The sequence below is a fragment of the Trichoplax adhaerens genome, genomic scaffold (genome assembly GCF_000150275.1).
Source record: "Trichoplax adhaerens TRIADscaffold_1 genomic scaffold, whole genome shotgun sequence".
Classification (NCBI taxonomy): Eukaryota; Metazoa; Placozoa; class Uniplacotomia; order Trichoplacea; family Trichoplacidae; genus Trichoplax; species Trichoplax adhaerens.
The window spans coordinates 8,298,050-8,368,379 of record NW_002060943.1 but is presented as its reverse complement, the minus strand read 5'-3'; the positions used below and the strand labels follow the sequence as shown (position 1 = coordinate 8,368,379).

At 32.0% G+C, this 70,330-nt stretch overlaps 9 protein-coding genes across 9 annotated transcripts; 5 read left to right on the top strand and 4 right to left on the bottom strand.

Annotated features, from left to right (window-relative positions):
- Positions 1 to 4,484: 4,484 nt before the first annotated feature.
- TRIADDRAFT_52251 (uncharacterized protein) lies at positions 4,485 to 7,121 on the top strand (the record flags this gene model as incomplete). The annotated part of the gene is made up of 3 exons (XM_002108809.1): positions 4,485 to 5,296; positions 6,233 to 6,278; positions 7,047 to 7,121. The coding sequence occupies 3 exons, from the start codon at positions 4,485 to 4,487 to the stop codon at positions 7,119 to 7,121; spliced, it is 933 nt and encodes a 310-aa protein (XP_002108845.1).
- A 7,387-nt stretch (positions 7,122 to 14,508) lies between these two features.
- On the top strand, positions 14,509 to 16,042 carry TRIADDRAFT_52250 (uncharacterized protein; the record flags this gene model as incomplete). The annotated part of the gene is made up of 2 exons (XM_002108808.1): positions 14,509 to 14,711; positions 15,169 to 16,042. 2 exons carry the CDS (start codon positions 14,509 to 14,511, stop codon positions 16,040 to 16,042), a joined length of 1,077 nt encoding a protein of 358 aa, XP_002108844.1.
- Positions 16,043 to 26,596: 10,554 nt separating this feature from the next.
- On the top strand, positions 26,597 to 29,182 carry TRIADDRAFT_19777 (uncharacterized protein; the record flags this gene model as incomplete). The annotated part of the gene is made up of 4 exons (XM_002108807.1): positions 26,597 to 26,777; positions 27,648 to 28,098; positions 28,534 to 28,680; positions 28,828 to 29,182. 4 exons carry the CDS (start codon positions 26,597 to 26,599, stop codon positions 29,180 to 29,182), a joined length of 1,134 nt encoding a protein of 377 aa, XP_002108843.1.
- Positions 29,183 to 31,214: 2,032 nt separating this feature from the next.
- On the bottom strand, positions 31,215 to 31,589 carry TRIADDRAFT_52248 (uncharacterized protein; the record flags this gene model as incomplete). Its single annotated transcript, XM_002108075.1, has 1 exon — positions 31,215 to 31,589. The coding sequence occupies one exon, from the start codon at positions 31,587 to 31,589 to the stop codon at positions 31,215 to 31,217; it is 375 nt and encodes a 124-aa protein (XP_002108111.1).
- A 1,848-nt stretch (positions 31,590 to 33,437) lies between these two features.
- Positions 33,438 to 34,934, bottom strand: TRIADDRAFT_19282 (uncharacterized protein; the record flags this gene model as incomplete). Its single annotated transcript, XM_002108074.1, has 3 exons — positions 33,438 to 33,551; positions 33,962 to 34,085; positions 34,822 to 34,934. The coding sequence occupies 3 exons, from the start codon at positions 34,932 to 34,934 to the stop codon at positions 33,438 to 33,440; spliced, it is 351 nt and encodes a 116-aa protein (XP_002108110.1).
- Positions 34,935 to 36,756: 1,822 nt separating this feature from the next.
- TRIADDRAFT_63527 (expressed hypothetical protein) lies at positions 36,757 to 38,198 on the top strand (the record flags this gene model as incomplete). The annotated part of the gene is made up of 5 exons (XM_002108806.1): positions 36,757 to 36,775; positions 37,168 to 37,313; positions 37,398 to 37,567; positions 37,748 to 37,830; positions 38,047 to 38,198. 5 exons carry the CDS (start codon positions 36,757 to 36,759, stop codon positions 38,175 to 38,177), a joined length of 549 nt encoding a protein of 182 aa, XP_002108842.1. The 3' UTR covers positions 38,178 to 38,198.
- A 1,874-nt stretch (positions 38,199 to 40,072) lies between these two features.
- On the top strand, positions 40,073 to 45,005 carry TRIADDRAFT_52245 (uncharacterized protein; the record flags this gene model as incomplete). Its single annotated transcript, XM_002108805.1, has 5 exons — positions 40,073 to 40,133; positions 41,292 to 41,324; positions 41,441 to 43,162; positions 43,316 to 43,731; positions 43,905 to 45,005. 5 exons carry the CDS (start codon positions 40,073 to 40,075, stop codon positions 45,003 to 45,005), a joined length of 3,333 nt encoding a protein of 1,110 aa, XP_002108841.1.
- A 2,597-nt stretch (positions 45,006 to 47,602) lies between these two features.
- TRIADDRAFT_19167 (uncharacterized protein) lies at positions 47,603 to 50,749 on the bottom strand (the record flags this gene model as incomplete). The annotated part of the gene is made up of 4 exons (XM_002108073.1): positions 47,603 to 47,700; positions 47,812 to 48,011; positions 48,156 to 48,189; positions 50,533 to 50,749. 4 exons carry the CDS (start codon positions 50,747 to 50,749, stop codon positions 47,603 to 47,605), a joined length of 549 nt encoding a protein of 182 aa, XP_002108109.1.
- A 7,374-nt stretch (positions 50,750 to 58,123) lies between these two features.
- TRIADDRAFT_52243 (uncharacterized protein) lies at positions 58,124 to 63,445 on the bottom strand (the record flags this gene model as incomplete). Its single annotated transcript, XM_002108072.1, has 12 exons — positions 58,124 to 58,156; positions 58,313 to 58,379; positions 58,660 to 58,700; positions 58,842 to 58,914; positions 59,109 to 59,279; positions 59,485 to 59,554; positions 59,847 to 60,042; positions 60,360 to 60,422; positions 60,897 to 60,920; positions 61,156 to 61,194; positions 61,288 to 61,365; positions 63,404 to 63,445. The coding sequence occupies 12 exons, from the start codon at positions 63,443 to 63,445 to the stop codon at positions 58,124 to 58,126; spliced, it is 897 nt and encodes a 298-aa protein (XP_002108108.1).
- Between the last annotated feature and the right edge of the window lie 6,885 nt (positions 63,446 to 70,330).

Here is a 70,330-nt window from a genome sequence, read left to right as displayed (position 1 = left end):
ATAGCCTACACCCCTGAGAAGCTAAAATTAGTATAATTTCTAAGAGGTGGCCCTTGTATTCTCGCCAATATGCGTACATAGATTTAAACTACAGTCTAATCAGGATTGGAATAAACTGAGTAATCTAAACAATCCAGACTATAATAGTTAGGTCAGAGATTTTATCTCTATCCACAATTAAAATCGATCATTGTTTTTAATAATACTAGGACAAACTCACGTCGCTTTGCTGATATAATATTAGACAAAAACAAAAATTGCAAATTATGCTCAATCTATTGCTTTGAATAGACTGAACAAATTGATCATGATTAATAATGTAAAAGCAAACATCCTCTTACCAGTTTTTAGTCAGATTGTCCCTTAACCACAATATTGACGATATGAAATGGATTGTAGTTCACACTTTGGTGGTCTAGAGCTATAGAGTCCAGACTGAACTATTGCCATTGCCAATATACTATTAGTCATCCGAATATTTTCAGCCTAATTAGTGTCTCTTTGACGACCCACTTGTTAATTAGAAGTGATCAATCTTGTAATCTAAAATGTGTCTTATCGAATGGTAATGCTATCTGTTAATTATTAACAAATGGGTACATTATCGTGAACCGTCAGCAAAGCGACGGGAGTTTGTACTAGTATTATTGAAAAGATGAGAATAATTAGTCATCTGAAGACGAGTTTACAATTCAGTGATATAATTATTGCTTAAACTATGGTATTGACGGTGTAGAATAGCCATAAGTTCATATCTGTATAATCCACAATCGTTTTACAGTCCTAAATAGTTTTATTTGAAACACAAGAATCCTATATCTTCTCATGATATACAGTAGTTCTAATCAAACGTTAAACCATAATATTGATAATGCTGCTGACAAAATCTGGCCATATTTGTTAGTCATATAGTCTACAGTCTCATTTGATTACTATTTGAAATACAAGAATTATTTGTACGAGAATTCTATGTCTTCTTAAAATATAGCATCGAATTAAACGATCAATAAAATTGTAAAATAAACGATTAAAAATGGCCATACTTGACACTGATGCCGTCTACGGAGTCTTATTTGATTATTATACGAAATACTCGAATCCTTCGTCATTTTAAGATATAGTATAGAATCGAATGATCAGTTAAGCCATACCATAGACGACAAAAAGGGCCATACTTGATACTCATATAATCTACAGAGTTTTATTTAATTATTATTTGAAATATGAGAATCCTATGTCATCTTAAGGTATAATATCGAATCAAATGATCACTCAAGTCGTAATATTGATAGCAAATAGTACCTATACTTGGTGCTCATGCAGTATAGGCTTATTTGAAATAAGGGAATCCTATATCATATTGAGATATAAAATTTCTAATCAAACGATTAGTAAAATCGTAACGTGGATGACAAAAAAATGGCCATGCTTGATCGTCATGTAGTCTAGAGAGTCTAAATTGATTGTTATCTGAAATATGAGAATCCTACGTCATCTTAAGATACATTTTATCTACTTTGGGCTTGATTTAGCCTACACAGCTTATTTTCCATAGTGCCACCGAAGTTAATCACGTTGTATACTTTCTAATCGAATGATCAGCTAAACCGTAATATTGATGATAGCAAATGGTCGTACTTGATACTCATACAGTTTCCTAAACGAATAGATTGATGTATTCTTATTGGTGATCTAAAATAGTCGTACTTCAAACTCCTGTAGTCTGTAATTATTAAATAGAATATTAATCTAATTATCCAAATTAAAAATATACGATTAGTCATCAATTAAAGCCTTGTATAAAAGTCAACAAATAAACCAATCTCCGATTTTGATATAAATGAATCTCCAATGATGCTATAAATGAATTGAGTTGACCAATACAGCATTCCTAGTACAAATTTATTAGCTCTCTCTTTCTTACCTCCTATCTAAAACTCCCTTTCTGATGGATTGAAAGTTCAGCTTATCATCCATTATAATGCGTATTTATTTTTGTTCATTAAAATGTTAATAATCTCCCTTCAGTTAATCATGCCATATAAATAGATTGTAAGATATTATTCATGACCTATTGTTATGCAATGGAATCATTGAATTGGTAATGTTGCCGTTGATGATTCTGCTGCTGTGTTACTTTGTAACAAGAGCCACATATGTATTTTTTTTCCTCTCGATCCTGGCGATGAATATCGTCGATTATTGACGAAGGGATGGTAGAAAAATAACACTTAAAAACGGATAACAAGTTGATCAGTTCCGGTTTTTCCGATGTATACAATATCCATTTTCCAATTCAAGGATAAAAGCATTTGAAGGAATGATTGAGTAATATTATTGATGACGGTGGATTAATTCTGACTACATTGTTTGACTGAAGAAGAAAACTAATCATCGTGATGGATTATTAGTGCAATTCTTCAGTGATTAACCGCAATTACAAGGCATTTGCACCACAGTTAAAAACAAAATCGCGATGGCCTTCACCACTAATGAATCCGCTATTAGTAATTTTACAATCCCATTTACTCAAGGCTTAATTGCATCTCATATTCTCTTTTTTGCTATCGGAGTAACTGGTAATTCTGTTGTCTGTTGGAATGTTTTACGAACCTTGAAAAACTTTAAAATTCATGATTTTTTGATCTTGAATCTAGCCTTGTCTGATCTTTTATACGCCATCGTTAGGTAAGTTATCAAGAAATAGATCATGGATACTTGCTTTCCTTTGAAGCGTAGTTCTATCCTGTTTAATATTTGACGTTATACCTTAGCCATAGATATTAATTTTAAGGTTGTTTGCTAGATTAAATATTCTTACTAAGCTACCTATTTCCACATACGTTTGAATACGGCTATAACAATTTTCTTCAGTACGGAATTATTCTATTTGCGCTAGTTCTTCTTTCACTCTAAAAGTGACCCATTCCGGTTTTTTTAGCATGATTTTATGGAAAATGGTTTTCCTACAAGTTGATTATAAGGACTGTAAAGAAAATGATTGATTTTCAATTCTAATTCATCATTGAATGATATTTCTTTCGCCATCTTTTCTCTAGCTATAATATCGATAGCAGCTATACATTTCTTGTGCTTTCGCGAATCTAACACAAAGTTTATTCAGTACTACTACAATTTAAGGATGGATCACGGAAGTTCTATATACATGAGAAGAATAAATTATCGCTTCCAGATTGCTAATTAATCCTCCACTTATCTCTTAACTACGCTACTGTTGATGTATTGTGAGTTTAGACATGATCTCAAAGAAATATCAATCACTAAGCCTTGTAAATTAATTACTGTTAAATTAATGATCATGATTTTTTTTGGTCAAATCATTGATCTAAATGACTGATATGATAGTTGTTCAGATACAAAGACGAAAAGAGATTTAATCTTGATCAATTAATACTAATAAGCTATAGGCCAGAATAAAATTATTTGGTCATGATATGAGCAATAATATAATTAAAGTGCTACCGGATTAATAGTTATAACATAAGTCAGGCGTCTGTAATCCAAATTTCCAATCTTAGTATATGCTGCTGAAACAGTGATAAAATAGATGTTTAATTTGTTAATTCGCTAGAGTACACAACATGAATTTAATTAATCTTATCCGCCTTTTCGTAGTGTATTTATGCTCAATCAGTATAGAGTAAATCAATCTTTGCCATTCAGTATCGATGGACGCGTAAATGCTGCCCTAAAATATCCGGAAAGAATTCAAGAAATTAAAGTTCTAGAAGCTTTAATTTCTTATAAAACTTTTACTCTTTATGATATTTTCGTAAATTGGTTTGTCAGCTAAAAGTTGCCTAGAACTGCTACCTTCAGTCTGACCGTCTACGGTAAAATGGGACAATTTCTTTAAATTTTGAACTGTTCTTAAGCAGTCTTATAGCTCAAGATTCAGCTATTTGGGACCGCATTATAAATACGTTTTGGTTTCCTCTAGATTAGTTTCCTACTTTGTCATCTCTCAGTTTGTTAATAACATGCAAAGTAAGTTTAATCATGCAAATAAATTCCATCAGTTGGTTGAGTTACTAACAAATTTTGACTCTACGAGCACTATCCTACCCCCTAAGCCTTGTGATTTTACTGCGCCAAACCGCAGAAAGAAAATTAATTCGCTAGATAGCAAACATATATTGAAAATTCTGCTACTCTGCCTTTGACTGTTCTATTCCATGTTAACAAACAGGAAACCGATGACCTTAGTCCGTCTACTAAAGTAATTGGTACAGAATTATTCTAGTCTCCCATCATTGAGTATTTTTACTCTCTTTCCATTTTCGCCCGACACAATAGTTATTGAAAAGAAAATGCACCTTCACTTACCTAACTAATGGATATTTCTCGAATTTAACGATCATTATAATGTACTTACAGTTGGAAATATGCCACACTATATTCTCGTCTGCTTAACTAACATGATGTTTTTTTTCTTTTACCTTTGCAATATCTTTCTTTATTTCATGGCCGCCAATATTACTCGTTGTTATTGTAGCTTTTCAATCTTTATACCCGTCTTACAACAATTTCTGGAAGGTAATGGTCTTCGATTCGATGCTAATAACATAATATGCCGCATATACAGTGCGCTACCACTTTACTTTGGCTATGCCAACCTGAATTCTATGACTTTGCTTGCTGGTGTGCGCTATATCATCATTGTCAAACCCCAGCAATCTTCAAGATTAAACGATAAATCCTCCATCGCCATTATTTGCATCATTAATTGGATTCTACCTATTGCTTTTATTATTCCTCAAATTTTTGGCGTTTGGGGTCGATTTCTTTTCTTAGCTGATATTGGCTTATGTGTAACTTATGCTAGTTATACGCAAGGAACAAGTCAAATCTCCCATTTTATTATCGTTTCTATTTTTCAATTTTTCTTACCCATCTCTATTTGTTGTTGGTGTTACATGGAAATCTTTCTAGAAGTTCGTGGTAGTAGGAAAAGAGTATTTGGTATGACTGCTTCCCCATCAAGAAATGAAAATACTTCTGAAGGACTCAAGAAGTCAACAAGTTTAACTCTCAGTAATAATAAAAAGACAGAATTAGCTGTAGCCAAAACGCTATCTGTCATCTTATTAATTTATCTCATATCCTATGTGCCATATAGTATCATCACCGTAATCGTATTTTGCAATCCAAAACCAACACCAGCGCTACTCAAAGTTCAAGCTGTGATGATCCAAGTTACTTATATAGCTAATGTTTCCAATCCAATCGTATTTCTATTTCGTAGTCCCAAAACTCGAGCTAAAATCCAAGAATGGTTTGCATTAATAAGGGGACACTGTCATCAATCCAAAACCAAAATTACAAATATATCTTCTCCTAACTCTTCCATTATCGAATAAAACATTTTTAACGTTTACTTCTTTTAGGATAATCTGGATCGATTGAATCATAACGATAGACTTTAATAACACGCCAAGGTTATCTTCATAACGTAATACTTCAAATCTATTAATCAAAAATATCAAATTTTCAACATATCATGAATTGTGCGATAGAATCTAGATGCTATTTCATGGAGAAACTTATTTATACAGCTGCTGATAACCGATGCAATGGATGTGAGGAGGGTTGGCGGAATCTATATTTATCATTTATGCCTAGCTCATATAGGAATATCCAGTAACATCTTCTATTTAATCTTCTATGAACATTATCCTTTTCCAACTTTCATTCATATTTAATGTTACTACAATGTAAAATCCAGGTGTATCATGCTTATGTTTGGTATATACGTGTAGAAATTGGAAGTAACGGTTTTTACTTTATCATCAATGTGCACTATCTTCTTCCAGAGCTATATCAGAATGTTCAAGATACTGCATTAACCAGCTATAGTTGAAGATTATTCTGAGCAGAAGCTACCCAATATAAGACGTTCGGCTATTTTCATCAATACTTACCTGGGATTATGTTCTCACTGAAGCTATGGAGAGTTGAAACTGCTCCAAGGAAATATCATGTTCAAGTTTCCGTTTCTAAAGTCCAAGATGACTATTTTTAGACTTATAAAATAGACTTGCAAAAACTGGAAACTTACGTAGCGTTATTATCCATATATTTTGCACTAGTCCATTTGGCCCATAAATTGTGAAAGTTGGTTTAAAAATGATAGTTATACCCGGCTTTCAAGCAGTATGATCTTCTCAAAAGCGCCTTAAGTAATGATACAGTACCTGTATATGCTATATAGGTATCATGGAACGGAAAAGTGGATTATCTTTCTGATTCTAATCAAAGTAACAATCTTCTCTCTACAGTGGATAAATATTTTGGCCGGTAAATGGTTATTTAATCATCGAAAATACAGATCTGAAATTGAATGGAAAGATTTTGCCTTTGACGCTGAATACGATCTGCAATCGGTATTTGGCAAGAATGTATAACATTGCTGATGGACTTTTCGTTCTTGAGATATAGAAAGATGACCTTTCATTTCCAAAAGAGCCTTGATTAGTGAACGATAAATTATCGTAGCTTGTAAAGATAGATCTCATAAAAGAGGTAACTTCTACAGATTTATTACTTATATTGTTGTATAGGTAGGACACTAAGGAAAAGATATACTAGTATTAACGTACTGTATATAAATTAAAAGCGCATATGCAAACTGCAAAAGATATTTGTACATAGCATTCTTAAACTAATAGCCTTATTTATAGTTATTATTCAAGGTATTAGTGATCAACTATTATAATTGAATCAAAATCATCCGAGACTTTAGATGTAATCATCTGCGATAAGCCGTATTTTTAATAATTTATAACGATAAATTTTCAGCAACGAAAGTTCAATTATAAATTATTGAGCAGATGAAATCTACTTTTGTATATTATTTGTCGCAAAGTGTTGCAAAGCTAGACCATCAATTTTATCGATTTTTCATACAGAGTACCTGGATAGCCTATTTCCACGAATTAATCTATTTCAAATATAATAAAGTTTTGATACATCAATATTTGCTTGCAGTGTGCTTATTAATTCTTGATAATTTCATGTATTTCTAGGGTTGTGCTTACATCGATTCTTTAACTTTGTCATACGTTATTTCCGATGGATTAATCAGTTTTCAAATACAATAAAGTTACTATATCAAAATTTGGATAGAGTACCTTCGATATTCTTAATCTTAATTTTGAAACACGATATGATTAATTGAATCGATAACCGGTGAATGAAATCGAATATAGTAACAACATTTCTATTTGATAATTTCCTGCTTTCCAGGGTTACACTTAGATCAACTCTTAAACTTTGACATACGTTATATTTCCCATGAATTGATCAATTTTCAAAGTATAGTAAAAATTATTGAGCCAGTACCTGCTTGTAGAGCGTTCATTAATTTGATTTTGAAACGATTTGATTCAAAATTAATTTAATCGACATTCGATGAATAAAATCGGATATAGTAACATTTATATTTGACAATTTCCTCTTTACCAGGATTACATTTAAATACGTTATATTTCCCATAAATTGATCAATTCTCAAATATAACAAAAATTTATTACATCAGTATTTAGTAATGGTGCGTTCATTAATTTTGGCTTTGAAACACGATTTGATTAAGAACAAATTTAATTGATAACCGATGAATAAAATCGGACATATAAACAACATTTATATTTGACAGTTTCCTGTTTTCCAAGTTACGCTTAGATCAGCTCTTAAGCTTTGACGTGCGTTATATTTCTCATGAATTGATCAATTTGCAAACGTAATTAAAGTTTATTATATCAGTATTTGCTTACAATGCGTTCATAATTTTGATTTTGAAACATGATTTGATTAAAATAAATTTAATCAATAACTGATGAATGAAATCGGATGTAGCAGCAACATTTATGTTTGATAATTTCCTGTTTTCCGGGGTTACGTTCAGATCAACTCCCAAAGTTTATGACGTACGTTATATTGTTACTATAAATAAACCTTTTATGCTGTCTTAAAACAGTAGTATACATTTATCAACAAAATAATTAGTCAGAAGTACAGTTTAACTCGGACTTTCGCTATAGGATTATACTCCTGATTTCTAAGCCTACAGCTTTTAGCTCCATCATTCCTACATAGAAGAATCACCACCCAGCTCTGCGACTTGATAACGAAAAAGCTAAATCTACAAACCTTCTCCTTGTATCATAACACTAAAATTCCTCTAAAAGAAACACTTGGGAGCCCTTATCCCCAATTTTGCAGATCTTCAGTAATTTCTACGCCTTTAACTTTATGTTAAGCACTAATCTTAAGAACTAACTTTATTACGTAAAATTTCGAGCATATTTATCTTTCTTCTTATAGTAGCTACAAGCTTTTAATTAGTATCATTAGCGCCTATAAATTCAGGTGCGGTTGTAGTCAATTTATATCGAAATACTTAAATAGATTGAGAAGACTTTCGGTAGTCATCCATGGATATAGTATTTTTCTACAATATTAATTACAAACCCGCTTTCATTTTCAGTAAATACTAGCTAATTAATAAAAATGGATGCACGCGGCGTCTAATTACTGGCATAGAATGGGACATAAGCGCACACTAAACAAAGTATTTCTAACGTATGATAAATGCTACCACTTTCTCTTTCAGTTAAGTACCGTAGTTTAAATAAACTGCTATAGTGTTTAATAACGATAAAAGTGAACTGCACTGCTGTAGTGCCTTGCTAATATTTTATACGATGCATGAATCATAATAGTATTGATAAATGTGTGAAAGAATCGAATGATGATATCAAAATGAAAGGATAAATTTTAGTTCACAAAATAAAATTGATATTAGGAAATGTTACATAATTTTCTACTAAATTTATCCAACATAGATTGCAAATTCAGTCGCTATACGATCGTTTTATCTACTTATAAGGATTCTATAGAATATTTTTTGTGATTAATTGTGTTATGTTGTTACTAAGCGACATCTCATCATCTTAATAAAGTCAGTGCGGCTAGGCGATAGTGAATGTTCCAACATAAAAAACAAATCGAATTATTCCAAATTGGTGCGATTCTGTTAACCCTTGTACTAAATGCGGTATTTAAAGAATTGAATTAACGATAGAAAAGATATGCCTTTAATCAAATTTTCGCAATATTGATCATTTCTACAGATTTTCTAGTTCAAGTATATATTGATAGCTTTATCCTTTTAATCTGTATAAAGTTGTATGCTTTAATTAATTTAGAGACATCCTAAGTCAATTTGTTACCGAAATAATTCCAGGCAAAAGCGATTAGGCTATCACTTGCGACATCGAAACATGTATTAATTGTTGTTTACTTCGATATGATGACATCCAATAGTATCAGTTATTAATTTAATTTTAAGAGTAATCTAAAGATTGTTTACTACTTTATACATTAGAACAAGATAGTACAAGATAAACTTCTTTTGTATTGTGATTTTAGCAATGTTCATGATTAACAATAAACTGCCACGTTTAGTCTTAATAAAGATGATCAATTAAGAGTATTACTGCTGTTGTTAACATTGATTCATTCAATACCAGTAAAAATATGATTATCTTAAATTGCATAAATACTACATCTTAAAAGTCTAAATACGGTATATAACAGAGGAGAATTTGAATTGCAATCAGCTTTCTATTTAAGGCAGTTAAAGGAAATAGATTTATTTGTTTGAATGTACTTTTTCTCATCAAAACTATCAACATTGCTTCTTAATTATTAATTAGAGTGCCGTTAGGGATCAAGACCTATTTATATTCTTGATCTATCCTGAAATGGAATTGATACTACAATCTTTCTATCTGATATTATATGGACTAGACGAGACTTCTACTCCGGTAAAACAACAACACAAACGAGTGCCGCCAGGGATCAAGACCTATTTATACTCTTGATCTATCTTGAATGGAATTGGTACTATAATCTTTCTATCTAATATCATATGGACACGATGAGATTTCTACTCCGGGAGTAACGACAAAAATCTAAGCATTTAATAGCGAATCAATATCATAACTTATTTATCCCATATACACGGACTAGTTATCATCATAATTTGATTATAATAACTGAAACGCAAACTTTCAGTATTAAATTAATACTATCACCTTTTTATCCCATAGTAGCAAAGCTAGATAAAATTATAATCTAATTATGATACTTAAAATCCTAGCATTATGTAGCAGAAAATTAAATTAAATTAATTTGACAACAAAGAAAATCAGCTTTAGTCCTGCTTTTTTATGCTCTTCTCCCTAACTGTATTGTAATAGAAGCATGTTTGATATTTCAATATAGGTGATTAATTATTGTACTAACATTCTTATTTTGACTAAGAGGGTATCTAGGAACAATAAGAGATTTACGGTCAGTAATTATACGTTCAATGCTTCCTTATCGAGTTAACTATACTCATTCACGAGAAGTTATTTGAATCTATAAGGTCAATCTGATCTTGAACGGATCAGTTGAATTAGTGATATCTTTTACTAAATCTGTAATTAGTTTATTGATATTGCTATCAAAAAGCATAGATGGGCAATTTTTCAGTATTATTCGTCGCACATACTACTTGCTTAGAAGTACTTAATTTATTGGAAGCAATATAAAACGCAATCATTTTACTTTTGCATAGAGTAAAAGTTTTGTTATATGATACAATAAAGTTGTTTACTATATTTACAATTGAATGCATTTCAATATCGATTCTAGACTCATTTACTTGACGTTATAACAATCGTAGCATATTGTTCTAATATTATCAAAACATATTTCTTATGTTTTCTGTTTCACCTTGGAGGCAGGAAGTTGTAATTTCAATAGATTTAATTTTATTATATTGGACTATGATATCATCATCGCATGCTTGCTCTCTCCATGTGATTTTATATTTTTATGAATGATAAATAAATATAGAATAGCCATGATGAATGCATCAAGATTCAAAAATTTCCTTTGTAGTCCATTGCGTGTTTATAATCCAGTATAAAAAATAATACGTATAACCAATATTCGAATTCCTTTTAACGTAACAGGATCTTGATAAATTTAGCCATCTATTAATATCCGTGACGTGTCCATTTTGACAACACTAACACGAAAGTATCAGAATAAATTTAAGAGAAACGACTATATTATCTAAACCAAATGCTGCCATATCTTAATAATCACAAATCTTTATTGACTCCTTCACCTATTCCTTTTATTAAAAAATAGCTCTTCATTATAGTCGACTTATGTGCGCTCAATGGTTGCACTATTTCTGTTGTTGAACATACGTAAGATTATGACATATAAACGGCACTATACTATCGCTCGCGCTACTTTAATACTGTTATGTACCCAGCCACCTTGAACATTATTGAATAGCTACCAATGTTAATACCGAGCGATATAATCTTTAAGCTAAAGGATAACTGACAGGGCGTAAGCTATCGGTAAGAACAGAAATCCTCGAAAGAAATCAATCACATAAACAGTAAATTCCTATCTGAACATCACAAATAATTAGATAGATACGTTTAAATTTAAGGTGAAAAATCAACTTTTTTACTATACTCCTTATGAGATTGAATGCAGGACTACAATTTAATGATTCTTAGTGTTAGTTTTAAATCTACGATAATAGCACCTACAGCTTTTAATTGATGCCATTAATTTATAACTAAAATAAAAGAATAAATATGTCCACAGTAAATTATTGTACTTTCGGTAAGCTAAAGTAGCAATAGCAATTTTTTGAGTTATTTTAAAAATAATATTATTCATTCTGAAGTATGCAATATAGTGTATGTCTGTAGGATTATATCATCATTAAAAGTAAAACATTGATAACTGAAATTATTCCTAACTATACAAATACTATCATTAAGAATATTTGAAAAAATACTAAATAGAACAAACAATATATTTGATGTCAACTGGAAAACGATAATTGTGATCCGTTCTATGCAAATTAAGTGATAAAAATAGGACAATCGTATTAATGAATTAATCTATGAAATAGAAAAAAGTTCATTGCTGAAATAGTAGTTACTTCAGCAACAACGATGTTGAATAAATTAAAATCGTGATCTCAAGATAGTACTCGATGATAAATAAGACAGTATCAAGATCTAAAATAGTAAATGTACATCATTATTATCATCATAAGCAACGAATGGAGATAATTTGATTTAATTCAGCTACTTTTAAGAGCTATAATCTATTTTAAATATCGCAACAAAATGGATTTACATCTTTATTATCTATATCATAATCCAGTCTAACTGTTTACTGTGTGTAAGTAATTACAGATTCATAAATTTTCTAACAATGCCATCAAGTAGAAATATCCCACTTACAACACATTTTCTGGCTTATCGAAGCACTCTAGGTAATAAAACATCTTCATTCCACCTATTGATTTTGGATTAACATCGCATGAGTTAATATACGTTTCTATTTATATCAATTTAGATACTACGAACAAATGCGCAAGGATGATATTGATTAAAGAAAATGTAGATTGCAGCTTAATTCTATCATCATGTATGGAAGCATGATCTAATTAGTTTATCCCTTAGTAGTGATCGTAGCTCACAAAGAATGATTTATTAAGCAAACCTTAAGCTAAAGCCCATCAGAGTATTTAATTAATTGAATTTCTATGTAGTAATTGTATTTAAAATGCAAAGGATCAAAATCACATTGTGACCCTTAATAATAATGTAAAATCGAGTTTGGGCATAATTTTGATGCGATTAGCATTTTTTACTTATCTAAATCTGTCACAAATGACTATGCCCTTCTTTAGTGTTTACTTCTATACATATCAGTGATTGTTCTGGCTAATTATAGGTACAGATACTAGTTATTAATGATGTTACATTGGGTTAGTAGTTAAAGACATTATTGTTATCTGTGTCGTTATTATTATCATGAAGGAATATTATATACCATTTTAAAAATTTAGATTCTTCACAGGTAATGATAGAATTCTACATAGCATTATATAATCAAATAGATAAACACTAATTTTTCTAGCCTATCATCTATATGCCATCTATGTCTATCTCATTATTAAAATATTATACTACATAATAGCAAATAATCACCATGTTTCTAATACTGACAGGTGCACAGGTGAATAATTCTATTCATTTAAAGAAGAAAGATTAAATTAATAAATGAAAATGGAAATCTTAAATTATTATTATAAATCGATATATATGTTACGGCCAATGTTATATATAACACCTATACTAATACATAGGTAATGATCGGGTACGTAGATCTATGCAGATATATTAATAGATTGTAGGCGAAAAAAGTGATGAAGAGAATGCTAGCATATGCTTGTTAAGTTCTATAGAGCTTTATTGGAACTTTGATTTATTATAAAAAAAGCTAGGCATTGAATAAATTATAAAAGAAATACACATGGCTTATTATTGATAATTACCACTTGGTTTACAATAGATAGCCATTAAAAGTGTTATTCTTTTCTTAGAAATAAACGACACTATCAGTATAACGAATCAATTTCTGCTTTCAATTATGCATTATCCTTTCTATTCTATGTATCGACATCTATTCATAGTTTTGCATTGTTGACTGTTGATGATTTTGTATGGCGTTAAATAGATTTGATCATACCGTCCATCAAGTTCAGATCATGAATAATTCTCTTTGATTTAACGGTTGATTTAAGTTTTATATAATGACAATATTTTGAAATAGGTTATAAGATAAAGTTGTGAGAACAGATAAATGGAAATAAAGTACGATTGAATTATTTTAGCAGTCTCTGCCCATTATGTGCTAGGACTATTACTATGATAATGTTAAAATTGAAAAATAGAGATTAAGATTACTCGCATTTAATTATCTCTAATTGAAAGGAATTTTTTAGAAGAATCACGCAATATTATTGGCTATGATTATAGTGATAACTGAAAGACGCATACTCTGAGCTATATAAATATTTAGCATAGACTGATATTGGTATATTTACTTTTAACTACGTATTATAACTAGGCTCTGATGGTCGCACTATCATATATAATAGAAGAAACAGAGAGAAAATGAGTCAGGGAAAATGGTTATAATTTATGAAATACTATTATCTACATGTTAGGCGTTATGTTATTTGAAGTTACTATTCCAGAAAAAAGAAAAAGAAAAATTCGATAAAGAAGTTAATGATATTCATACGATGATACTCACAAATTGATTAAGAAATATACATATCAGGATAAGTCGGCGTTATATTATTAAAAGTAAAATCTTAATTTATGATCAATTAAGCTTTACGTTGCGAAAATAAAATTTTATGCATTAATACATTTCGATGGCGATCCAATTGATTATAAAATTTTTGCTATGCTATTACCATTAAGGCCGTAGAAATCAAGCATAATCGTCAATTCAACTACAAACTTCTGTACATATTCACAATCTTTTACTCTAACACTGTTATTTAACAATCATCAGCTTAACATTAAGCAGAAGCAAAAAATGGTCAATGTTACATTTCAAATACAAATGTCTGAAGAATTTGCGGTAGGATCAATGATTATCCTTGTCTTCATTTTTGCAGTTGGATTGTGCGGCAACGCCATAATCTGCTGTTATAAAATTAAAGATGGTCGAAAAATGAAAGTGCAAGATATTCTCGTATTTAACTTAGCGTTTTCTGATGCATCCTATGTAACATCAAGGTATGTAATGTAAAATTTCTCTTTTTCATTATGCTATTACAGCTACAAGATTAGTAATTGCGTGGATATACAATACACTACCATAGATGATCGAACCTTAACAAGATTTTAGTGATTCGTATTATTTCTATAATGTGATGTGGTTGCCGATGATTTATAGTTTCAATTTTATATTCTTTTTCGCCTATTTTAATTTTGGGTCAGTTTCGAATTTCGATTTATTTTCCTTTATCGCCATAATTCTCATGTAATTAATTTGACGAAAACTGGCATTATAGGTATAGGATCAACATGGACTAAAATGATAAAAAGTACTTAATGATAAATTGATTAATTAAAAAATTGCAACCGTGAAATGGTGCTTTATTTATGTCTATCTATATTTTTTGGAAATCTTACAAAGTATGAGTTATTAATATCATAACCTATTAGCTGATATGGTATTTAATCTTTCTAGTTTTATAGGGCTATTCCAAATATTTTTTCGCGTTTATCTTAATCAACTTCCAATCTATAAATCAAATACATTACTTTGCCGACTCAATATCTGTATTCCATTTTATTTTGGTGTGGTCAATGTATTCTCTATGGCACTATTAGCTATCGTTCGCTATCTGGCTATTAATAAACCAAGAACGTTTTTATCCCTATCCAGAAAGTCCTACTCTTTGGTGATATTCTGCTTAATCAACTGGTTAGTACCTGCTCTTCTAGCATTTCCTCAAGCTTTTCGTTTATGGGGTGGTGTTACTTATATTTCGGATGTTGGATTTTGTTATACCATTTATCATTATAGCCAAGGATTAAATATCATCATCTTTTTCACAACTGTGATTGTCGGCGTTATAGTTGTTCCTTTGACCATTATATTTCTATGCTATTGGAAAATCTATCAAGAAGTACGCCGAAATCGTTCAAGAATTGCCTATCATGACAACAGACCTAATGTAATCTTGCCAGCAACTCATGATAAGAATAGAAGCCTGAGAGTCCGTGCCCGATCCAACTCAATTAAAAGTTTTTCTAGAAAGCGAGAAATCTATGTCGCAACCACTTTATTTATTATTTTATTAACCTTTACCTTATCCTACATCCCTTATAGCATTATTGCTATCATAGCATTTTTTCGAATCTCGCCATATCAGATTAGGGTTCATCTCATATTACTATTTGTAACATATCTTGGTAACATTGCTAATCCCATTATATTTATTATTCGTAATAACGATATTCGAAAATGGTTAAAGCGGCTATTTCCATCTTGTAGTCTATTTCAGCTTTACTCTACAACAAGTATTGCTGATATCGCAACTCAAGATAGACGAGTCTAAAGTAGATAAATTCATTAATACATATAGCAGTGTATATTTTATTTCTAATGACATGTACAATATTTTACACATGATAATCGAAAAATTACTGTTTTACAATATTTACTCGTATGTATCATCATCGATTTAAGAAAGTCTTTACGCCCTAATACTCATTTTATTTATTTGTATTACTCAATAATATCACTTTACAATCTTAGAGCTAACTCCAATTTAAGATAGCATTGCTCTATGTCAAGTATCGAAACTAAATCGTTTGTGTTTCTTAGACACATTCGTTGAAAGGGATTACGATGTATTTGTAGTCTTTTTCAACCGGTAGATCTATAGATAAATATATTGTGAAATGATAATTGATAAAACTGATGATATACCGCTACATTACTCCTACTTAATTGCAAGATGTTGATACATCATAAGCTTTCCAATTAAAATGAGTCTAATTTTATTGTCTTCAATATTCTAAGTAAAGTATAATTTTTCAAAACAGATAAAAGGTATCCGCAGGCAAATTTCTCGTTAGCCGATTTAGCATTATATACTAATAATAAATGGTCTTCATATTAATAATTTTCATACTTTTGACCACGGCCAAGATTATGACTCAATATAATTTCCCATTCAATTTCTTCCCATTTACTTACAAAGAGATTGATGATGGTCGGAAAATAACTTAATTTTTAAACATCTATTTTTGCTTATTAGTATATGCTAAATTCAACCTTTTCAGTTTTGATTGAAAAATTATGTTATGTTTTTTAATTTACTAGTCAATGAGTCGGCTACTCTTGTATACGAAGTGTACATCAATTTAACCTGGCGTTATAGTAGTTAGCATTACCATTACTGCGTTGGCATGTATAAGCCAATAAAATTAAATAGCTTTTTCTTATCTTTTAATTGTAGCAAAAAATCCAACTTCATTCTAATGACACTACACCAATAAAGATGATAATAAGGAAAAGCTCATAATGGATTTTAATATTTTCTACCATAAGGCATATTGCATAGATATTTCTATTAAGAATGATAAAGGTAGAAAACAAGTTTAAAATTTTTATTTTAATTAACTTTCATTCTATTGCCTTGTCTAATGGTTCTGTATAGCAAAAAAGTTTTCATATAGTACAGTACTGAACATATTGTTGCTAGATATTTTTAAGTTTGTAATTTTCATTATCATAACACTAAATTTTATTCTCACCTGTCGTAGTCAAATAATAAGACTAATAATATTTAGAAGGTAAGTTGCAGTAGTGATGGATTAATTAGAACGTTTAAATTCATCACGGAAGTAAACCGAAAATAATTTGAATTTACCCTAATATAAACAATGCCCCTAGAACTGGCAATAATAACGATATGATAATATCTATATAAAAATTATACCCAAAAGCGTAAGCAGTCGCTTGCAGTATTGGCAAATTGATGATCCTTTAAATCTCTAATAGCTCGTCATTATCGCCATTTAATCTATAACCAGGGCACATAGTGATATGAAAGATTACGTGATAAATCTCTAACTAAATTGATTTGGTAATTCTATTTTGTACCGGGTAAGAGTTATGACTTAACGATTACGCTGTTATGATAGCGACAAGTATTGAAAGATAAAATGAAAATTTTTGTCTTAAACACAAGTTAGGAAAAAGTCATCATCGATTTGCTATAATTTAATATGTTACTATAAGATAGCATAATAGTAAAAATGGCGGTATCTAATTAAGATCCTAGTATAGCATATCTTCTAATATGATAAATATCGACTATATTTTAGAAAGATTGATAATAAACATAACGAGATGTCTATATAGCACAATAAAAATCAGATCTTGCCTACCTTTACGATTATTATAACCGGAAAGAAAAATGTCGATCTTAAGAAAGTCTCATTAATAAATATTGTAGCGTGTATTTGTTCACAAATGTTTCATCTATCTTTTCTGCGTGCGGATATCGGCAATTGTCACGGGGGAAGATGAATTGAAAATAGGTGTATACAACAGACGAAGGTAATAACAATCCTTTAGGATCAAAATTATATAGGATTATGTTGTGTATTAAATGAAAAATAGGAAACTAGAATAATTTTGAGTTATTCTATGCTTTGTTAAATGCTTTTGTCCTGATACTTTATTGATGAGTAGGTAGAAGTTGCAAAGGAAAGAATAAAATTGTGCGTAAAACCTCAGGAGAGTAGCCTGTGCCTCGTCGTAGGTTAATGTCATAATAAATGAATGTAAATATAGGCTCTTCTATATTTATGGAGATATGCTTAATGTCAGGATAAAAATAAGAAGTAGGAGGTACCTTGTATTCTATTTTAACTACAATTGATAGATGAGATTGAACGCTGACTATGGCAGCACGCGCCCTACGGTACATTAAAGGGAGGGTGGCAGGGATTCATTGCATTACGGTACCATTATAACCATATTTTAAATTACTGTTAAAGTATAAGTAAGTTTTATACTAGAAATCGACTAAAGATAGAAATAACTGATATTTTAACAAGAAACCTTCTAGAACTGTTTGTACGTGTTTTGACAACATAATAGTAAACTATTCGTATAGCTTTAAAAGGAATCAACCCCATGCCGGCTATCAAGGTAGGAATATAACACGAGCTTGACACGTGCTTATGTGATTAGGTACCATATTTACAAATTTGCAATTCGCTTTATCAATATTTGCCTATTTAGTCCAACATACCATGCCATTGGTCATAGTATGTACTTGTAAATAATCACATCAATTTATTGTTGCAAAAATGCAGAATACGTAGGCAGTATAGGAGAGAAGTAAGGATGCATGTTACTCCACTACCAAGATCTGCTACATCTCATTGCAGGATATAATTTGACTGACAAATGGATTATATTACCGTTTCAGTCTCACTACGTAAGGTAGTATTAGTGCAATGGACAAGTAATTATATATTTGGTACATTTCTGATATTAGTTGTCCACTAAAATTATATTTCAAAAACAAATGATCCTATACGAGTTAAGATGTTGGAGTTAGTAATAATTCAAAATAATTTCATAAATGAATTTGATTATATCAGCACGAAATCGGACAAGTCTATATTCAGATGATATAACAACAGTGTGGTAAATCGTTATTACGGTTATAAATTCCTATAATTCGTAGCATTACATGAACATCTTACCTGAGATGACGTTTTAATAGGAATTAGGCAATGCAGAAAGTGTTAATAAGTGTTGCTTGTTATCACAAATATCAACATTATTTGCTTTCTTTAATTTTATCATTCCATTAATCATTACGATGGACTGCCATCAGAAGGTTGGCAGTTTAATTTACAGATCAAGACTAACTATAATGTAGACCTACCAATGCAGCATACCAAGTTGTTTTTATGACTTAATACTGTCTAGGAAACCGGGATCTGAACAGAACTGTGCTGTAAAATCAGATGACATTAAAAAATTGGCTACTAGTGATGCAATTTCTGCAAATAAGCATGTATTAGCAGTAATAAACATTCAAATCGACGTAGATTCCGATTTATTTACAATACGTATTTAAGATACAAGGCAAATTATTGGTGGTTCTGTATATTAAAACTACTTTAATAGTTATTATATCATTCATGTACAGTATATGAATGTGTATATGAATTTGAGGGCTACCAAGATAAAGAGATTACAGTGAGCAAATATTAATTGTTGTCACAAAGCAGGTAAAAGTGGAAAAGATCTTTTCAACCACCTCTACTTATCCGTAACGTACCTTGCAGGAAGATTTTAAACATAATTTTATTAAACATTTTTTTAAACACAAGTACATCAAATTATGAGTTAACAGTTTATACTCCGTATATCGTATTATAGACGAGCTCCAAAGTATTTTATTAATAAAAGCATTGTAGTATCTATACTCGTTTTGAGCGCTCTCGTATTCGCTAACCCATCCATGCAAGAACATCAGACATAAAAGTTTCAGCTATGTTTGTATCTTGTAATTGTAGTAAGCAAACGACAATTGCTGTACGTTCACACAAGAAGCGCCGGAAAGATTGACGATCTCAGATTAGACAAATATAAAATAAAAAGTATAGACTTCCTGTCTAGTACCATGTAATTCAAGTAAAGATTCTGTAAATAAATTAGCAAAATCTTAGAACTGTAAATATGGCTAATAGAATGAGATACGGCATTAGTAATTATTGAAACATATGTTCTGGTATTAGGCTTTGCAAATGTCATTATCTTTCTTGCATAATATGAATTAATTCAGTAAAAGTACCAAATGTAGTAGTTGCGTCTATCGAATAAGTTTCGTCAAGTGCCATTGAAATCCATTAGAATACCTAGAATTTCTTTAAAATGAGCACGATTCGACAATTAAATATAATGCTGTTTCACTTTAGTTGTATGCAAGATGTCTACTTTCGTATATATTCTTGAAAATCGTCTTTCAAGCAAAACAGTTTGTAGTTAAATACTGAGCCTTTAGTAATACAATATTGCCGGGAATATACTCCTATCTCTCTAGTCGATCTTCAATATTGTGCAAACATTGGTCATGAAATGAACTATGCAGTTTCACGAAATAAAAACGTGACCTTTTACTCAAGTTGATGCTATCTAATGAATTCAAACCATTCGTCTAAACAACCAAGTATAACAAAATACTGTTAAATGGGCATAAAACATCTTCAATATACCTCCGAATGTGTTATCAAGTACTTCATCTAGACACTGTAGCTTTCATCATCAAGAAATAGATACAATTTTTATGGTCATTATTTCCCAACCAATATTACTCATGTAGTCAAGTTAGTTTTTGATATATGATCTTACGCAGGAGGTTATAAAAATAAATTAATTTAATTTACATTTAGCAATATTGGAAAATGGTGACCTACTCCTACCTTTGCCACTATCATTCAATATTGTAAACTATGAATTTATTTTCATCTATATCTTTTTATTGAAGAATTGATGTCTTTAAATTTAAAAGATGACACAAATTTCTATTTGTCCCTCATAGAAACGTTAACAATTAGCCGGAGCCTATTTATTCATATCAGATTTAAATCTTTGACGTAGTTCTTCGTAGCGGGCATATGTTTAAAGAGTTGGCAATATTTAAACGAATCGACCTTACTTACCATTAATTATTGAATAACAATTTACTTAATAATGAAAGTATATGTGAATTTTAATTATAATGCTCTGGACGACTCAGGAAAAATATTGATGATTCTATTAGGAAAAGATGATAATTTTAACGCTAACAGCTAAATTTAATGCAAAAAACTTTAAATATCGTATCCTATGTTGTGAACAGATATTGATCAGCAACTATAGTTAGATATAAAAAGATAAATAATTAGATAGTATTGTCTGCTTCTATCGAACTTATTGTCTATCTTATTTCGAGCCTATCTAGATTGCTTGTTGATAGTAGAGCTTTGTTTTTAATTATGATTATTGTCACTTTTTGAACTAATTGAAAAGGAATATTGGGTAAACGAAACAATTGAATACTAATTGTTCTTCATTTGAAAGAATGAAAGAGCTTTGATAATGTTCATGATGGCAATAGATACATACAACTACTGCAGACGATAGATTGTAAAGGATCCTAGATGAAGGTTAAACTTGGAGTAATAAGAACTACAATTTGCCTTTGGCCTCTTGTTAAGACCTTAGTTAGATACGATCCACACCAACTGGTATTCATTTACGTAGTTAATCTTTTGTGAAAGATTGCTTATACATTAAATAAGATTAGATTGGAAGGTAATGACTACCATTTGATTTTACCCTCCTGCTCTGACTTTGTTGGAACCTTGGTGTTTTGTGGTTGATCATCACACTGTACTTCTATTAAAATTTTTGCACTATCGCTTCAAGAAGTAAGTGAGAAAGGGACTTCATAATCTTAATTACAATCTTTATTTTTGACTTTTGCTGTTTACGGCCCAAAATCTTCGACTTTGTGGTTATTTTATTTACAATATCCCTTAACAACTTTGTATTCTATGAGGGGCAGTTACAATTACTGATTAGTCCCAAAAAAGATATTCTGATATCAATCCATAAAATTAATGATCATTATTACAATTCAGAGTTCAATACTCGCAATCGTTACGATTGATCAACAACTAATTTTAAACAAATATATGTAGAGTAATGATAGGATTGGGCTTAAAAAAATCAAATTACTAAATTCTGTCTTGACATTGTAGTGTTTATTCCGTTTGATATACTGAAATGGTAGATTGCATCGATGGACTTTTACAATTTAGACAAAGTTTTCTCTAAAACAGTATGCTTTACCATGTTATCTTTTCTAACTACGGCTTTTTATTATCTCCTGGTGATATCTGCTAATTTCGTTATTTTTCTATTTTATGTGATTAATTGTAATGGAAATAATGCAACTAATGTTATTCCCGTAGTGTAAAAGCTGTCGTATTCTACACTCAGGCATTCGTCTGTATTTCGAGATTGACTAATGTACAGTATAAAAGATATTTTTCTTAAATTGCCACTGACACGAAAACTATACCAAAGCTAGATGGAGAATTCTCCCACTAGTTCACGATTCATGTTATAAACTATCATCTTCAGTATATTGCGCTCTCATATTCACTGCTGTTGTGCACTGTATAAATTTATGTTTATCATCATCTGTGATCGATAAAGATTATTTTATATATCAAGCGTTATAAAGGTTAAGCTTAGTTCATTGCATAGGTTCAATTAATATCCACATTTTTATCGTATCGGTAGAAAAGTCTTGCTCGATCTTTCCGTATCGTGATAAGTAATCCATTTGGTCAATAATAAAATTTTAAAATAGTAGCTTATATCTGAGATGATATACTCTACTGACTACGAACTGCAGTATAAATGGATAAATAGATGATTCAAACCAAAAGGTACTATAGTTCTTGTTATGACAGTCGTTATCTAGACCACTGCCTTTTCTCTCATTATGCAATTCAATATTTGCTTAATGTTTGAAAGGAAAAACATCCATTGCAAATAAACAAACTAATACACATCTTTATGCCATTATTGAGATTAAAAGGGAGTATAAAATAATGATCGTATTTTCCTGTTTGAAATCAACTTTGGTACAATATATCATCAACTTGCTTTTTCGTATACTGCGGTAGCGTAGCTAGTCTAATTAACGAGCTTGTTTGTAATGGCTTAATCAACGCATCGTATATGAAGTCTGGCCAAAAGCATTATTTACGGTATCTCTTTGTTCATTTTTTTATTGCTTCTTTTTAAAATGCAATATGTATACATATGGAACTGATTAACCCTATAGAAACACTTTTAGTGATATATGACTAAATAAGGTTGAGTTTCAACCATTTCTCTCCATTTTAGTTTTATGGAACTAAGAATGGTCTCACATACTGTGCTATGTTTATGTGATGATATACAATAGTAAATGTCATTTTTCAGACAAGAATATTATCGTACTTTATACTATATACAGTATATTCGTATATATTAATACTGTATTTGGCACGTCTGATAAAATTATAGTTTAGTACTTACGATATTACACGCAATCACCTTTTTTTAGTTGATGAGTAGGAATGAAATTGAAGCGAATTGTTAACTTAATTACATTTATTATTGTTCTTTCTAATACCAGCAAAAGAATAATACTTAAACATGTAGCCGTTTTACTTATCTTTACTCCTTAATTGCGATCTTATTAGATGAATAATGCAGTATTTCGAAAATTGTTGTTTCGTATACTATATGGGTAATTACAATTAAGGCAGTATATGAATGAATTTTTGATTTGGCTATGCACAATCTTGGAAGGTAGAGCTTTTAGTGAATATTGAATCCTTAGAACGTACACCATTTCACCGATAAAAATTGACACTAAATAGTCTTCCTTAAAGCTTAGCAAAACCCAGCTACATAAAAAAAAATTGAATCCTGATACTGTAGGCTAACATTCAACTTTTTTTAAAGCGATCTACTGTGTACATTAGCGAGCATATGACCTGACAAAATCTGGGCTGTCTTTTAGATTTATTAAATTGATATAAATATATATAGATTTGAACTTAGTTACAGTATATCGAATCCATGTTAAACTCTTCATTCAAGTAACACATAGAATCCATACCATTCTAAGGTAACCGTTTGCTTAGAGGTTTTCATTGTACGCTAACTAATACACAATCTAACAAGGTCTGGGCTCCATCTTTGAATCTATTTTATTAAACTTCTTATAAAAGCACCCTAATAAATACTGTAGTGTACATACTGTATTTGGGCTGTCTTTTTATTTTATATTGAATTCATATTAAACTCCTTATTAAAGTAACATGAGCACAGTATAGGAATTAAGGGAGCCTATTACTTGGAAGGTCTGCGGTACGATGGCATCGCTAAGAAAGAGAGCGGGGGCTATTTAGTAGTCTATGGAACTGGGCTGTCTTTAGGTGTCTTGAATCAATATTAAACTTCTGATTACAGTAAGGGAACCCTTTTACTTAGAAGGCCTTTCCAATGTCATTGGCGAATATACCATACGATCCTATAACATTTAGGCTGTTACACAGATATATACTAAATCCATATTAAGCTTCTCATTCAACCGAAGTTTTATACTCATACAGTATTAGCCGTTAGATTTACAATAAAGGGCATTTTACTTTAACCGTCTCTAATATGGCACACCGGCTCTAGTAGACAATTATTAAGGAGCATATGATCTGGCAAGATCTAGATTATATTGGGTTCAAAAATGACTGTAATACTGTACTTGTAGGATTTCTAATGTAAATCAACTATGCATACAATCTGACTAGATTTAACGCTGTCTTTTTTAAATCTGGATGCATATTCAACTTCGTATCCAGCGAGGCATTGGTACATTGTATTAATCATTATTAGCTTTGTAAGACGCTTTGCTTTGACCGTCTCTAGTACTAGTAGACATTTACGCTAACGAGGCTATGATCTGACTAGATCTAGATTATTTTAATCCATTTTATTAAGGATGACTGTTTACAATACTTATAATGTCAATTAGCCGACATACAATCGGACAAGATCTGGACATGTCTTACCAGATCCAGATTTAGAATCGTTTCTTTCATCGACATTTTGACGCTATACTGTAAGCCTACAAAGGTCATGATATTTGAACCCTTGTCAATCTACCAGGTGCCCACGAACTAGAACAAACATGTAATTATTACGTCATCAGTCTATTATGTCGTCACAGACACGATACAGACATGATTGGTGCAGGCCAAATAGAACTAGCATTGAACAATGCCTCAAGTGAATACACAAACAATAGCATGTAGATTACAATAACCCTTTAGCTTATTACAACATCGTTATTAAAAAATTTTTCTTGTCTGAAAAGATCTCCCCCAAAATTTTTTTCGACGTTACTCAGACGTTGACCGGCCGCGTTTTTCCGCTTGGCACCAGTTCCGTTGAATAATTGAGAAAAGAAGTTTTCAACACCGTTGTAGGGATTACTTGAGCGATCTAGTGAGTAGAGGGTAAATTTCAATTTTTTACAAGTAGCTAAACGATAGGTTATCGTTGCGGTATTTTCACCATGCTTTCACCGAGTCGAGTACATAATAGAATTGTTTAAATAAAAAGCAAAGAGATGTTAGTAACTAGGTATGAATCATAGATTGCAACTATACCGGTACCTATATAGAAAGGTTGCATTTATACTGTACTCTCGGAAATAGAAGAGCTCGATGATCTATTTATTCACAGTTTACGATATCGATCAGGATTTTAAAAGAATTTATTACTTTATCGCTATATACACTAATTGCCTTATTACTAAAATTACTAAAAGAACTTAAAAGGCTTACAAGTAAGCGTAGTTAATCGTTTCCAGAATACGGTGGCGTAGGTACTTATAGGCAAACCACGAGTGATGACAACAAGTAGATTAATACAGATGACATGATTGATTCATTTGTACACTACATGCAGTTCTATGCTATGTTTAAAGATAGTTAGTATAATGACATATATTGAAGTGTTACAGGATTAATCAAATGCTTCCGAACAATTCTTTAAGCCCAGTAACAGTATAGCGAAATAAAATTTTAAAAATTGGAACGAATTTGTGACAGCAATTTATTATTTCTCACTGCGATCTGTTCATTGATCAATTATTAAGCAATATCTTACAACGTGCAATTCAAGAGCCTTCTGTTCTCTTACAGATTCATGAGCTCTATGATCACAACGTGCTATCAATCAGTTCTATACCGACATAAGTCTACTGGAATAATGTGCAGGCTTTCGTTATTTTCTCGTCATGAATGCTTTTTATACAGTAGAAAGAATAGCATTGCATTACTCTCTCGATATATTCTAATTTTTTTTCGTTTCTTCTCTCCTTCACAGTATTTTAATAACAGCTTGTCACGAGTGATCCAATTTCGGAATTTTATATTGGACTGATATACGACGAGCGTACAGTAGATACGTACAATTAATTATTTGGATCGCTGATTGGAATTAAGCCTGCCGTTGTGGACGTACCATGGCTGACTCAACTGCTCGTCGCGCTCCACCTGACGGTGGCTGGGGTTGGGTTATAGCCGGTGTAGCTTTTATCATTAACGGCATTATATTAGGAATTCACAATTCTTTTGGACTATTTTTGGATTATTTTATTGAAAATCATGTCTTTGGAGTTACAGATAAAGATACCGCAGCAGTAGGTAAGTCTGATGCAGCCCATGCGATCAATCAATCTATCTTTGTTGAGAATATAGAACAGTATGAAAAAAAATTTTTCATACAATACCAAGGAGAAATACATAAAACGAACCGTTTCCCACCGTTTGGTAGAAGTCCTTACTGTACACTGTACAGCATACACTACAGTACAGTATGTACCGAATCGTACCGTTACGGTATGAAAGAAGGCACAGCACAAGATAGTTACTGTACTTATACTAGATACTGTACAAGTGTATAGTACAGTATACAGTACCATCGCGGATAAATCCGTATTGTGAATATTTTGGCAAAATACGGATTTATCCGCGAGTATCCGCGAGTGCGGACATTATGCCGTGTAGAAGACAAATGCACAGTCAGTACAGTACAGTACGTTAATATAAACACGTGACAAGAATTTACATGTACCCTAGAGTAAATATGTGATTGATATTTTGTCATCTCTGCCTCTAAAATGATTTATTTAATTAATTAATTATAATATATGAATATATTGTAGTTTAGTTATCATAAACAGAACCCGAAGCCAATGCATTCATAAAAGTACAGCGAATATTTTAAATGATATTTCTATACTAACGATAGATACAGCACTATCACATCAGGAGAAGCGAGTTTAATTGACTATAACCTAATAAATGCCATACAGTATACTTTACGCGTAAATGCTACACATTTTATCGGAATGTAAATATGTAATCCTCGTATAGCCAGCCGTATTACAGTCAACAGCGTAAGATGCTGCGCACGATCTCGTTTGCGCAAACTTCGTCGAAATAGAAATTGGATGTACTGTATTCCACTATTTAAATGATTCAATAACGTATGATTATCTTATACATTTTTAGCTGCCGTTGGCTCTCTTTCTTTTGGTATGACCTTTATGTTTGGTCCATTATCCGGAATATTATGTGATCAAGTTGGATTAAGATTAACTGTCATAATCGGCTCTGTCATCGCCGTAGCTGGAGTTTTAACAACCTCTTTTTGCAATGAGTTATATCAATTATATATCACATATGGCGTTCTTTGGGGCTGCGGCTCTAGTCTTTGTTACACTGCTTCTTTCGTAGCCCTTGGTCGCTACTTTCATAAACGCATATCTTTCGTCAATGGTTTAGCTACGGCTGGTAGTGGAATCGGAGGTTTAGCATTGACACCATTGATTAACTGGCTATTAACTACGTCCGATTGGCGAGTTACTTATCAAGTTCTGGCTGGTGTTTGCTCCTTACTTGCGATATGCGGAATATTTGTTCGTCCTGCTGACCCTTCTAAATCGAAGAAAACTAGCTGTCTGTGCTGTGTACAAAAGAAAACAGTGCGAAAGTCACGTCATCATAATGCTTTGGCCTTGCAGCAAGTCAAGAAGGATGAAAATAATGAGATAGGCAATAAATCTCCCCCCAAAAGTAAAAATTTAAAAAGCATCCATAAACAAACGGAAAAAAAATCTGGCAACAATCTAAAAAAGAAACAATTCTCTATCCGATTTGAAGACGAAGTCGTAGCTGAAGAATTACAATCACGTAATGATAGATTATCTCAAATGGAAGCAATAGAAGCAAGAACAAGAAGCAATTCAAGTTCTAGCAGAGATGATAACGACGGTATTGTACTCAACCTTGATTACGGTAAGGCTGATGAGATCGAAATAGGGCAAAGGGCAACAGACACTTCTGCACCCTCGCCTGATCAGAGGAAACGTCGTTTTAAATGCCGCCCAAGTTGCAGCTTAAGTAAAAAAATCACTTCTTGCTTGGATTTCTCTAACTGGCGAAAAAAATCATATATCGCCTGGGTGTTATCTGCTGCTGTTGTTGAGACTTGCTACTTCACCCCGTATATTTATTTGGTAAGTAGAACTTTATTCGGATATATGTTACAGCAGTATTTATTGAGACCTGAATGATGCAATAAACAAAATAGTGATAATCACCTTGAAATAGATAGTTACAATAATAACTACTCTTTTTTTGTTAATCAATAGGTTAGATACGCTCGAGGAATTGGTATTGATAAAGACAGAAGTAATATGCTTGTTGCATACCTTGGCATAGTAGCTACTGCTAGTAAACTTCTTGTTGGTAAAATTTGTGATCATCCGAAAATGAATCGCGTCTACTTTACACAAATATGTATTCTTTTCATGGCTGTATGCATTACGTGTTTGCCGTTAACGACAAACTATGGTGGTGTCCTAGCATTTGTTATCGTTTTTGGTTGGTTCGATGGTTGCTATACTGCATTACTAGCAGTGATCACCCTAGATGTGACCGGCCCCGCAAAATATGCTCAAGGCTTAGGTCAATTATATATTGTAATGTCGATTAATAACATCTTTGGACCTATAATTATAGGTAAGTATAGATTAATCCGCTGATGGATAGATCATAATAATGATTCCAATGCTGATACATGCTAGTTTAAAGTAATTAATAATTACTTCCTCTTTTTTATAGGAGAAATTTACGCACTTACTTCCTCTTTTGAGATTCCTTTCTTCATCGCTGGAGGAGTCTTTTTCTTAGGATGTTGCAATATGTATTTTATTCATTACTTTTCACCTGTTCAATCGAACTATATGGATAGAAACAGCTCTTCTGACTCTGTTAGTAGCATGGGAAGTGGCAGGCGACTACGCAGATCTAGCAGCTTTGCCGGTTTTGATGTAAGTAACTACGCGGTACCAATCATGGGCGTAGCTTATAGTGCTCGAATTAGGAAACGCCATAAGCTGAATTTTAAAATGAAAGCAAAAAAACATCAAAATGTCAAAGAAGCTGTGCCAGAAAAAGATTATCGTAACGCCGATCCATCACAGTATATTGTAGTAGATCATGTTTCTGTTGTTTAATTGAGCCGCAGGATTGTGGGATTTTTCTATGTGTAACGATTTGTCAAATATATATGATATATTACGCTATCAATAACCAATACAACATCATTTTAAGCTCATTATATGATCATTTTAACTTACAATGTATCAGTTATAATTAAAATTCATTACTTCTCGATAAAATAACATGTTGATGAATTATACAAAAAAATTAAGTTTATTTACAGTATATTTCATAAGAGATTAATGATTGCTGTCTTGCCTACTTTATGCTGCTAGGCAGATAAATGTGTATAAAGTATTAAACTAAAAGGTAATCCTACTTTAGCAATGAATTATTGCCATTCCTGCAGGAATTACAGACTCTAGTAAATACTAATTATTGACGATACCCTTGCTACATTTCCTCTGAATATTGTACATTATGTTAATTTGAGACTATGTGATGCAGAAGATCTTAACAGAATCATGATATATTGATTATCGTATTTTTAAAAGCTGCTTTTATTAATTCAATTGGTTTATATTGCGCCAACGCGATATAATAAGTTCAATACAATGGCCATAGTATTTACAATGTTTTATTTTATTGCCTTTGCTCAAATCCAAATCCAAAATTAATTTTAAACTTTTATGCATATTACTAAGGAACACAATAGCGCACATAACTGTAATATATCGCACTAGAATACACTTATCTACAGGATATATGCCAAAATTATTATATTGTGTTAAATCGCTGTTATAAATAAAAAGTTTTTATACTAAGTTATAGTTAGCTATCGTTATTCGTCTTGGGTGAATACACAGCCTATGATAACTTACTTCTAGAATCAGGCATGAAGTTACTTTAGGTCTGGAATTTATACAATAAAAGTGTCGATCTAACCAGACACACAGCTTGTATCTTACGCCTGTACACTTGCATGGTACAACACGAAATTACAAATTACTATTACAGGTTCTTATGTATAATAGGATATATTATTTATAAGCCTTACAAATAGTCACATTTCGTGCTATATTGTATGCTAAGCTCCTAACATTTTTAAACTATACTATTAACGAGAGGGTTTCACAACATCCATTAATATGACAATAAGCAATTTAATTGGACTATAAAATTCATCTTAGCAATAATACAGTACTCATTGATGATCCGTTATGAAACGATTAGCCATTGTAAAGACAACCATGATGTTAAAGAGATTATTAATTTCTAATCGCGTTACAATCGGGATTTCAGCAATGGTGACACGTTTCAATTGCAAGTAGTCGCTACTAACTAATTATTAATATAATGTAATGAAACTTATTAATATTATCATGCTTTGAGAAGAAGTGTTTTTTATACCACCATTGGAATCTACGTTACTAGCGATTAATAGCGGCAGCATAATACGCAATTTTTTGATATACAAAAGCTCAAATTATCGATCACAGTATGGCGCCAACATGACTAAAATCGTTATCTGATGGCATGCTGAGTCAATTTACCCTTTCTACTATTAGTTTAGAAGAAATTGCTTTCCCTCTGAAAATCTAATATCGTTCTAATACGCTATCTCGCCAAGTTCTATTTTTTAGTTGATTTTTGCGTTTCTTTTTGATTCGGTTTTTTAATAGATATAGTAGGAGGAATTTCGTACTTTGAAACGGATTTAGTTTGATTAGCTTCATAATCATCCCACAATTTTCTCTGCCTTTGCCGAATTGCGTCTGATTCTGCCCATTTAAACAAGTAATCTCGTTCTTTTCCAGTTCTTTCTTTAATAACTTTGTCTACGTCATGCTTACAAAAGTCGTCTTTAGAACTACTCGCCCATCTTGTTTTTTCGAATCCACCGAAAACATTAGAATTTAATGAACGAGATAATGATTCATATGAATCGTCGTCATCTGAATCGATTAAGAAATCACCATTTGCTGCATTTGCTAGAGATAAAGCCATATTTGCAACCACTTTAACCTTTTACTAGTTACTTGTATGGTCTTCAATTTACACGACCGGGCTAACAATAATGGTTGAGTAACGTGCAAAAAAAGAGCTTACTCTACAACTCTATCGCTAACAGCATATAATACATAATCGTGGTAGGTTACCATACTTCAGCTAATAATCTGACTAATATTAGTATGTTATTCCTAATAACTGCTTTCTATCCAGTAAACAATGAAAGTTAGATCGGTTGCCTTGGTGATGATTAATAGCTATTATAAATTTAATTAGCGTTTTGTCAACATACAATATTAACGTAATCTTACTGTTAATACAAACCTTGTAGTTTTTATAAGGCTACTACGACACGTATCCTATATGAGTATTGTATAGTATAAACCCTAAATATATCAACAGTGAAACTAAACGTGCAGCAACATCATCTACTCATCGACTTCGCTCGATGAGTTTAAATTCATACTCGAGTGTAATTTTAACTTAATATGCCGAATACTCCTGATACTCTAGGGTAGATAATCTAATTATATTATCTGGGTATAAAAGTATTTACCTGTGCATTAATGGATAACAAGAAAATGTGATAAATGGAGGTTATAATAAACCTCGCACAACGGGACAAGATCGATAAAAATACTTGCTGACATTCAATTAGTATGAATCAACTATTATTAAAAATCATTTTACAATCCTACCAAACTTGCAATAAATTATCGTTTTATTGATAACTGTCAGAAATTGCGCTAAGATCTGAAAAACTTTTTATGCATTCTATACAATATTGCAATCTAATAAAATAAATTTCGTTTTGCTTTAAGCTATTTTACTACGTCTAATACAAATGTTAACGACAAAATATGTGGCAGTTTGATGTATTTCACTAGTAGTTTTTTGATGTCTGCTGTATACTGATAGGATTGCACGCTGGTAACACAAAGCATGTAATAATTTTAATTTCACAGATCGAGTGTATTACTACGAAGTAGGCTTAAATAGTTATAGATAGGCATGCCTCACTACTCGAACACATAATACTGGTAAATTAATAATGAAATACATTTTATGCAGCATATGCACATTAGGCATGAAATATGTACTGCATTTCCAAGTACAATCGTTGAAAAATGAACCATTGGGAGCAAGTAGTTAAACAGACATCATGCAGCATGTACATAATGCATGTGTAATGCATACTACGATTCTAAGTACAGTCGCTATAGAGTTAACCGCTGGAAACAATCAGTCAGCCTAATACTGAGCTTATTTCAATACCTTTCAAGAATAGTATAATTTATTTTAAAAGTCGTTTACGGCATAGTCCAACGTTGAATGACGATTACTTATAGGACTATCCTGTTCATTATATTTAACAGATCGTAATCAATTTTTAATCTGCAGCTAACAGTTGATTTTAATGAGGAATTATAAAATCAGATTCTGCGTGATAAAGTTATTCTATGCAAAGTATCCCAAGCGAAAGTTCGTAACTTCCGTAAGACTGTCATTTTTTGTAAATAAGGAAGCAAGCTCAAGTTAAATGTTAGATTTCTTGGATAGATAGTGCAAATAGTATATCAAATTGTTAAAATCATATTCAAATATTCTTTCATTTACCAAGTTTATAGACTCCAAACATCAAGTGAGACCTTGTAATAAGTCATTATATGAAATTCCTCAAAACTTAGTCTTTTTCTGACTTACAATATCTACCGTATACAAGTAGCCTATATACCCGATTATAACCAAGTAAATAAAATGTTACTTTTCAGCATTTAAATGATTTAGAACAATCCAGAGTTTAGCAATTTGATACGATCCGGTGATGGTCATGAAAACACTTTATTAGGCAGATAGTTCCGTAATTTTCGTCTTTAGGTCATTCTCAGGAACTAGCCCTACTGATCTGTCTACAATTTTTCCATTTTGAATAAACAAGAGGGTCGGCACAGCTGACACCTAAAAATTTAATGCAACGACATTGTAATCAATGTACTTCCTTTATAGGATATCTATACCCCACTAGAAGAAAATTTTCTCAAAGTTTACAGTTACTTAACAACTTTGAATGCACATCATTATTACATGCTATACAGGCTTAATTTTTAATCGATATTGCTGCCTCGCAGATGTGTACTGTGTGCGGTATTATGGTCAAAGTTTGTGCCATATTCAGTAAGTGGAAATAAATCATATTCATCATGTTTTATATGCACGAACAAGATTCCAATCAACTAGTAAATGTACATTATTCCTCTATTATTGGATTTTATTTCATTCGTCAGATATTTCCGTGCAAAATGGTATTTCTTGTTAGAATACTCGTAATAATGCTTTTTTATCTTACATAACAAGATACTGTACATTACCTCATGTTCTAAGGCAATATCCGGGGCTTCATCAATATCAACCTTGATCAAGTCTACTTTTTCCTTTGATTCATCAATAAATTTCTTCAGTAGAGGACCAAGTACCTTGCAAGGTCCGCACCAACTGGAATAGATGATGTTTAAACATAAGTTAATTTACATGTAAGTACATTATACAACATAAGAATAGATTGGTCTGCATAACCATAATCGTGAGTTTGTAAAATCATAAAGATTCAATTTCAAGTATCTGAAGTTAGAGTATTATATATAGTATAACTATTCTTAGTATGATACTGATAGATTAGTTCATTTATGATTATAAATATGATAATGAACGAATAAGTACGCGTATCCTGCACTACTGAAGATTTAACCTGAAAATTGCATCGATGATCGCTGCAGAGTACATTTTGATTTTATCAATATTTATTGAACATGCAAATACTTAAGTCAGTTTACTAATTATAATTAAATACACTGGACAACCAAAGATTCAATCTGAAAATAGCATCTAGGATTGTAGTCGCGTCCATTTTGACTATACAACCGGTTCTATTATAATTCTTGAACATGCATATCCTTAAACCGCCAGTAGTTAGCGACATACCATTAACAAACTTTAATTAATGGCAAACGCTTGCACGTCACTAAAGCGACTAACTATAGACAATTTTACAGTGAACGCTTTACTGATTCCAACACAATTATCCATTTATTCACATCTCTGAAATTGAATCCGCTTGTTGATGTAATACTGTATTTGACAATTTGCCTGAAGTGCTATAACTACTGTATTCGTTTGAAATGCGGTCTATGCACCTCGCAAATGAATGATAGTAAAAAGGTAGCAAAGTTACCTGGCATGGAAGTCCACAACAACGGGCTTATTACATTGGAATACCTTGTCATTAAAATCTTCTTCAGCATTTACATCATAAATTGCGTAGTGAGGAACTGTCGTACTAACCATACGTAGGCCATTTCTAGCTATTTGTTGGCTTATACGTGGAATTACCCTACCAATATGTCGAGATAAATTCAGCGCCGACATGCCGTAGACTAGCTTGAGTACGTATTGAAATGGTCAGTCACTGTTCACTCGTCATGGGCTACAGGTCAAGCTCGACTCGTAATCAACACAGTCAATGTGTATAGTAAAGGGGAGGGCGGAAAATTTGGACATACAGTACGTATTTTATATGACTTTGTATGGAAAATGTGTCTCGATTGGGGGGGGGGGGTTTTATCGTCATACTGGAGCTAGTCATCTAGTGTACTACACAAACACGCACCGACTGAATCTGGTCCAGGACAACCACGAGTCCTGTCCTTCGGTCCAGTCCGTTCCAGTAGTCCATAATCTACAGATAGAGATAACCTTCAATCAATTTCATCAAAATCGCTTGGTACTTTACAGTACATTGTACTGTAAAGTACTTGCGGAGTACTGTACAGTACAGTGTTTCAGCAGTACTAGTACAGTACTGAGTACAGTACACTACTGAGGGTGAGTCAAAAACCGTGGAAGTAAATTTGAACTCGATGGTCAAAAATAAAGTGCTGACAACACTGGTTCCAACCCGCTCAACAATAAGAAAAACCAGTGTTGCATCATGCAATATCAGCGGTGATACAACACTGGTTTTGCATAGCTATTTTCCCGTAAAAGTTTTCCTCTTCACTCGCGCTTTTTCTTTGCTTTATCTTTGATAACGTACACTGTACTGTGCAATGCACACAGGCAACTTCCTAGTACTGCAGGTTTGCTGGGTCATCTTGGCTTTTTTCCCTTTTTTTCATCATGACGCAGATATAAATTAATTAATAATACAGACTTATACAGTAGTCCAGTACCGCCGTACGTCGTATTGTACCGTACCGTACAGTACGGAGCGCTGCAGTTGTACTGTAGAATGGGCAATACTGTACTGTACTGTACTGTAACGTAGGGTGCACAACGGCACAAATAAATTGTCATTGCATGGTAGCTCATATTTGCCACTTTTCTATGGATTATTACAGAAGAAAGGACTGAGAAGATGACAGCTTATTTTGCACATTTCGTCACTGAGTGCAGTGGCCTACAGTGCATGTATCGTTATTGCACTGTGTACTGTACAGTATAGAACTGTATAAATAGTAAAGATTCTGACGACTCTTCATTGTTTCCTCAGATATCACGTCCGCTGGCTCGAAACGCTTTTCGTCCAAGGATCAATTTCTCTGTATTTCTCTTTTTTTCTCTTGTTTGAGAATTTTTTTCCGCCATTTCGCGAGAAAACATCAAAGGAGGTCGTACGAAGCGACCACATTACTGTAAGCATTGACAACAATGTAGCCAACCATAGCCTAACTACTGTAGTACGGTAAAGAAGAAAGTAAAATAAAAAACAAGGATAAAAACCCCAATTTTATGCTTCTTAGTGGTGTTGTTGATAAACTGGAATGCCTTTGTCGCTTCGGTACGGTGTACTGTACAATGTACTGTACTGTATTCATTGTGATATCGTAGGCCGTCAGTCAAGAATTTTTTGGCTGGTACCGTACCGGTACGTCTTTGTTCATTACAAGTTTCCAGTATAGTACAGTACTGTACTGGAGAACAATTTTCTGCAGGAAAGTCGCAGCTTTCAACCATCAAAATGATGTGAAATTGGATTGTCGTTTAGTAATTGTTGCATACGGAGTCTTTATTATTATTAAACATGTTAATTATTTGGTAGCTAATTGATCGAATCCATTTCTTCATGGATGGGAGCATACCTTGATATTGATCAATTAAATTGGAGATGATGGTTTGCATGCAAATACGTAAGCAAACTTTTCGCTTTATCTTCATATGAATTGACTTCGCATTTCCGAATGAAGAAGCAAGTTGCAAAACACGAGTGTGCAGTGCTAGTGTAGCAATACGTAAGAGTTGGTTCTATCCATTCCTAGTCATTGCTACAAAATGTTTATAGTCATAGATCGCCTTTATTTTAGCCTCCATTATTTTCTATTCCACCTTCAACCTTTACCCCAAAGATTTTGGATATACAAGATTGAATTGTTGACATCATTTAGTACTGTTATTGTCTGATTTGTGAATACTTAATCCGCCTTCGATGAAAGTACAGTACAGCAAATTGAAGCGATTTATTGACGCCAAAGGCGCGGCAGAATATTGCTTTTGGCCTTAATTTGACTTCCTTTTTTTTTAGGGGGAACTCCTGCAGTGATCTCAATTTACGTCAATGGCGCAAGCTGGAATTCATGCAATAATCCTGAAAATGGTAGTCAAGCCAATGAGCTGATAGTGGATGATGAAGATGAAGACGATAATATATTACCGTTGCGCCTGTTTAACGTAAGTAATCAAAGGAGTACCGTGTGAAACTGCTAATACAACTACACACACGATATTATAATCATAATTTTTTTATCCTTATAGAATGATGATCTCGATAACATAAATTTCCATCCTGAACTATATCGATTTGATACCATTGATGGCGTAACGGGCAAGGCGATCGCCAAATTCCCAAGTTTTAGGGTTGGCGATGATCTCTATCTACTAGTGGTGGATGAAAACAACAAAACGCAGCATATTTCTCGAGATGGGTAAATTACTATAATTGCTTTGCAATGATTAATCATGTGGCACATTTAATTAAGCTAAAAACTCAGCCGATTCGACACTACAATCCACAGTATATAATGACTACACAATGATTTTGGTTTACTATGACGACAGTTTTAAGTTCGCATAATGATATTTACATCATGATTTACTTCTGCTAGGTTAGTAACAGTGCTCGATAAAGCCGAAGAAATGGATTGCTCACATGTTTTTGTTGTATTTCCGTCACAATCTGAAGATAGAGGTAATTGAAGATGGTGTTTGTAACTTGTATACTGTCTCATAAAGCGATGATACCTGTATTGTTGCTCGCAGCGAAATAGACATACTCTGAAATTGTTATTGATAGCTTATCTTTGGTTGGATTTAACTTAATCTTTGTTAATTTATAAATGACTTTCGTAGATTCCAATTATGTTATATGCGTATTCTATTCCTTAACATTTTTTGTTTTTAACAGATACGCTCATTAAGATATTCATGTATGTTGGATTCCACGTGGTACTCCCTGGACGAATGGGCACACCCAGTAACCCGTCATTTATATATATGTGCCTTGAAATCGAGAAATTTGATGATGATGATGATTGACAATAAGAATACTGGACAGCACCATGCTGTTCGATTTCGGTACCCTTTGCATGGGTTGGGATTGTTACACTATTTTAGTCGTTACTGTAGTTAGTTAAAGTAGATTTAATTGGGCATGGATCTCTGCGATCCAATTACATTTTGATTTACGTTACACTGGTATGTAATTAATTAATGAACTATATTGGGGCTATTTAGATGCCTTCATACTCGTCGATATTAGTATTCATTTATCTACGTCCATGTTATTCACGTTATGTTGGTAACACTGTTCATTAAAATATGTTTGCTGCCACTCTTTCTACTCTGTGCGTATTCAACTACACGTAGCATGTAATTTGCGTAAATAAAGTTTCTCTTTTTACTGCGAATATGAATAGTAAACTTTCGTATATGTACATAGCGATATGCAATGATATCGCTATAATAGTCAAGTTGAAATTTTGCGAAAGCGAAATATACTTGCTTGTGTCTGGCGGTGCGATACGAGGAACATTTATAAATGGTGTACCTGGTGACACTTCGCACTCAGCAGGTTACTCTGATAAAGAGTATGATACTAAGGCTTTATTGATAGATGTCTAATGTCTAACAAGTAAGCTACTGAAATACTCGCATCAATTCAATCTTGAATATTATCAAAGTTATTGAGAGCGATGTCTTTTTAGTGAAATCGTTTAATTTGGCACGCGATAGTGCTTCTAAAGGATTAAAAGATGCTTAAAATTTCAAATAATGACTTGAAGCAGATCCACGAATGTGCTTCAATTTGCTAATGTTTAATATCAAATTCCATAAGTATAGCATGCGTTAGTTCGATGCTGGTGCAGGCAAAATTCTTGGACTTAGTTTCTCCCTGTAGTGAGAGGTCAAAGTGCAGGTTCATATTATTAATAATGCCCCCTTTAAGCTAAGTAGCTATAGTATACTATACGGTGTTACTACATCTACTCTATATGAATTTAATGACCATGGCAGTTTAGAGTGAATACCGGTTTCTATTCAAATGTTGATATAAAATTCTGATAGACGACATTATAACTTTTGCTTATCTACTAGGATGATATCATCGGTCTAAATTAAAAAAAATATTATGTAATATCATAACAAAAGGGAGTTTAGAAGCTTACATTATATGTTCGCACTTTATAAAGAATTTGCACACAAGACGATTGAAGAAACGTAATTCTCGACCCAATGGATTATGACTACAATAACGCCATATATTATATGCGTACGAGTACTTCGCTAGAACTGCATGTAATCATACTAAATATGTATATTGCGGTTATACGTATATGTATAGGAAATATTCAATTTTAGAAATCTATCTATCTGAAACAATATTGTTGATACGACGCAATCGTTTGCCGTGAATTATTAATATTCATTGGATATACGAAGTCCAATAATAGTCTAAATCGAAGTTTGTTTATTTTACTTACACAAACGCATTTCGCACCGTTCTCCATATAAAGAGAAGCGTCATAACCCTGTCTCTCCCCTCGATACTATAGTATTATTTAAAGTAACCATTTGATCATCTTCATGACAGAATTTTTACATATTTAATTCCAGCCTTTAATCTACAATATTTTACTGAAACTGTACCACACTTTAGGTAGTATTACTATAGTACTAAAATTATTGCAGCGGACGTGTTATTAAATTACCCGCATTTTTTCATCTTGCTTGAACTATTTTGATAATTTTAAAAACGCTGCATTAGAAATAACTAGCATATCAAACAGGATGAGTCAGTCTTCCTCTATTTATGATGACGTTGCTGCTATTAGGTATCCGAAACTTTCAGTTATTTTCATATTCCTTTCTGCTATGAAGTTCACTAACTAAAGCAAATATTAAAACTACCTTTGATTAGAAGTACAAATAGAATGTCTGAAAAAAACGATCAAACAACAAATCTTACCGAATCGTTGAAAACAGGTTTACAAGGTAAATTAGAGCAATATTCGTATAGAATATATGGTGTAGGAGTATTCATAATATAATAATACATAAATAGTTTGATGGTTATTTAGTAGGTTAATTGGTATCACGATCAAATTAGCGCCATATAGTAATGCGCATATTATTTATAGAATGTGTCACTACTGATGTCAGGCAAGCTAAGCTTTTCCAATCTAGTTAATCGGCTATATCACTTCATTTTAACATTTTGTACGTTAATCTAGCATGCTAGGACGGATAAATATTCTGCTACTGTTTATCATAAGTTTACTAATTGACATTTGTCAATTTGAAGGTTTTTTTATTTAGACCAAACTATATGACAGTCGTCAAAATTGTTATGTGCTTACCGTACTTTAACTTGTATAGTTATACAACACTAGAACAAAAGTAATAAACAACTTCACTAAATAATATGGTATCAATCTACAAATTTGTATACCTAATCGGACTCAGAAAATTTTAAAGGTTCAATTTAATTAGTATAAGCGACTATACTCCATCAAAAAGTTTATCTTAGTATCGTGAAACACTCATTTTAATTTAAATCTTTCAATGTCGCAAAATGTTCTAATAAAAGATCCGCTAGCAATTACTGTATGTCATTCCGGTTAGAATAAAAAGATCTTAAACTTTTCATCCTATCATGTGGCCCAAAATTACCAAGTGTTGCAATCTCATCGAAAATGTCATAATTTTATGGTACTCTTGTTTTATCATTTTTAACACAACCCTGTTGGTACTTGCCGTCAATAAAAGTTCCTTGACCGGATAATTTTGATCTTAAGCAAACTGATACGTATATGCTTGTAAACTATGGTGAAATAGATATTATACAGCACTTATTAATATTTATTTCAAATGATACTTTATGTAGGATCTCAATGTAGATCTAATTATAATTATAAATGTTCGTTTATAGCAACAACCTCCAGTATAACTTTTACACTGACCAATATTTCTCACATTTGCGCATGTAAAGTTTGTTAAATATTTGCTGCTTCGCTCACCTTGAAGTATGCAAACAGATGCTAGAACTTGAAGTTAATATTAAAATAAAATTTATTAGGCAACGGAACGAATCTAAAGCGATATTAATGGTACTGGTTCTAACCTATATTGATTTTTTTCCCCCATTTTTAGATACAAATAAGGACAACCCTGTTTATGATAAAGGTTGGCCACGATAATTTTATGTATAGTTGCATACACATATAAATATAATTATTAATCGGGAAACTTATATTTTCTCTTAAATTTACATAATCATTTATTTCAATTCTCGTTTATAGCTGCAGTTTTAACAGCAGTAGCCAATCTAGCTAACGCAACAGCTGATGCGGTATCTGCAGCTAAGGTAGATAGCGTCAATTCTAGACCTCGTGTAACTAGTTCTAGTTCCTTGGATAGCATACGGAGTTGTGATAGCTTACTTCCAAAGGAAGAAGATTTTTTCAAGGAAAGATCTAAAACGATTGAAAGTACTTATCATACACCGCGCCCAAGACCAGAAAAGATATCACATACTATGGTCCACCGGAAGCTTCCTCAAATTCCAAAAGAGAGCCGAAGTGCAAGTGTCGCTACTTCATCTCCACATAGGAATACGATTCATAATCTATTAGATACTGGCATTCCTACTCGAAATCGAAATCGCACTGAAGACTCCAATGATCACAGTGCGAAAGGTGTTGCATTACATAATCGAAAATTGCCGGAAATTCCAAAGGGAGACAGTATTTACCGCCTGAGTAATAGTAGCACTACATCACGATCAACTTCGGATTTAAGATCCTTTCAAGATGGTAAACCGAAATCATTTTCAAATCGAGAATTGCCTGAAATTCCTAAGAATGCCGAAGGTAATGCAGCGAAAATCTTGAAATCAGTCCAAGGTCAACACTTACATGTTGGATCGTCTACAGTATCGGAATCAGCTACAGAAAATTTCCAAACAATTGCCCCTTCCCGTCAAGGACCTTTGCCACCTGTGCCACCTCGGGATAGCGATCCAACAGAATCCAAAGAATTTGCAAATCGTCCCTATGTTCGACTAGATTCCTTTTCTAATAGCGACTCCGAAGATCAGATATCACAAGATCAAAATAATAGCCAAGCTAATAATAATAACTTACAAATCCAGGTAGATAGCGCGGAAGAAAATAAAGATAAGAAATTGTCTGTTGGTATGTTAGCGCCGTGGAAGTGGGCTAAAAAACGTCGGGCTAAGCACAATAACAGTAGTGATAACAAAACTGACGAAGGCGAAGATGAAGATTCTGATAGTAGATCAGATAGTACGTTAAATGCAGCTAAAGGACTTTCTCATTCAACTGGCAACTTATCGAATGATGAATCTCAAGATTATTACCCACTTCGAAAATCTAGCAGTATGCCATTACAAGATGAAAAAAGTAATGATATACAATTTCTTACCTTGACTAAAGAATCGTCGTCGTCGTCTAATAGGAAGGCAAGTGGCACACAATCCAAACAGTTCAAACTCCCAGATAATTCTACTATTAAAAGCAATAGTAATATATTGTCCTCGAGTAAAGTAGCAGATATATCGCAAAAAAAAAGTACAGTGAGTTCTAGCAGCATCATACCCGATGATGATTATGTAGAACCGTTAGAAATTCAAAAGATAATTACGGAGGATAACGACAAGTACGACTTCGAGAGGCCGATAAAATCACGACTGAAAAGAAGAACCGCTCGCCGATCTAAAGTTATGGGCCCACAGCTAGCTATTTCCGCTAAACGTCGACCCAGTCAAGCAGGAGATAGCGACGAAACCAAAGAAGAAGTGAAAGAAGAGGCAAAAAAACCGTTTATACAAAAGCAAAAACAGCCATCACGTGAACCTACTGAAGGTCGGCGTAATAGTGCTAACAGAAATTTTGTAGTCTTGAGTTTCATCGATGGAGGAGCTTCCACCAAGAAAGAAACTTCATTCTTTGCCAACCTTAACAAGCCAGTTCGCCTTTTAACACCAATGCTTAACGATCAAGGTTAGCAAGATTATTATATGTACCTAACTTGTTCTAGTTATACTCAATGTAATACTATACATACCAACAAATTATCCATAATCTTCTCTAGATGTAGTTTATTGACTTATACAGTACTATCATTTACGGATAAAAATGTTTACTCTGCCGCAGGTGAAGAAGCGATAGAGTCAAATGATTCAGATGCTGTGCTATCAGTTTTATCACCCACAGTACCTACCGAATTGGTCTATAATGTCAATGCCCGGGAAAGTATTTCAGAAACATTACCGCTCACAATTTTCCAAAAATCGAATTTAGATTCTACCTCCTATCTAGCGCAATTGCAGTTAGCGACCATGACGGAGTTGAATAAAAAATGGAAAAAAGCAGCTATGCCATCCATAGTTAAAGCTAGCGAGCGTAATACCAACTTCTATCAAAAGATTCAATGGAGTGATTTATTATTGATTGCTGACATTAATAATCGTATACCTTGCTTAATTACACCGCATGGTTGCTATATTAGCGTTAAAATTAGTGGACAAGAAAATCTCGGTGTTAATCGTGAATGTATGGGTTCAGTCAAGGTAAGCCACTAGAGATTGAATATTAGCTGAAAATCCACTTGTTTAACTTAAACAGCTTAAATTCGTTGTAATAATGACTTGTATCTTGAAGTATCCAGTAAAGCAACCTGTTAATAATATATTGAACTGTGATATATTTTCTCATACTAATGAATTTGAATCAACTCTTATAGATCGAACCGAATCAACATCATGTCTCCAATTTTGCAGAAAAACTCCTGATTAAACATGATATACGCGTTAGTACAACATTACAGTATCATCGCAATGTCTGTACCACGGTGGCACATTTTAAAGAGAAATTACCTCTAGCTATGCATAGCTTAGTTCGTAATTCAACCACTAATATCAATCTAAATAATCCAGTATCATGTCTTCTATTAGATTGTTCGCCTATTTGCACAGTAAAGCAATATGTTGATAATTGCGTAAGATATCATGATGTTCATCCATTAGAATACGAATTTACGGTTGTTATGTTAGCATTGCAATTATGTTACGGCTTGCAATATCTGCATAGTGTAAAAGTTGTTCATCGTGATTTATCCTTGGATAATTTGCTATTGGTTAAAAGTCAAGATGATCTCTATGCGCCAGTGGAGTTATCCATAACCAATTTTAGCTATTCACTACATCAAGTTGGTGTTGAAAATCCGTTCAAAATTTCCATCAATGCGGCGTTAGCTAATATTGGTGGCAATACAGAACATCTACCGCCCGAAATTGTTAATGTTCATGAAACTTCAACTGAACTGGATTATCAATATTGTGATCAATTTGCCGCTGGATGTATCATTTATGAAATGTTACATTTAGATAATCCCTTTGCAGATCCTACTGTTCAATTAGCTATGCAAGATTATCGCATTAGCGATTTACCACTAATACCTATTCGTTCTGCTCTGTCTCAATCCATTGAACGAATTGCTTTCGCTTTTTTAAACCGTAAACCAGAAGAACGTTTAACTATCGAAAGAGCGATACGATTATTAGGATTTATTTTATGGGGACCGGAAGTGTTGAAAAGCAATAATAAGCCACCTAAAACCCAGAATGCTGTCACTAATTGGTTAATTTGTAAGCGTCAAGAATTCCTTTGTTATCTCGTGGAAAAATCCACTAGTACTTTCTTAGATGATTCCATTGAAGTTTCTAGCTTTGGATCTGTTTTTACACTAGAAGAGAGTTTAAAACTTCACTTTTTAACCCATGCTACATCGACGTCATTATTAGAAGATTGGACTTTCTTAACGGCTCCACTTCAAGACTCGTAACGATCTTACACAAATTAATTTGGTAACCATCAAGATTAATTAACATCATTCAATGTGACATGCAAGCTAAATCAGCGTCATTTCATAATGATAATGATATAGCTTTTAAAGCATCACTAAATTAATCGATTAAAAGATATCGAATATCTGAAATATGAAATTTATTATGATTTCATTTTGCTATATCAGAAAATCGGTTTACTACATCATGTATTGATACTTTCAATAAAATAACTACAGTTTATTGACTATCATATGTAAACTGGTTTAACCATTTCGATTTCCTGAACTTTTGACATTATTTTTTTGTGAATTTGTAATCCATTAACGAGTTATAGAAATACTAAGGAAGCGTTCTATCCATTTACTACTTTATTACGAATATAACTATTGCCCTATCATTTTTCTAAAAATAATTTATCATCTACTTTACAGATTGTAATAATACCATGAAATAGCAATAATAGAACGATAATTTTGTCATCATACAGTAAACTCTGCAATCTGTGCCAATTGATCAATTGATTTGCTCTTATAACATCTCAAACTTTTTTTTTATTACTTCTGTTATCATCTATAACTGCAAAGTACCATTTATTTTGGAATTGATTTCCTTAAAATTATATATTATCTCGTCTCAAGCTTAGAAGCAATATAAATTCATTTATGTGTTCTTATTTTGTAATCCTGAGTTTATCAAGGGACAGCTGAAGCTATCGCAGTAGTAGGACTTTACTTCAAAACATTTTAATATTAACTTATTGCCAACATACAGTAAAAACCAATAATTATGTCGTCAACTATATGCTCCAATATCATTTACACCAACACATTGTATAGACTCCTACATACTGTAGTTAAACTCATAGTACCTGATTGCAGCATGTATGCTGAAATATAAACCTTCTAATTTACGCATCATCATTGTATCCAGAAACAAGACATTAACTTAATTCATTGCAAAGCCTTGATGTTGCTCTTTTCCTATCGCTTACTAAGAACTTGATATCGGATTTATGGTATACGAGACAATAGTAACTCTTAAGCAACCATTTAAAATTCTCACCATCGAATGGTGATTACAGCATTATCATACCGGTATCGAATGAAATAGGTAAAGAAATTTAGGTTAATAATGTAATTAGACTTTGAAGGCAATAAGTTGCGATTTAATACGCTATCAGGATCTATTCCGTAATCAAATGATCACTTCAGTCGTTTTTAAAAATAAAAGGCATCATCTTTCACCTTATACTTTGATTTTCTGAGTTCGCAGCTGCAATATAGTACCTGTAGTCTAGATTATCGTAACACTCACGAGTAGCCAGCCATCCATCGTTAGATTGTTTCTGCGGCTGAAACATTGCAATCAGCTATTATTGTATAATAAAATGGAAATACAAAAGTTCATTTATTTCAATATACGAAGTAAATGCTTAAATATAGGGATGGCAATTGCACCTCAAAAAAATTCGGCACATGAAAAATTAGATATTAATTTAATTTGCTAACGTTATACACATTTATGACATATAAGAAAAATATATAAGCCCGGTAATGCAGTCATGGATATTATTTTGCCGTAAAGATATGAGCTAAGGTATTTAGCAAGAGACGCAAATATAAGTAAAATAAATTAGAGCTACCGTAACATAAAAACTAAAAATTGTTGCTTAATTGATTAAAGATAGGTTTCTTGCAGTCATGGTCACCTTCAGTTATATCATTTATTTATTTGCCAGGATATTTAAAAGAAGTGCCATGATAAACATTTCTCTTACATTAATTTTAAATTCGGTACTATCTATATATTTTAAAATACGTCTCCATAATCGTTGTGTAGCTCAGGCATAATTCAGCTAATATTTTTACATTGTCTATACTAGAAAATAAATAATTAATCAGCAGATGATTTGGACATAATCTACATTTGTACGCAAGATATAAGTTAAATTGACAATAGTCAATAGTAATCGTAACGCAGGAGTATAAAATCCGTGAATTAAGTTTAAGTTTTCTTGCTTAGCAGACTTCGGTTATAAATTTCTGAAATCGGAAAACAATTTAGTTTCGAGTAAGTATAACTTAAGCGATTGTCTGCCAAAATACTGAAAGCTTCTAAATACGTTATTTAACATGATTTAGCTTCTCTCATCAAAAGGATTAGAAATCTAAGCGAAAGATCTCATTTTTGTTCAAGAAAGTGCTATCACGTTCTTCAAAGAAATTCCCCTAAGTTACTGCATACTCGAAACTACCGTATATTACGAATTGTATCCTTATAAAAATTACTAAACTACAGTACGTTTTCGCTCATCAATAGAAATATTAAGAAGCTTGATCATGCGTATACTTTCCAACATACGATACCTAAAATAGTGCAAATTGGAATAAGGTAATACAGTATACCACTTGTAACTAAAAGAAAAACTGTTAGAAATCCGTGACAATATTTGGTAAATTTTTTGTTGGTCGTACAATGGTAATTTACGCTAGCTAATAATTGTATGGATATTTATTGTAGATGTGCTTGTGTGTTAGTAATTGGGTTTTTTGCAAGCAATAGCGCGATAAATAATGACGTAATTATTATATAATTACGCTATAGAAGTACCTGACACAAAATTTCGGAATAAATTTTCAATCGCAACGTTATCCAAAATTGATATTTCAGAGAAGAATGTAACATTTCCTTCTGTTAAATTTCATAATGTAGTAATTAATTGATTCAGATTATATCATGGTTCACTATCAAAATTAAACTGTAATCATAACTATAGGGTACTAATTCCAAAATTTGCAATACCTGCGAATTTGTTAGCTTCTTTCTCTGATACCGCTCTAGTATTATCTTTATTGCATGTGCTGGTGTTACCGAGTAATAATGTCACGATATTTTCATCAGCATCTGCCATCATATCATGAACCCAATTACGGACGTTATGGAAAGTGTGCCGTTTAGTAACATCATAAATCAATAATGCACCTGCAGCACTACGATAATATCTATATTGCAAAGACAATAATTAGTACTACCGTAATTTCGCAATAGTAATATCTTCAAAGTAGAAGCTAAGGATACGCTTCATACTATTTTTTCTAGAAAATGAAAAATTGGGTAATAGATAGTGTTTACTTATTAATACTTACGAACTATAAAGTCCTCTAAATCTGTTTTGACTTGCTGTAATTTTTTGTAAAGAATATCATTATTATTAATAATAAATTACATACAACAGTAGCAAATATATTTAATTTGCACTATAATTATATAGTAAATAAATTATTATAGTTGTTACGATTAGAGTTAATACCACATTAAGATACTTTACAGGAATGAAAGCTGTTATATGAGCAATATTTATACTGCCAAGTATGATCCTGCAAATAATATGGGATACTTACTAATATACCAAATTTGTACTTCAACAATTTTACCATCAATGTGCATATTTCTGAAAGTAAAGTCTACACCAACGGTACTACCGTAATCAGTGTGGACGTTACCACCTTCAAATTGTGAGTATAGATCTAATTTTTCACAGTCAGGATCACCGAGCAATAATACTAAGGTTGAATAAACGATTACAGTTCATTAGCATTAATACTCTGTTGGTGGAGAATTTTATATCCTAGGCTAATATATTGATCTATACAGTAATCATCGCTTGGATAAAGATATACTCAATGGCATATCGAAAACCGTGACATGATACTTATAATTAGAGTATCAATTAAATTAAGATACCTACAGTAGTATCGTACAAGATCTCGTAAAATCGAATCATAAATGCATCGCTAAATAGAATACCTTTAAAAGGAGCATGGAATTTTAATGGTGAGTTCTCAATAGCATGAACGAACTACACGAAAAAATTAAAACATACAATGTTAGCATTAAATATTCAACATTTATATACTACGGTAATATTATGATTAATACAATAGCCAACAACCACAATTTCTACACATTAGGAGACGATAAATGTGCCAAATGAGTTTAATCATACGCGTATCCTCCTACTCAGCGGCGAATTACCTGCTTTCGATAAATCTCTGTCAAGACAATAACAGTTTATATTAGCAATCTGAATTTAATGTACAGTATTGCTTAGCTTATAAATAGAAAGAAAGGGCTCAATCTATGTTATCCAGACCAGCATTTACTGATCAGCATCCGTAATCGATGATTTCTATAGCCTATACAATTTGATAAGAGTTGATTTCATCATACCTGCCATAAATCGTTGGAATGCACTTTCGACAATAGTAGTGTCAGAAATGCATGTTTCCACATAATACGAAGTTTTATTTTCTAAAAGTAGGAATGCATAATCATTACAGATATTCAGCAATGATAATAAAGTTGAAAGGCATCCTTACACTCCCATTTATATTTTGATGGCAAAATAGACAATTTCTCTGTTATATGTACAGTACATAAGCATAGTGTTAAACTACTCTTAGCTATCAGAAATTAATAGCTCAATCTGATTACCAAACTTTACTTCAGTTTTTGACACAGCTCTTTCCATTCCTTCATTATATTTGCTCGTATTTCCAATTAATAAGGTTACCAATTTATTATCGCCGTAGACATAAGAGTCATTTAACCAATCTCTAATATTTTCGTACGTATGACGTTTGGTAACATCAAATATAAAAATAACCCCAGTTGCTCCTCGAAAATAATACCTAGGGGCCAGATACGCAGTACTGAATGTTAGTATCGCATGATTGGCTCATAAAAATTATTTACATTGACGGTATGACGCATACAGTATACTTTGTAAGTTAGGCTGAAATAGTGTTAAAAATAATTTAATTCACTTACGGGCTTCTAACTGCTTTCAATTGGTCTTGATAAACTAAAATGCAAATGCAAAATTATAAATATTTCAAATTGGAAGTGTAATTTACGCTCATACACTTTTACAATTTTATACAGTTAGCATTTACTCTCTATAAAAAGAAGTACAGCTGATGATTTCAATAAAAACAATCCTGTTATTTTTAAACAAATCATCGCTATAAAAAACTGATATACTCGTATAAAAGAAATCATTCTTTAAACTTGAAATTACTGAAAGGTATCTGTAATTTACTGTAAATGATATTTCTATGTAGGTGCATAATCAGCTGTGGTAGTGAACTCCTCTAATAATTGATAGGTTTGGACAAGAGGAGGAGTATTTAAACTACCGTTTATTCCGAAATACTATATATTTGATGTAAAAAAATTTTAAATGTAAACGTCTACATGCATCCTCTAATATACAAAGTCACAGTATGCAAGAGCTACTAAACTTTATCAATCGATACTAACAAGAGATAATCAAAGAAAGAACTATCGTTTCATTAGCACCAGATCAATTATTGTTCTGTGATATGTTAGAGGGTTACTATGTCTATCCATCGAAATATTTCACGGAAGGAATTAATGAAGATCCAATGTATTTCGATAGTACTACAGGTAGTACACGTATATAGAACATAATAAAGCTACTGACTAGCTATCATCAGTTACCGGTATCCCAAATTTGAGCCTTTACCAATTTGAAACCGATTTTGACACTTTTCACGGCATAGTCTACGCCAATCGTACTAATAAAGTCTACCTTAGGAGAATCTTTATTAAAATAGGAATAAAGTTCCTTCTTTCCAGAGTCAGAGTGACCAAGTAATAGTACTATCAAACAGAAGGATGGAACAAACGAGACTAATATAAGTTTAAGCCGTTTCATGGAAATTTGATCAATACCAGTAAAAATGTAAGTAAAATACTTAACAGTCATCACGGTAGTCACTAACAGCACGTAATACTGTCACGTCTATAAATTCGAGATTACTACACACACTAATAAAATACTGTAATTTATGGGTATGTTAGGGTACGATAATGAAAGAGTATGCGTAAAATTACATAGTTTCCACGAATCTGAGCAGAAAAGCTTTTGCAAAATTGACTACAGTTCCTAAATAGCAGTTAGTACTGTACCGCACGTAATCATGATACCAATATTGAATGATACGATAAGTTGTAGCACAACAAAGATATCAATGAGAGGTTAAATACTTTTTAAAATGAGAGAGCTTCAAAGTACCAGTTAAGTAATGCATTAACTGTACACATACTGTACACAAGTTAAGTGGATGTGGTGAACTATTTTACAATACTGTAGATGATTTTTGTAGATACTGTAAGGTTATGCATTTGTACAGTACAGTATGTTATTGCAAGAGCTTGAAATTGATATACGAGTACACCATCAAACTACAGTATACATATTTATTAATGATAAAACAACATGGTCACGATTCATTAAGATGTTCCTTGTATTGTTAGTAAACATTTCCACGCACACTTGTATACTACTAAGTAAGAGCATACGGTAGTACCTCGTATGCCCATGACAGGAGAGATTCATCAAAGTTATGAAATTGCATTAGTAATTCAAATTAAAGATTAAAACAAAATCTAGTATTCCAATATGCTCAAATCAATTACTAAACACGATGCAAAGTGAAATAATAGTTTTTAAATATTTCTGTCAATCCTATCATTACTTTCAAAGTAGCGCAAATTTCCATCTGTACACATCATTGGCACTATAATGCCTACGCTGATAGCTTTGTTTTAGGTAATAATACCAATGAGTATTGTCCACTATAAAGGAGTTTAATTGTATAATTTTGATTGTGTGTCGATGGTAGTTTATAAGAAATTATGATTACTTCGCTACCGGACAATTTAAATGTGTCCATTGAATTTTCGTATAATCTCTGGATAATTTGCCAGTAACTAGCAAAGATTAACGTAATTAGAATGACACACAGTTGGTCAATAACAAGATCAACAGTTGTGCTTTGCACAGAGTGAAAGTTTTCATGCTTGACCAACTGATCATCTTGTGCTTGAATGAATTATTACAGTACATTATTAACATTTTTATTACTGAACGACAACATATAAATGGTCAACGTCAAAAAAAAGTATCTCAATGAATAAAAGATGTCACTGACGATACTTCAATTGGTCTTTACGATCAAATTACTTGTTCCTGTAAATTGATCGATTCCGTTTACATACTTTATCATCATGCGATGTTAACATCAGATACACGAAGTGCGTAAACAGTACACATTAGTATTAAACTAGAGACGGAACTATTGAAGAATAACATCAAATGAAAATAGAAATTCACTCTTTAACTACTGTACTACCATAAAGATGCAACAAGTCAGAAGTACAAAAATCAATGTAACTCAGTCGATCCAATAAGGTGCAACAGTCGAATACAACGATAAACAAGTTCATCATAACATGGCTACCATTCTCATCCGTAATCAATCACGTTCATCGTACGGTACGTCATCATTTTATTTCATCAATCACGGTACATTTACTATTTGATCCAGTAGTATACTTCTATTATTCTCTAGTAATACAGTAACAAATAAATTAATCCCTACGATGAATAAAAATTAGTTGATGGAATGATGCTCAATCGGGGGAAAGCTATTAAGTCTTCGACTTGTAATTCTATCCAATCAATGAGAATCTACACTCTACGCATTACAGTCTATCGAAATCATATCAAGAATAGAAATGCGAAAAAGTAGCCCAATCTTTTAAACTGAACATGGAATATTTTCATTAATACATAGACCGATACAAGAATGTAAAGAGGGTCATGGTGTTGTTGATATCAACATGACATGTACTTGGGAAATCCGTGTTCGGTCAGTGAAAACGTACCTTTGAAAGTGAAATCATTCCTGCAATCTTGTGAAGCCATTGCAAAGCGTATTTTTTCCTCCGAGAGAGTACGTAATCAGTGATGAAATGGCTGGAATTCTCAAACCTAAGGACATTCAAGACCTATCCGTTACTCTGCTTGAAAACTAACTATTATTTGATCCTATACAGAGATGAACTGTTGTTGAATTGATAACAGGATAGACGTACCTACGATCAATGGAAAGGATTGAAGAATTTCTTGCCAATTTCAATGGCAGTGAAGTTGGTGTACCAGAAAAAAAAAATTCTGATTGACTTCCACTCATGCAATCAATGACCAATGTTATTTCCACGTTGAAGTCAATAGAATGGAGAGTGATTGAAATTCGCAATGGGTTATGGAATATTCAGGATAGAAGCAAGTGGTTTAACAAGTTGACTGGACAAATAAAAGAGTTATTTACAACCTACAGAGTATTTCTACCTCCATAATTAACCAAGGCCAAAGAGAAATTGTTGTAATTATTATTATGGGGATGGAAATCCAAAAAAGAAATAACTTGCCAGTGAAATGGACCAATGCTGACGTGCTATATGAAGTTATTGACCGCAAGTCATCCTGTCGATTGTCGCACAGAAGAGATTGAAGTGACTCTATGATAATGACTTCAAGCTTAGCGCTGATTTGCAGTGACTGCGGGAAAGACAATGGAAAAATGAACAACGTTGTAATGCCGGTTGACTCACCACAGCTTGACTCCTTCGTCATGACAATCGCAATTGAATGGGGGGGGTGTTCGTATTGACGTTGCACACAATGCGCAGTGACAATGTGACGCGCTTATCGACACTACTATTCCCAAAGGTAGACACGATCGAAAACGATTGAAACGCACAACGGACGTACACTGCAGACGGGGCCGTTATGATTCCCCCCAATATACGCCAGCCGGCAACACACACAGTACGAATCTCTACAGTAAGCTATTACACTGGGTGCCGTCTCCACACTATCGGTTCAATACCAACTGAACCCAATTCTAAAATGTAGCACGGACACTAATATCCGACATTTTGAAATATAATATAATTTACTACCTCTTGCTGAAACTGCTCTCGAATAGGTAGTAAAAATATAATTACAAAATGCCGGAGACTAACGTACATTCTTACAGTAACGTAGCAGGCAATCAACTACTGTAGTCATAATTTAGAAATCAATAATAATAACAATACTAGACATCCAGTACTGCAAAAAATAGTATTGTTTTCTACTACATCACATTCCGATTTGCGCTGGCACCATTTCATTTCTTCCAAGTTCATTTTTCAGTCAATATTGGCAAAGAAACAAACTCCTTTCGCCATCGATTCACTGATATAGAATACTGTTTAAATGAGTCATGACTGTCAATTCAAAAATGATTTTCCCAATTTAAATCCATGCTGTTAAAAAATTGTGACAGTGAGTGTTAAAAATAATAATAAAACCAAGCTAAATCACACCAGTCTAGGTTAACTTAATATACCCTTAGCTGGTTGACTACCCTTGAATATTTTGTTATTTTTCCTTAATACTTTGAAAGACTGATATATGATAGCTATTTATGAGCCAAAGTTGTATGAAAATAGAAAGGGCCACCAGTCAATCATAAATAAATCATCAGAGGCTTATTAACTCTCCATTTGGCCATGATGGTATTACAAAAAAAAAACACTTCTTCGTTATGTACAGTATATAGGATACAGCTTGTTCTTTAGCATTCATCATGACCAATCATTTCAAGGATAAAAAAATTGGAAGGTTTTTAGTTGTTATAGAAGCGCTGGGTAACCCATAGTCTTGTTCACTTTCAGTAACTTGGGCGTTTCGTAATAATCCATATTTGCTTTGTTACATCATAATATCGTAGTACAGTCGCGTGGAAGTGAGTGCTGTACAGTAGTAAATAAATAAAGAACTGCCATTGGGGTTTTACCCATATATGCACGTAAGACGTTCTTTACTAGGAATCAATGTCTTGACTTGCATTTTTCGTCATATTGTTTTTCTTCTTCATCACATTTCCGGTGTCGTACTTGCTATAAGCGTATGCTATACAAGAGTTTGTTTCATAGCAGGTTATCTAATCAATAACTACTGTACATCACTGACTAATGCAAATTTAGTGGGTAATCGTTGTCAATTAGGCCTAACCTGCTACTTTTAGAAAGCAAAAGACTAAATAAATAAACACGGTAGCACACCCTAAATTAAGCGATACTAAGAACTAGTAAAAAAGACAGTATTATGATATGTTAATGATTCACTACATTCAATGCTATTTGTCAGTAGCACAGCCGATCTTCGTACAATTATGAAATGTTTTGCTTGATTACTTATGGTATACTGTAGCAGGAACTTTTAATTTCCTCTTAGATGCCCTGACAGCGGAAATTCGTTGCTTTCCATACAGGATTGGTTATGCGAGCGTATACAGCTCTGCCATGAAGATAAAACATCACACACTCTTGATGCTGGAATAACCACGTCTTTTAAATAGACATGTTTTTGATATACAAATAGAAAGCTTGTGTCAAACTCCTTTTTCCAAAATAGTCTTCATCTATTCTTAACTTACCGTAGAAAAGTATTTACTAATATAAGTACATATACGGTGAAGTTATATTGTTTTCGCATGCGTATGCTATCACTATTCCTAAGCTACTTTACAGTAAAGAGATTTATAGTACTATTTCTCTTGATCAACTTTGCGCTTACATTTATTCGTGATTAATAATTGAATGCCTTTCAAAAACAGAATCAACACCATAACTGCTTATCCTTGGCTGTATAATATCGGTACCCCATTACAGCCTATCACTCTATACCACTTGTAATGGATTCTTCGCATAGAAATGCTATTTCACACATTATTTATGTATCGATGTATATTATATGCTGGTGCAACTTGATGTTATTGCATATACTGAATCGGTCGGTTATCAATGACAGTCTTATTGCGGTTACCTGTTGTTAGGCAAACAGCCCATTTCTGTCAAAACTATTCACTTTAGCTACGGTAGTAATTGTATTTAATGTTAATTGTCCACTTTTGATTATGGAATTATACAGAAATGCATATTCGACTGGTGCAGATCTATTGATTCATGGCATATGACCAACCTCTGGCAAGCAGTTAATTACAACAGAAAGAGTATAAAGATTTAAAGTTGAATACTTAATATGGCCATAATTGAAGAGGATGATCATCCTATTAGTTGGAAAATTTAGTTCAACATGCATAGCACAAGGACACGAAAGAATTGCTGAAAAGAATTATGGTTCACTTCTTATCAACCCTGTTGTTATACGCGTAATCCCTTAATAAGGATGCTAGTAAAATTGATACAAAATAGCTTTGTAAATGGAATATATAAATAGTACGATGATGTTAATTAAATGCAAATACATCTCTTCAGAATATACGCGTACTCGTACCGTAATAACGGGTAAGATTTGCTATATAAGGGTAATAAAATGACTTGGAATGTGGTAGATACATACTTCATAATTAAAGCACACTCAAACATTATATTATGCATGGCAACGCAATTTATGAGTTGAAAATTTGATCAGAGGACTTTATACCTGCACTCTATCGTAAAAATTTTAAAGTTGACTAGGTAGTAAAATCCACAGAAAAACGCGAAAATTTTGTATACAGGAACAATTTTTTGAATCTGCTGTAGAATATTATGAGACTTCTAAGTGTAGTACATCCTAAGATTTCTTGACCCGTAGTAAAATTTCACGACATGACTATAAATTACAAGCACTGGTAGTTCAAAATACCACCAAGTAACCTACTCCTGCATAGAATAACGGAAAATTATCAAATTGGTAGATTGACTCAATGGACAAAAGCTTTCAATGCTGTATTAGGGTTCTCTAGCCTTGCAAAAATATGACGTCTAACTCATTTTAGTTCATTCCTACTATCAACAAATTCAGTTTCTGTCATTTAGCCAATATCGTGTTCATTGCTCACTACTGCAAGAAATCAATCATGAAAGTCAGCCATTTCTTTTTTGTTTTTAATCTACAGACAAGTAGAAGGTAAGCATTGTATTTCAACAACAGAACAATCCATTAATGCTGCCAAGATATAAAATAGTCAAGCCAAAACAAATTCAATTATCATAAAGTATTTGTTAGAAAGGATCAATTTCCCTAATAAATTGAATCTATTACAGAACAATCTACTAATGTGTATCTGTATCTAGTAGAGCTTACACAGTTAAATTGAATTCAATAAAATCATTATTAACAGCCAAAATTCATTTGATGGACGAGAAATTGCAATATTAAACAAAGAGTTGACACAATTATAACTTCAGTATAAAATACTTCAATTTTAAGCGATTTGATTTCTGTTAATTTTGTTAATCAAACTATTGTGGCATTATATGAAATCAATAACAATCCTTCTGATATAGAGTAATAAAGCGTATTAAACGAAAGCTATCACCATTTTAGCTTATTTTCTTAGCATAGCAATACCGCAATGTAGTATATTTGTTAAATTACTTGGCAATCGATGTAGAGTTAACTTTACGGAATTAATCCATAATGAGGAAAAAACATATCGGTGATGGTTATCATGGTTGCTACTAAACTTTAGGTAGCTAATTCGATAAAATTCGCCATTTCAAACCATTCCATATAATTAAACGCAATTAATTGAAATAATTTCTTCACGTACGCTAGCGTTTATAAAGGATAACATAAAAGACTATGATAGGAAAACTCACATAGCAACATTTAGAATAGCTATTAAATATAGACCTGATCAATTCATTGATATTTTCAAACGTTGACTCTGTAATCGTATCATAAGTTCGATCGATCTCGTATGGATAAATATCAGCTGAAAGTACTGCAAAATGCAATGATGCAGTTTTGGAGACATCAATCATGAATGGTATAAAAAAGTAACGGCTAATGTCCATATTTATAGAACAGAATGCAATTTGTGGTATGGATTATCGATTCACGATTAAATAGGTATAAAGTAATAATTGCAAAGCATCTGCTGCTTAACAGTAAATATTTTATATTTTAATTATTTAATGCTTTTTCTTGCTATAAATGCAATAGCAAAGGCATGAAGCGAAGAGCGAAAAAGCATGCAAGCCGTAGCATCAACTGGGGTTTCTTGTTCAATTTTTTTAAATATAATTTACTACTAGTTATAGAAAACAAATATAACGATAATAATCCTATATTTAGCTAATCAATTTTTTTCTCAGTAGCGACAGCAATCATTGTAAGCGCAAGCAGAAAGCGTGAATAAATCATAATTTATTCGATTTTCCTCTCACAAATAGGTCGTGACTAAGCCACAAGATGATTGCGGTGGATGGATGGCTATGCAAAAACAGGGATAGATTTTTGTTATCAATTAGAATAATTATGGTATAATAGTCACTACACTAATTACTGCATATTTCGAAATTTTACGCATTGTTTGACTCAAAAAGTAGAAAGTAGAACTGAATTCATCAATTTCTTATTTGCTATTACCTCACCCATCTTTTTTCTAGCATATTCTATTCGAATCCCACCGCATTCGGAAGACTGAATAATGGCTCTAAAATATAAATACTTAGGTTACATGTGTGATGATAACCTGGCTTAAGTAGAGTTTGCCACCATCACCGCTAATAATTATTGCGAAAGTTATAATAATTATGCAGGGCTGTAAGTATATAAAAATAATCGATCAAATTGGGTAGAATAACGAGCAAAGTATCTATATTTACGCATAATACATCGTCATGTACACCATGTAAATGAAATATAATACAAATTAGGTATATGCCGATGTCTAAAACTTTCTTAGATTCTTTTAAATAAGGACGTCAACTTACCCTTGCAGCGCATTTAGAGCTTGTGTTGCAAACTGGATATTCTATTATACATTTATTGTGATGTAATTAGTAAATATGCGTATATACACACCTATACAATTTTACCACTTACTTATACTGCGAATATATATCAGAAATTTCATTAATAATATAATACATGCAAGATGGAATGATCAACTTACAGCAAACTCTATAAACGCGGTTGTTGGAAATCCTGGCTTTTTATGCATTCGTAGTCTTCGAAAGCCAACACATCTAGTGTATTATTGATTATTCTATCATTACTTTCATACAAGAATGCCAAATGCTTTAATATTAGTTAGACTAACTACCGGTATATAGTGAAACAGGCTTCAATAATGGTTCAATATTTTTATCTTATCAATTTACCGCATAAGACAAAGTAGCAGTCTAGCAATGGCTAGTAATTACGCGTTTTAAACTCTTACCGTCCAAATATATCTCGTAGTTCTTTATCAGTTATATTACGACCTAAGTTAGCAACAAAAAGCGTGCTACAAACTTGAGGCAGTTGCTGCTGAAAGCTTTGCATGTGAGGCTGTAGCACAGGAGGAGCCGAATGACAAGCTGGCTGTGGAATTTCAGTAGGACATGGATAACTAAAGTATTAAAAATAATATAGCTATTGCCAATTTTTATTCATCAAGCTGTAAATTAAAGATTTATAGTATAGCTAAGTCCGTAAAAATTGGATTATCGACTTTTTTTGTTCGTTTTTTATAATTAAAATTCTTAATATATGCTAGTATAATTCTCAAGTCCCAATTGGTCTAAGTTAGAGAATATAAACATCACGGTACTTACATTGGTATGTGATTAACGTAGGTTTCAGGTATGATATTTTGATAATACGTCGGAGTCAGGTCGATAGTAGCTATTTGAATTGTAAAGAGTAACAAATAGCAAATTTTAAGTACGTAAAATTTTACATTTCGTTAAATTGTATATCTTAGAAGAGTTTTGAAATATAAGAATATAATAACAACTCTACAAGATATCTCACTAAATACAACAAAAGAAACGATTAAATTACATTATGGCGCAGCTGTCAATATCAGCAGTAAAGCACAATATTAAGTTTAACGTAGCTGAATTTGTAAATTTTGCAAAATAGTAATCATATCAAGCTGTATTGGGTTTCCACACATGCTGATTAGAACACCTACATATCGAATGTTCTCTGTATATTGGTATGGCTGGATTAGCCAACTCTAATTTATTAGGGATATTGCCGTTATAAATTGTATTTTTCACATTTTGACCATTGGAACTGTTATGGCGAGATCGATATGACTTCGTATTAGATTTTGCGAAATCAACTCTAAGATGACTATCTGTTACGTCTGGATCGAATTGGAATCCCTAATGATCCGGAAGAATAAAAATCGAATAAGAATTTTAATCTAGCCTATATTCATAATATTAAAACTGAATATTCCGGTGACTATTGTCGATAAACTTTTATAAGCATAAATAATTTTAACTAATATGCCTATGCAAAGGATATAGTATCGATATAAAACATCGGAAGGAATCCTTATCATGGTATAAAACGTTTTACCGTAATTTAAATTTAATGTATTATGGTCATTTTACTGAGCTATAATACAGTCATTTCTATACAGTAATGTTATGGCTACGAAAATTTCGCTCTATAAGATTAATAATTTATTTGTAACCTGTAAGATAGCTTTAGCTTCATTTGCTAGCTCCCTAGTTTCAAATGTAGCGAATGCAACGGGCTGTATCATAAAGAAATACCCAGAAGTAAATAAATATAATCAAGATTAAAATTAGTAAAATTATGCTTATACCATGTAAAATACATAGTTTTTGATCGAGAATTAAATACTTTTGATATAATGCTGGAAATATATAGTATAGACTACTATTGGTCGGATAATGATTTTAAAGCGTATATTTTAGCTGGTAGATTCTATAGTAATGTTGCAGCTGAATGCATATCTATTGGTGAAAATATTAACCTTTTCTTAAATATTATTTAGAGTAATTACAGTAACTAGTCGCTACCGATATCTTCAACCTTGCATATTAAAGTGCCAGTATTAAGTATTGAAAAAACTGTTACTTTTTCTCTAATGTATAACTTTAAAATTTATAATCATTACGACAAAAGTAGATTTATAGCTAAATTACGGAATTAAGCAGTTCCAAAAAAATGATTAACGTTTTTAAACATTCTATCTTCCACATACCCCAGATTTATTTCCGTGTCCCGGCTATATAATATATATAAGTATTTAAATTTCAGAAGAAATAGGTCAACTTTTAAATTCTTAAAATCATTTCTTTTAATTGTTATCATGGTAAAGCGAACAAAGTTGATCATGATATATATAATTACTGTAGTAAATAATGCTGTATTACTAACACATAATACACACGTATACAAGCAATCTTCCTACTATTCTTTATTACCATAGGTATTTTACGTGTATCATTTCTATTACTTACTTGCTTGGTTGATGTCTTTAAGATAGAATCTAAATATCCCTAATAAATCGATTAGGAAAATTAGTACTATATTGATGCAATAATGCCGAAGACATAAAGATGATATCATTAGCTTGATGAATATTTACGTACTGGAAGTCCACGAAAGAGTAGATGTAAATCTCTTTGCTTAACATCAACAGGAAGTCCACTCACAAATAATGTGCGAACCTTATTGTAATATAAGAAAATTTTATTAATCTACTGAAATATTATCCAAATTTTGTATGAGTAAGTATTTACTTAATACTACAGCTATCATTAACTAATAGGAAACTATACAAATTAGAAATGCTTAGAAAACTATATTTAGCTCAAATCATATATACAGCGCTAAAGATTGGTGTGTTACCCATTAATAATAACTGAAAGTGTAACCATAATTACTTAGATACTATTAAAGATGGGAATAATATTCCGCTAAATCGATAATTAAAGAACTCTCAATTACCCCTTGCGATAAATAGAAACAATGTGGAGTACCGTTCAGTCTATAATTGCTCCTTCATATGTCTCGTAATAATTTAAATAGTAAATATAATTATTTGACATGGGCAATAATGCCGATAGTAAAGTAGTATCCCAGTTATTAGCCATCAAGTTTTCCGCAGGTTTTAATTCCATAATGTCATTAAAAGAATATTGTATGTCCAGCATTAATTACTTCATAAACCCTTCAATTTTTAAACGGCTGAAAAACAACTTCGTTGGTCTCCTATCTAAATATATACATATACTAGAAATATTCACATCTATTGTGACTATTAGAAGTATGCCAATAATATATAACTCAAGTTTTCATGTACATGAATCTTATTCATATCTAAATGATATTTCGATTGGGTAAGAAAATATTTGAGTAGATTGTGAAACATTCACATGTTCTAATAATTATGCTTGCAATGTGGCTGTAAAATATTGCATCCAAAAGCGACAGAATTTCAATCAATTTCTCACGTTGCCTACAGAAATACCAGACGTTGTTATTCATTTTTCTTAATTATCAGCCATTATTAAGGTTAAATGGCTGCTATGTAATACAAAAAAGTAGCCTAGTATTGCTTAGTAATAAGCAATATTAGGGTGATATCTGTTGCTACACATATGCACTTGTATTTAGTCTGCCATATAATCTGATTATGTTTTAATATTATCACACCATATGTTAGCATCCGTATTTGAGACGATTTCCTGCAGTGAAGTAATAGATTATACATATAATCTGCTCGTTTCACTAATGCAGCAATTGAATGATGATCTATGTAAAAACATCGTATAATTAGAAATAGAAATGCTTTGCTAAAAATATGATTTTCATTCAAAATGCGCTAAGACACTTTGAAGTTAGTAGCTGCCTTAATGCAGCATAAGTGCATATCTATAATTATCGGCCCCCTGTTGCTAATTAGGAAATAAAATTAATGAAATTTTTGTGCAGCCTCGGACTGTTTAATTGCCATTACATTAAGATGTTATATATCCTGTACAGTTGGTTATGGGTATTTTTAGAAGAAAATATCGAGAGTTAGCAGGATCTCTTCTATCAGTGCTGATTTAGGCGAGCACATTTCTTGAGATGATGTTTAAAATAGTAATTAAATTGCTATTACAAAGATATGTAGAAATTGTGCAATATTAAAATAGGTTGACACTTGCAGTAGAATTTTTTGTAGAAAATCAACTAGCTCATGTATAACTTCTTCAATTGCAGAGCTAAGGATTAATAATAGTATATCAAAAATCTCAAAGGATATCAGTCTATTTAAATATTAAAATGTTTTGAAACCTATATAATGCTATGCTTTAATTTGTGTTAGACTACGTGTATAATCTCTTACAAATTATGTAAATTCATAGATATAAATCTGGTTGCTACAGCTTTCTATGATACGGAATGTTAGAATATGCCGATGTCGAATCAATTGGTAAAATTCAACTTATAAAACTAGCAACCAAAGAAAGAATACGAATAGCATTAAATTCTTATGCTGAAATAATGCAATGTTAAGATGAAAGTCGTGTTACAAGAAATAGCATGATTCATTAGCGAAGAAGTTATTAAAACAGACTAGAGATAGTCTTTCTTAAATCTGTAAATTATAAATGATAGCTAGAGCATAAATTAGATTTAAAATTGAAGGCAGAAAAATAATTCGATAATAAGATTTTACAGTTCTTAGTGTATTACACAAATTTGAAATTGCCTTACTGGTGTAATTTGGCAGGATATGGTTAACAAGGTATCTCTCATAATGTCATAGGGTTGATAGCAGCATAAAACCATTCACAATAATGTTACTCAACCTTATTAATATAACTCAACAAAGAATAGATTGGCTTATTCACTAATAACACTATGTCATGATATGATTAACTTCATGACCATATTTCCCCAATCTCTTCACTTGTTATGTAACAAGGTGTAATAGAGAAGGTGATATGAATTTTTATACATAAAATGATTAAATCGAATAGAGTACAACTTGAATCAATTCATTTTATACCTAATTGATGATGTTATCAACTTATGTCTTTTCGGTTGCATCTTTTACACTGTAATGAATCATACTTTTTCCTATCCTCATTACTGTATATCACAGCAATGCCGTAAGATTCTTGTTGGGTAATAGCGCAATATTTCAAAGAACTGTATCGAGCGTCGTATAGCTATAAAACATATCAGACTAATTACGAATGCAAATATCGAAAAATATATAACAATTATATAGTCCTCGTAGTAAGCCCTTTGTTCCTATCCGTAGTCTACTTCTATCATATTGGATTACGAGGGAAACAAGATGATTTAGGCTATTTGAATAGGCGTCTATTATATTATGCACATTTATTAATAGCAGAGGCCGGCATTAGTGAGATAAATGCGGCATCTGCTAGATGAATCATATTGATGTATGTGTGAATATATTTCTAATCATTGACCGCTCTTGACATTAACTGTATAGACAAATTATCTCCTCGTATGAAATAATCTTGATAATTAATTATAATAATTATACAGTAAGCTAATCAAGAAATCAGATGTATAGGGTTAACTAACTGCATGTTGATACTATAATAATTAAAATTTCCTCTATTGCATGGAATCAAATGTCTTGGGTTTACTAACTGTATGATGATGCTCTGAAAAATCAATTTTCCCTTTATGGCATGAAATCAGATGTCTTCGGTTAGCTAACTACATATTGATACTCAAACAGACAAATTTTCCTGTATTGCATGAAATCAGATGTCTTGGGTTAGCTAACTACATATTGATGCTCAAACAAATTTTCCTCCATTGCATGAAATTAGATGTCTTGGGTTAACTAACTATATGTTGATGCTTTGGCAAATAAATCTTTCTCTATTGCACGGAGTAATAATTAATAGAGGATATCCTTGTTCGAAAACTTGGATATCAACGCTGTAGTTCTGGATAATATTAATTATACGATAAATAGTGGAATGATGAAACAAACCGTAATGATTCTTTAGTAGATAGCTAACTACACTCGTCATTCATTGCTATTTGTGTCTAACTTGTTAACTATTCCTGCATTCATTATTATAAGACCTTCAAAGTTACTTCTCTACGTTACTAACACACAACGATCTGCATTTCCTAACTGCTAACAGGTTCGTTACATTCTTCTATTCACTAATCAATAAAGCTAAAGACATTTTTCACAATTCTACATTAGCAAATTCCTTTCTAAACGACAATAGTAGAACTTTTGTCAAACTTGAGGGGTTACTCATCCGTGCCACATTGTAACGTAATCTAATTTTAGACTTCGCGGCATTATTTTAGTGTTAATTTAAAATTTTTCAGTTTTGATGAAGCTTATAAGACTATTGTTTCAAGGGTTATAAAAATAGAAAGAAACCTTATGGTCCTATTCTATCATTTATACCGATGAAAAAACTTGTTGTTTTAGCAATCATGTTACCGAAAAGGAAGACTTAAAACATTCTATTCGGTCATGGTAATGTATACATATCGTCTAAATAACTTGTACCGTCAACATTGCCATTAAAATATAGTGTTGACATAAGGTTTATAGGAACTCTTACACAAAATATCCAAGAAGAGAATAGTAACAATAACTATTTTTAGTAACCCTTTTGAGCTGTTGTACTCATTTATCAAATGATGTGCAGTATAGAAAGAGGGATCTAATTTAGGTCTGCCAAGCTTATATATTTCGCCGCCAAGAAAATCAATTTTACTTAACCCTAAGCGAAAACTTCGGGAGACAAAGCTTAGTGAAAAATACCACCTACTACTGTAGCGATAGTTTAACAATCCTTCTTTCTAACAAATAACATCAAGAAATTTATACATTAAAATGATTAACACTGATCTAGTTTTGCACAGTCTAATGCTTCACTTTTGCAATGACTGCATTAACCCCTACCCTCCATAGCTGATACAATGCTAAGTTTAAAATGAAATTAAAAATTTTTAAATTTAGGCTATTACCATCAAGATCAATATCATAGCTATTAGGTTATTCTTGCTAATTTTTAGTTTTGATTATGATTATACTCGACATATTTTTCTTTATCTTACATCAATCTTGAGCTATTCCGCTCAAGTTTAAGGCTAAAGAAAGTTATTGCTAGTGCATATGTGTTGTCAAATTTTACATGTATATGTATAAATTGGATGATTAAGGTTAATGATTAAGAATTTTACTACACGAGCAAGGCTGTAGTAGCTCTTTAATTGTTAACAATATTGATTATTTCATTTTTAATATATCTATTTTAATTTATCATGGAGAATAGACCACTAACACTAACGTGATCTTTTAATATTGTAAAATCGCAGTAGCGGTTGAAGGAATAAATAGGCCTTAATACCTCTCCAAATGAAATCTTACCGAACCAAAATTAAATAAAAGCTCATAGAATTACAGAATAGCAGACTGAGTAGAATCTATAGTAGTACACAGTTTTTGACTTTAAAGATGGAATCGGAGTAAATAAATCTGAAAACTGGTATAAGAGTAAAGATGACTTACTTCTTCTTCGCTGTCTCGGTTGTTGCTCTCCATCAGTTGATATTGTTGTAGTACAGTTTGTAATTTATTCTGCTAATATGGTTAGAATTGAATCAAGACTCATACAAATGGATGCCAACAAACAATTTATGTATTTGTTGTTCGTTAGTTTATTTTTTTATGACGAAGATGGATAAAAGAAATAGAATTGATATTAATTTCTTGGATTAACGTGGAATTTAGCCTAGTGAGAATGGTACAGTCTAGGATGGGAAGGCAAATACAGGGACAAACTTCACTAGGCTGATCTATCGGATAGGTAGTTTTTAGTGTTGCAAATTTTTTCACTTGCCTGATACGACAAAGTAACGGATGTATTGCATAAATTTGATGTAAGGGATGGTAGTGGAGGACAAAACTTGTTTATAATTTTTCTCCTAAGTTGACTTGTATAATGTAAGTTAATTCCAGTTGATTATTTGTTTATCGATTTCCAAAATGAACCACAAATCAAATAGCAAGGGAAAGGATAATGTGAAAAAATGAAAATATGATTGAAGATTCGTATAACTGGAGGTCAATGCAAATACCGTTAAAGGTATAATTTTAAAGTATTCTTTCAAGGATGGATAAATGCAGGCTCGGAAAAGCTCTTTAGGTTAACCTTACAGTTGTATATAGATGATTGTGCCAAGATCTAGCCCAGAATTTTCTTTCTATCGCCTTCTTTCTTTCGCGTGCTTTCCTTGAAGAAAACGTGCGTTGAACAGAGATTCGCTTGAATATTTTACGATCGTATGAACTTGTTCCTTGCCGAAAAGATTCTGGATCTACAAGTCGACAATGCCGATGTCTATCTATCTATTTAAGGGTTTGATAGCTTTCATGTGTTTATATCGGGCTGGTTGTGCTTATGTGTGCATTGATTGGAATATGTAAGATAGGTAAATTATTCAAAAGGTGTAGATTATTTATAAGTATATATGTGCGTGATCATGTGTGTGTGTGTGTGTGTGGAGAAAGAAATGTGTGTGTGTGTGTTTATGTAGATATATATGCATATGATATATATATGTATATATATCAAATAGTCATTGCAGTCTTAGTCTATCCTAGGTATTACTTTGCATAATTTAAAGGTATTTGATTATTACGAATGAAGGAATGATTGATCGCCTTTTAACTAAATTAAAATGAAGCAATTGTAAAATTAGAAGATCAACAGATGATTTGTTCAATATATGTTATAAAGGTAATTGATGATCTGTACTGAATGCAGCGTAGAAATAGGGTAGAAAGCATATTGATGATTGTTTTTCATCGATAAGCAGTAAGAAGCAAATGGGAAGGGCAAGCAAAATGATGAGTAATAGCTTCTGATGATTAATAAAGGGATAGCAAAATATGATTCTACTAATATCATTTAATAAGATAGAAAAATTAGCCAATCATGATAATAGACAGTCGCAGCTTAGATCTATTTTTTAATAAACAAGTTAAAATGATTGATTATCTTATTGGAAACAATAGTATTGAGTCAGTTATTCAATCAAGAAAGGGAGGGAGAAAGAAAATAGAATGACAAGGAAAGGAATTTACATGATGAGCAATACCGAGATATCTTAGTGAGATGAAGAAGAGTGATGATGATAATAATGAATGATGTCAAGGCTTTCATTTATGAGAATAAGATTGAAAGAAATAGACTAAGCATTGCAAGGTTATTGAATTGAAACTTAACATGATTATGCTTAGTATATAATGGAATCAAAAATATGACTACAAAAAATTGAATAAAACATAACTATTCCCTTTCTAAGCCGATGCACTTCCAAAGAGCTATTAAGGAAACATATTGCTATCGAAGATAATTTAGTTAATGGCAATTTTCAGATTTTACCTGTTTAAACCAATAGATGTTAATCGATTCCATATGATTGATGCTAGCTTTTTTCAGTTTTAGTGAATATCTTATATCGTTTAAATGTCTTTTAGAAGTATGACAGGATCCTAATTTGCGTTCAAAATACAAATTGATTTTAAACATTAATATGACCGATTAGGCTACTAATCGGTTTATACCAGAAAGATAAATTAAAAGCTTTGAAAATTTAGATGATAACGTTGTCCTTAGAAAAACGTATCGTCTAATATCAATTATAAAATAATTTATAAATTAAATATGCAGGATAAAAATTCTAAAAGGTAAGAATACTGACATGAAAATCGAATGAGAATGACATATTTGGCGTCTAAGGTATTGAAATTTTATAGAGGGGCATTTATTTATACAGAAGAGGATATTGTCATAATAAAGTACAAGCGATATTGAGCATATTATTATTACTGCACGAGTGCTAATTAATGAATAGCAAACTTATTTTTTGCACTAAAGTTATCATTGTAACCTATCTTGATCTAGGCTAAAACATTATCGGACAATAAGAAGTAACATTATATCAAGGCTAAAATGATAATTGTTCATAAGAGTATTTTCATCTCTTATAATTTGCTTGATTGAATTTTTACCTTAATGGAACCCTCCTGTGAGCAGGTCGCCCTTTACCTTATGGTCTTGTTATCGTCGGTTGTTAATAGTTTCTTATTGTTGCTACTTGAAATGTAGAATATTTTTTAGATGTTAGATCAACGACATGGCAACAACCTTGTTCAACAAAGGTCATTAATATTGAAGAAAATTTCAAAAATTTGTTATTGTAAGCAATAGAAGAAACTACAATTACCCAAATTTTAATTTTCAAGGCACCGATTACCCGCTGTTAAAGTTCTTTCTTGATTTCTATCCTTGTATAGTATATTCTTGAATTAAAACATATTGGATAGTATAGCAGTAATATTATAACAATATACACTCACAAGAGATGGTATCATTTATTTTTTAATGTGGGTGATCATCCAGCAATGACAGGTTAAATATCAGATCATAAAGTAAGAGGGGTTACTTCGCTGGTACAGAAGCTGCACAAATTTATATAGAAAGACGATCATGGACGATTTTCAATGTAGATATTATTGCATAGATAATAGACACTTTTGCAATATATAGATCTAGAGTAAATAGTAATAGAAATAATGTAATAATAGAGTTGACAGTAGTATTGGTTGCTTAATACTACTGTATTTCTATACTTTTGCTATTCCATCCTATGCCAATTTTTCCATATAGCGTATTGCGTACGGTATCGTTTTTATAGAAGGAAAATAATTTAAATGGATACTGTACTGAAATTTATTTATCATGAATATGATTGATTATAAATAGCAGCTTAAATATTATAGCTAGTGAGATCTATTGAGGAAGGATAGCACTTGGGTGAAATGTCAATTAAGATCGATTTTATTGAGATTATAAATGATAATAGCTACTTATGTCAATATTGCCATTTGTGTTAGCTACCTTGACGTAATAAGTGTATTATAAAGATAGATCGATCCAGCTGTTCGTACGTATATTATTATTCATTATTAGCTTGCCTTACTATTTTATTTCCGTGCCTATTCATACTGTCCATTAATATATATTGTTTTATTTTCTTTTATTTTTAATCTATTCATGCAATATCAAATCGATAACATTACATGATTTATATCACTGTTGAAAAGAAATATGTGTTGAATTTGTGCGGTACCTTTTCAATCAAGCTATTTTCTTCGTTGATTTTCGCTCGATATATTAGAATATTTTCTTTTGATAACTTACTTAAGTAATATCTTGATCAATAGCTAAGGAGCGAAATTAAATCAAGATTGATGTCGAGGCGATTATTTTTTGCTATATGCCGTAAATATGATCATTATATTTGTATGTTGTGCTACTATTGAGCATTAATTGGATATTAATACTTGGCTTAATGAGATAATTGCTTAAAAATTGCAGGACGTACTAGTCTTTAATAAAAAGTCGGAAACTTGTGATCACTTAATCGCTCGCCTAATTAATTCTAATACCGATGTATAGATCAATTTCATTACAGTTTGCAATATTACCGTACATGAAGAATTTCTATTACAGATATTATCAGAACTAACTGATCGACTATTATATAGTATTGATAACAGCAACGATAGTTGATATATTGATACCATAATGATATTTTAAAACAATTATAATT